Below are 72089 nucleotides of genomic sequence, written 5' to 3' on the forward strand. Positions count from 1 at the left end.
TGGAAACACACTTTTTGCTGAATCTGCATGTGGATATTTGAATAACTGTGAAGATTTCGTTGGAAACGGGAATATCTTCATCTAAAATCTAGACAGAAGCACTGTCAGAATCTACTTTGTGATGTCTGCATTCAAGCCAAAGAGCTGAATATTCCCATTCATAGACGAGGTTTGAAACACTCTTTGTGTAGTATCTGGAAGTGGACATTTCAAGCGCATTCAGGCCTATGGTGAAAACGGAAATATCTTCCCATAAAAACGAGACAGAAGGATTCTCAGAAACTTATTTGGGATGTGTGTCCCCAACTAACAGGGTTGAACATTTCTTTTGATACGGAAGTTAGGAAACACTCTTTTTGTAGAATCTGCAAGTGGATATTTGGATAACTGTGAAGATTTCGTTGGAACCGGAAATATATTCATATAAAATCTAGACAGAAGCATTCTGAGAAACTTCTTTGTGATGTGTGTCCTCAATTAAAGAGTTCAACCTTTCTTTTCATAGAGCAGTTTGGAAACACACTTATTGTAGAATATCTAAGTGGATATTTCGATGCCTCTAACGATTTCGTTGGTAACGGGAATATCTTCATATAAAATCTAGACAGAAGCATTCTCAGAAACTTCTTTGTGATGTGTGTCCTCAACTAAAAGAGTTCAAAATTTCTTTTGATAGAGCAGTTTCGAAACACTCTTTTTGTTGAATCTGAAAGTGAATATTTCGATAGCTCTAGCGATTTCATTGGAAACGGGAATATCTTCAACTAAAATCTAGACAGAAGCACTGTCAGAAACTACTTTGTGATATCTGCATTCAAGTCACAGAGCTGAACATTCCCTTTCATAGAGGAGGTTTGAAACACTCTTTCTGTGGTATCTGGAAGTGGACATTTCGACTGCTTTCAGGCCTATGGTGAAAAAGCAAATAACTTCGTATAAAAATGAGACAGAAAGATTCTCAGAAACTTATTTGGGATGTGTGTCCTCAACTAACAGAGTCCAACCTTTCTTTTGACACAGCAGTTTGGAAACACACTTTTTGTATAAATTGCAAGTGTATATTTGGATAACTGTGAAGATTTCATTGGAAACGGGAATATCTTCATTTAAAATCCAGACAGAAGCGTTCTCAGAACCTTCTTTGTGATGTGTGTCCTCAACTAACAGAGTTCATCCTTTCTTTTGATGGAGCAGTTTGGAAAAACACTTTTTGTATTATCTGTAAGTGGATATTTGGATAGCTCTAACGATTTCATTGGAAACGGGAATATCTTCATCTAAAATCTATACAGAAGCACTGTCAGAAACTACTTTGTGATATCTGCATTCAAGTCACAGTGCTGAACATTCCCATTCATAGACCAGGTTTGAACCACTCTTTCTGTAGTATCTGGAAGTGGACATTTTGAGCGCATTCAGGCGTATGGTGAAAACGGAAATATCTTCCCATAGAAACGGGAAAGAAGGATTCTCAGAAACTTAATTGGGATGTGTGTCCTCAACTAACGGAGTTGAACCTTTCTTTTGATACAGTACCTTGGAAACACACTTTTTGCTGAATCTGCATGTGGATATTTGAATAACTGTGAAGATTTCGTTGGAAACGGGAATATCTTCATCTAAAATCTAGACAGAAGCACTGTCAGAATCTACTTTGTGATGTCTGCATTCAAGCCAAAGAGCTGAATGTTCCCATTCATAGACGAGGTTTGAAACACTCTTTGTGTAGTATCTGGAAGTGGACATTTCGAGCGCATTCAGGCCTATGGTGAAAACGGAAATATCTTCCCATAAAAACGAGACAGAAGGATTCTCAGAAACTTATTTGGGATGTGTGTCCCCAACTAACAGGGTTGAACATTTCTTTTGATACGGAAGTTAGGAAACACTCTTTTTGTAGAATCTGCAAGTGGATATTTGGATAACTGTGAAGATTTCGTTGGAACCGGGAATATATTCATATAAAATCTAGACAGAAGCATTCTGAGAAACTTCTTTGTGATGTGTGTCCTCACTTAAAGAGTTCAACCTTTCTTTTCACAGAGCAGTTTGGAAACACACTTATTGTAGAATAACTAAGTGGATATTTCGATGACTCTAATGATTTAATTGGTAACGGGAATATCTTCATATAAAATCTAGACAGAAGCATTCTCAGAAACTTCTTTGTGATGTGTGTCCTCAACTAAAAGAGTTCAAAATTTCTTTTGATAGAGCAGTTTCGAAACACTCTTTTTGTTGAATCTGGAAGTGAATATTTGGACAGCTTTAGCGATTTCGTTGGCAACGGGAATATCTTCAACTAAAATCTAGACAGAAGCACTCTCAGAAACTACTTTGTGATATCTGCATTCAAGTCACAGAGCTGAACATTCCCTTTCATAGAGGAGGTTTGAAACACTCTTTCTGTGGTATCTGGAAGTGGACATTTCGACTGCTTTCAGGCCGATGGTGAAAAAGCAAATAACTTGGTATAAAAATGAGACAGAAAGATTCTCAGAAACTTATTTGGGATGTGTGTCCTCAACTAACAGAGTCCAAACTTTCTTTTGACACAGCAGTTTGGAAACACACTTTTTGTATAAACTGCAAGTGTATATTTGGATAACTGTGAAGATTTCATTGGAAACGGGAATATCTTCATTTAAAATCCAGACAGAAGCGTTCTCAGAACCTTCTTTGTGATGTGTGTCCTCAACTAACAGAGTTCATACTTTCTTTTCATAGAGGAGTTTGGAAACACTCTTTTTTTAGAACCCACAAGTGGATATGTGGATAACTGTGAAGATTTCGTTGGAAACGGTAATATCTTCATATAAAATCTAGACCGAAGCATTCTCAGAACCTTGTTTGTGATGTGTGTCCTCAACTAACAGAGTTCAACTTTTCTTTTGATAGAGCAGTTTGGAAACACTCTTTTTGTACAATCTGTAAGTGGATATTTGGATAGCTCTATCGATTTTGTTGGAAACGGGAATATCTTCATCTAAAATCTAGACAGCAGCAATGTCAGAAACTACCTTGTGATATCTGCATTCAAGTCACAGAGCTGAACATTCCTTTTCATAGACCAGGTTTGAAACACTCTTTCTGTAGTATCTGGAAGTGGACATTTCGAGCGAATTCTGGCCTATGGTAAAAACGGAAATATCTTCCCATAAAAACGAGACAGAAGGATTCTCAGAAACTTAATTGCGATATGTGTCCTCAGCTAACAGAGTTGAACCTTTCTTTTGATACAGCACCTTGGGAAGACTCTTTTTGGAGAATCTGCATGTGGATATTTGGATAACTGTGAAGATTTCATTTGAAACGGAAATATCTTCATATAAAATCTAGACAGAAGTATTCTCAGAAACTTCTTTGTGATGTGTATCCTCAACTAACAGAGTTCAACCTTTCTTTTGATGGAGCAGTTTGGAAAAACACTTTTTGTAGAATCTGTAAGTGGATATTTGGATAGCTCTAACGATTTCATTGGAAACGGGAATATCTTCATCTAAAATCTAGACAGAAGCACTGTCAGAAACTACTTTGTGATATCTGCATTCAAGTCACAGTGCTGAACATTCCCATTCATAGACCAGGTTTGAACCACTCTTTCTGTAGTATCTGGAAGTGGACATTTTGAGCGCATTCAGGCGTATGGTGAAAACGGAAATATCTTCCCATAGAAACGGGAAAGAAGGATTCTCAGAAACTTAATTGGGATGTGTGTCCTCAACTAACGGAGTTGAACCTTTCTTTTGATACAGTACCTTGGAAACACACTTTTTGCTGAATCTGCATGTGGATATTTGAATAACTGTGAAGATTTCGTTGGAAACGGGAATATCTTCATCTAAAATCTAGACAGAAGCACTGTCAGAATCTACTTTGTGATGTCTGCATTCAAGCCAAAGAGCTGAATATTCCCATTCATAGATGAGGTTTGAAACACTCTTTGTGTAGTATCTGGAAGTGGACATTTCGAGCGCATTCAGGCCTATGGTGAAAACGGAAATATCTTCCCATAAAAACGAGACAGAAGGATTCTCAGAAACTTATTTGGGATGTGTGTCCCCAACTAACAGGGTTGAACATTTCTTTTGATACGGAAGTTAGGAAACACTCTTTTTGTAGAATCTGCAAGTGGATATTTGGATAACTGTGAAGATTTCGTTGGAACCGGAAATATATTCATATAAAATCTAGACAGAAGCATTCTGAGAAACTTCTTTGTGATGTGTGTCCTCAATTAAAGAGTTCAACCTTTCTTTTCACAGAGCAGTTTGGAAACACACTTATTGTAGAATATCTAAGTGGATATTTCGATGCCTCTAACGATTTCGTTGGTAACGGGAATATCTTCATATAAAATCTAGACAGAAGCATTCTCAGAAATTTCTTTGTGATGTGTGTCCTCAACTAAAAGAGTTCAAAATTTCTTTTGATAGAGCAGTTTCGAAACACTCTTTTTGTTGAATCTGAAAGTGTATATTTGGATAGCTCTAGCGATTTCGTTGGAAACGGGAATATCTTCAACTAAAATCTAGACAGAAGCACTGTCAGAAACTACTTTGTGATATCTGCATTCAAGTCACAGAGCTGAACATTCCCTTTCATAGAGGAGGTTTGAAACACTCTTTCTGTGGTATCTGGAAGTGGACATTTCGACTGCTTTCAGGCCTATGGTGAAAAAGCAAATAACTTGGTATAAAAATGAGACAGAAAGATTCTCAGAAACTTATTTGGGATGTGTGTCCTCAACTAACAGAGTCCAACCTTTCTTTTGACACAGCAGTTTGGAAACACACTTTTTGTATAAATTGCAAGTGTATATTTGGATAACTGTGAAGATTTCATTGGAAACGGGAATATCTTCATTTAAAATCCAGACAGAAGCGTTCTCAGAACCTTCTTTGTGATGTGTGTCCTCAACTAACAGAGTTCATCCTTTCTTTTGATAGAGCAGTTTGGAAACACTCTTTTTTTAGAACCCACAAGTGGATATGTGGATAACTGTGAAGATTTCGTTGGAAACGGTAATATCTTCATATAAAATCTAGACCGAAGCATTCTCAGAACCTTGTTTGTGATGTGTGTCCTCAACTAACAGAGTTCAACTTTTCTTTTGATAGAGCAGTTTGGAAACACTCTTTTTGTACAATCTGTAAGTGGATATTTGGATAGCTCTATCGATTTTGTTGGAAACGGGAATATCTTCATCTAAAATCTAGACAGCAGCAATGTCAGAAACTACCTTGTGATATCTGCATTCAAGTCACAGAGCTGAACATTCCTTTTCATAGACCAGGTTTGAAACACTCTTTCTGTAGTATCTGGAAGTGGACACTTCGAGCGAATTCTGGCCTATGGTAAAAACGGAAATATCTTCCCATAAAAACGAGACAGAAGGGTTCTCAGAAACTTAATTGCGATATGTGTCCTCAGCTAACAGAGTTGAACCTTTCTTTTGATACAGCACCTTGGGAAGACTCTTTTTGGAGAATCTGCATGTGGATATTTGGATAACTGTGAAGATTTCATTTGAAACGGTAATATCTTCATATAAAATCTAGACAGAAGTATTCTCAGAAACTTTTTTGTGATGTGTATCCTCAACTAACAGAGTTCAACCTTTCTTTTGATGGAGCAGTTTGGAAAAACACTTTTTGTAGAATCTGTAAGTGGATATTTGGATAGCTCTAACGATTTCATTGGAAACGGGAATATCTTCATCTAAAATCTAGACAGAAGCACTGTCAGAAACTACTTTGTGATATCTGCATTCAAGTCACAGTGCTGAACATTCCCATTTATAGACCAGGTTTGAACCACTCTTTCTGTAGTATCTGGAAGTGGACATTTTGAGCGCATTCAGGCGTATGGTGAAAACGGAAATATCTTCCCATAGAAACGGGAAAGAAGGATTCTCAGAAACTTAATTAGGATGTGTGTCCTCAACTAACGGAGTTGAACCTTTCTTATGATACAGTACCTTGGAAACACACTTTTTGCTGAATCTGCATGTGGATATTTGAATAACTGTGAAGATTTCGTTGGAAACGGGAACATCTTCATCTAAAATCTGGACAGAAGCACTGTCAGAATCTACTTTGTGATGTCTGCATTCAAGCCAAAGAGCTGAATATTCCCATTCATAGACGAGGTTTGAAACACTCTTTGTGTAGTATCTGGAAGTGGACATTTCGAGCGCATTCTGGCCAATGGTGAAAACGGAAATATCTTCCCATAAAAACGAGACAGAAGGATTCTCAGAAACTTATTTGGGATGTGTGTCCCCAACTAACAGGGTTGAACATTTCTTTTGATACAGAAGTTAGGAAACACTCTTTTTGTAGAATCTGCAATTGGATATTTGGATAACTGTGAAGATTTCGTTGGAACCGGGAATATATTCATATAAAATCTAGACAGAAGCATTCTGAGAAACTTCTTTGTGATGTGTGTCCTCAATTAAAGAGTTCAACCTTTCTTTTCATAGAGCAGTTTGGAAACACACTTATTGTAGAATATCTAAGTGGATATTTCGATGCCTCTAACGATTTCGTTGGTAACGGGAATATCTTCATATAAAATCTAGACAGAAGCATTCTCAGAAACTTCTTTGTGATGTGTGTCCTCAACTAAAAGAGTTCAAAATTTCTTTTGATAGAGCAGTTTCGAAACACTCTTTTTGTTGAATCTGGAAGTGAATATTTGGATAGCTCTAGCGATTTCGTTGGCAACGGGAATATCTTCAACTAAAATCTAGACAGAAGCACTCTCAGAAACTACTTTGTGATATCTGCATTCAAGTCACAGAGCTGAACATTCCCTTTCATAGAGGAGGTTTGAAACACTCTTTCTGTGGTATCTGGAAGTGGACATTTCGACTGCTTTCAGGCCGATGGTGAAAAAGCAAATAACTTCGTATAAAAATGAGACAGAAAGATTCTCAGAAACTTATTTGGGATGTGTGTCCTCAACTAACAGAGTCCAACCTTTCTTTTGACACAGCAGTTTGGAAACACACTTTTTGTATAAACTGCAAGTGTATATTTGGATAACTGTGAAGATTTCATTGGAAACGGGAATATCTTCATTTAAAATCCAGACAGAAGCGTTCTCAGAACCTTTTTTTGACGTGTGTCCTCAACTAACAGAGTTCATCCTTTCCTTTGATAGAGCAGTTTGGAAACACTCTTTTTTTAGAACCCACAAGTGGATATGTGGATAACTGTGAAGATTTCGTTGGAAACGGTAATATCTTCATATAAAATCTAGACCGAATCATTCTCAGAACCTTGTTTGTGATGTGTATCCTCAACTAACAGAGTTCAACTTTTCTTTTGATAGAGCAGTTTGGAAACACTCTTTTTGTACAATCTGTAAGTGGATATTTGGATAGCTCTATCGATTTGGTTGGAAACGGGAATATCTTCATCTAAAATCTAGACGGCAGCAATGTCAGAAACTACCTTGTGATATCTGCATTCAAGTCACAGAGCTGAACATTCCTTTTCATAGACCAGGTTTGAAACACTCTTTCTGTAGTATCTGGAAGTGGACATTTTGAGCGAATTCTGGCCTATGGTAAAAACGGAAATATCTTCCCATAAAAAGGAGACAGAAGGATTCTCAGAAACTTAATTGTGATATGTGTCCTCAGCTAACAGAGTTGAATCTTTCTTTTGATACAGCACCTTGGGAAGACTCTTTTTGGAGAATCTGCATGTGGATATTTGGATAACTGTGAAGATTTCATTTGAAACGGTAATATCTTCATATAAAATCTAGACAGAAGTATTCTCAGAAACTTCTTTGTGATGTGTATCCTCAACTAACAGAGTTCAACCTTTCTTTTGATGGAGCAGTTTGGAAAAACACTTTTTGCAGAATCTGTAAGTGGATATTTGGATAGCTCTAACGATTTCATTGGAAACGGGAATATCTTCATCTAAAATCTAGACAGAAGCACTGTCAGAAACTACTTTGTGATATCTGCATTCAAGTCACAGTGCTGAACATTCCCATTCATAGACCAGGTTTGAACCACTCTTTCTCTAGTATCTGGAAGTGGACATTTTGAGCGCATTCAGGCGTATGGTGAAAACAGATATATCTTCCCATAGAAACGGGAAAGAAGGATTCTCAGAAACTTAATTGGGATGTGTGTCCTCAACTAACGGAGTTGAACCTTTCTTTTAATACAGTACCTTGGAAACACACTTTTTGCTGAATCTGCATGTGGATATTTGAATAACTGTGAAGATTTCGTTGGAAACGGGAACATCTTCATCTAAAATCTGGACAGAAGCACTGTCAGAATCTACTTTGTGATGTCTGCATTCAAGCCAAAGAGCTGAATATTCCCATTCATAGACGAGGTTTGAAACACTCTTTGTGTAGTATCTGGAAGTGGACATTTCGAGCGCATTCAGGCCTATGGTGAAAACGGAAATATCTTCCCATAAAAACGAGACAGAAGGATTCTCAGAAACTTATTTGGGATGTGTGTCCCCAACTAACAGGTTTGAACATTTCTTTTGATACGGAAGTTAGGAAACACTCTTTTTGTAGAATCTGCAAGTGGATATTTGGATAACTGTGAAGATTTCGTTGGAACCGGGAATATATTCATATAAAATCTAGACAGAAGCATTCTGAGAAACTTCTTTGTGATGTGTGTCCTCAATTAAAGAGTTCAACCTTTCTTTTCATAGAGCAGTTTGGAAACACACTTATTGTAGAATATCTAAGTGGATATTTCGATGCCTCTAACGATTTCGTTGGTAACGGGAATATCTTCATATAAAATCTAGACAGAAGCATTCTCAGAAACTTCTTTGTGATGTGTGTCCTCAACTAAAAGAGTTCAAAATTTCTTTTTATAGAGCAGTTTCGAAACACTCTTTTTGTTGAATCTGAAAGTGAATATTTGGATACCTCTAGCGATTTCGTTGGCAACGGGAATATCTTCAACTAAAATCTAGACAGAAGCACTGTCAGAAACTACTTTGTGATATCTGCATTCAAGTCACAGAGCTGAACATTCCCTTTCATAGAGGAGGTTTGAAACGCTCTTTCTGTGGTATCTGGAAGTGGACATTTCGACTGCTTTCAGGCCTATGGTGAAAAAGCAAATAACTTCGTATAAAAATGAGACAGAAAGATTCTCAGAAACTTATTTGGGATGTGTGTCCTCAACTAACAGAGTCCAACCTTTCTTTTGACACAGCAGTTTGGAAACACACTTTTTGTATAAATTGCAAGTGTATATTTGGATAACTGTGAAGATTTCATTGGAAACGGGAATATCTTCATTTAAAATCCAGACAGAAGCGTTCTCAGAACCTTCTTTGTGATGTGTGTCCTCAACTAACAGAGTTCATCCCTTCTTTTCATAGAGCAGTTTGGAAACACTCTTTTTTTAGAACCCACAAGTGGATATGTCGATAACTGTGAAGATTTCGTTGGAAACGGTAATATCTTCATAAAAAATCTAGACCGAAGCATTCTCAGAACCTTGTTTGTGATGTGTGTCCTCAACTCACAGAGTTCAACTTTTCTTTTGATAGAGCAGTTTGGAAACACTCTTTTTGTACAATCTGTAAGTGGATATTTGGATAGCTCTATCGATTTTGTTGGAAACGGGAATATCTTCATCTAAAATCTAGACAGCAGCAATGTCAGAAACTACCTTGTGATATCTGCATTCAAGTCACAGAGCTGAACATTCCTTTTCATAGACCAGGTTTGAAACACTCTTTCTGTAGTATCTGGAAGTGGACATTTCGAGTGAATTCTGGCCTATGGTAAAAACGGAAATATCTTCCCATAAAAACGAGACAGAAGGATTCTCAGAAACTTAATTGCGATATGTGTCCTCAGCTAACAGAGTTGAACCTTTCTTTTGATACAGCACCTTGGGAAGACTCTTTTTGGAGAATCTGCATGTGGATATTTGGATAACTGTGAAGATTTCATTTGAAACGGTAATATCTTCATATAAAATCTAGACAGAAGTATTCTCAGAAACTTCTTTGTGATGTGTATCCTCAACTAACAGAGTTCAACCATTCTTTTGATGGAGCAGTTTGGAAAAACACTTTTTGTAGAATCTGTAAGTGGATATTTCGATAGCTTTAACGATTTCATTGGAAACGGGAATATCTTCATCTAAAATCTAGACAGAAGCACTATCAGAATCTACTTTGTGATGTCTGCATTCAAGCCAAAGAGCTGAATATTCCCATTCATAGACGAGGTTTGAAACACTCTTTGTGTAGTATCTGGAAGTGGACATTTCGAGCGCATTCAGGCGTATGGTGAAAACGGAAATATCTTCCCGTAAAAACGAGACAGAAGGATTCTCAGAAACTTATTTGGGATGTGTGTCCCCAACTAACAGGGTTGAACATTTCTTTTGATACGGAAGTTAGGAAACACTCTTTTTGTAGAATCTGCAAGTGGATATTTGGATAACTGTGAAGATTTCGTTGGAACCGGGAATATATTCATATAAAATATAGACAGAAGCATTCTGAGAAACTTCTTTGTGATGTGTGTCCTCAATTAAAGAGTTCAACCTTTCTTTTCACAGAGCAGTTTGGAAACACACTTATTGTAGAATATCTAAGTGGATATTTCGATGCCTCTAACGATTTCGTTGTTAACGGGAATATCTTCATATAAAATCTAGACCGAAGCATTCTCAGAACCTTGTTTGTGATGTGTGTCCTCAACTAACAGAGTTCAACTTTTCTTTTGATAGAGCAGTTTGGAAACACTCTTTTTGTACAATCTGTAAGTGGATATTTGGATAGCTCTATTGATTTTGTTGGAAACGGGAATATCTTCATCTAAAATCTAGACAGCAGCAATGTCAGAAACTACCTTGTGATATCTGCATTCATGTCACAGAGCTGAACATTCCTTTTCATAGACCAGGTTTGAAACACTCTTTCTGTAGTATCTGGAAGTGGACATTTCGAGCGAATTCTGGCCTATGGTAAAAACGGAAATATCTTCCCATAAAAACGAGACAGAAGGGTTCTCAGAAACTTAATTGCGATATGTGTCCTCAGCTAACAGAGTTGAACCTTTCTTTTGATACAGCACCTTGGGAAGACTCTTTTTGGAGAATCTGCATGTGGATATTTGGATAACTGTGAAGATTTCATTTGAAACGGTAATATCTTCATATAAAATCTAGACAGAAGTATTCTCAGAAACTTCTTTGTGATGTGTATCCTCAACTAACAGAGTTCAACCTTTCTTTTGATGGAGCAGTTTGGAAAAACACTTTTTGTAGAATCTGTAAGTGGATATTTGGATAGCTCTAACGATTTCATTGGAAACGGGAATATCTTCATCTAAAATCTAGACAGAAGCACTGTCAGAAACTACTTTGTGATATCTGCATTCAAGTCACAGTGCTGAACATTCCCATTCATAGACCAGGTTTGAACCACTCTTTCTCTAGTATCTGGAAGTGGACATTTTGAGCGCATTCAGGCGTATGGTGAAAACAGATATATCTTCCCATAGAAACGGGAAAGAAGGATTCTCAGAAACTTAATTGGGATGTGTGTCCTCAACTAACGGAGTTGAACCTTTCTTTTGATACAGTACCTTGGAAACACACTTTTTGCTGAATCTGCATGTGGATATTTGAATAACTGTGAAGATTTTGTTGGAAACGGGAATATCTTCATCTAAAATCTGGACAGAAGCACTGTCAGAATCTACTTTGTGATGTCTGCATTCAAGCCAAAGAGCTGAATATTCCCATTCATAGACGAGGTTTGAAACACTCTTTGTGTAGTATCTGGAAGTGGACATTTCGAGCGCATTCAGGCCTATGGTGAAAACGGAAATATCTTCCCATAAAAACGAGACAGAAGGATTCTCAGAAACTTATTTGGGATGTGTGTCCCCAACTAACAGGGTTGAACATTTCTTTTGATACGGAAGTTAGGAAACACTCTTTTTGTAGAATCTGCAAGTGGATATTTGGATAACTTTGAAGATTTCGTTGGAACCGGGAATATATTCATATAAAATCTAGACAGAAGCATTCTGAGAAACTTCTTTGTGATGTGTGTCCTCAATTAAAGAGTTCAACCTTTCTTTTCATAGAGCAGTTTGGAAACACACTTATTGTAGAATATCTAAGTGGATATTTCGATGCCTCTAACGATTTCGTTGGTAACGGGAATATCTTCATATAAAATCTAGACAGAAGCATTCTCAGAAACTTCTTTGTGATGTGTGTCCTCAACTAAAAGAGTTCAAAATTTCTTTTGATAGAGCAGTTTCGAAACACTCTTTTTGTTGAATCTGAAAGTGAATATTTCGATAGCTCTAGCGATTTCGTTGGAAACGGGAATATCTTCAACTAAAATCTAGACAGAAGCACTGTCAGAAACTACTTTGTGATATCTGCATTCAAGTCACAGAGCTGAACATTCCCTTTCATAGAGGAGGTTTGAAACACTCTTTCTGTGGTATCTGGAAGTGGACATTTCGACTGCTTTCAGGCCTATGGTGAAAAAGCAAATAACTTCGTATAAAAATGAGACAGAAAGATTCTCAGAAACTTATTTGGGATGTGTGTCCTCAACTAACAGAGTCCAACCTTTCTTTTGACACAGCAGTTTGGAAACACACTTTTTGTATAAATTGCAAGTGTATATTTGGATAACTGTGAAGATTTCATTGGAAACGGGAATATCTTCATTTAAAATCCAGACAGAAGCGTTCTCAGAACCTTCTTTGTGATGTGTGTCCTCAACTAACAGAGTTCATCCCTTCTTTTCATAGAGCAGTTTGGAAACACTCTTTTTTTAGAACCCACAAGTGGATATGTGGATAACTGTGAAGATTTCGTTGGAAACGGTAATATCTTCATAAAAAATCTAGACCGAAGCATTCTCAGAACCTTGTTTGTGATGTGTGTCCTCAACTCACAGAGTTCAACTTTTCTTTTGATAGAGCAGTTTGGAAACACTCTTTTTGTACAATCTGTAAGTGGATATTTGGATAGCTCTATCGATTTTGTTGGAAACGGGAATATCTTCATCTAAAATCTAGACAGCAGCAATGTCAGAAACTACCTTGTGATATCTGTATTCAAGTCACAGAGCTGAACATTCGTTTTCATAGACCAGGTTTGAAACACTCTTTCTGTAGTATCTGGAAGTGGACATTTCGAGTGAATTCTGGCCTATGGTAAAAACGGAAATATCTTCCCATAAAAACGAGACAGAAGGATTCTCAGAAACTTAATTGCGATATGTGTCCTCAGCTAACAGAGTTGAACCTTTCTTTTGATACAGCACCTTGGGAAGACTCTTTTTGGAGAATCTGCATGTGGATATTTGGATAACTGTGAAGATTTCATTTGAAACGGTAATATCTTCATATAAAATCTAGACAGAAGTATTCTCAGAAACTTATTTGTGATGTGTATCCTCAACTAACAGAGTTCAACCATTCTTTTGATGGAGCAGTTTGGAAAAACACTTTTTGTAGAATCTGTGAGTGGATATTTCGATAGCTTTAACGATTTCATTGGAAACGGGAATATCTTCATCTAAAATCTAGACAGAAGCACTATCAGAATCTACTTTGTGATGTCTGCATTCAAGCCAAAGAGCTGAATATTCCCATTCATAGACGAGGTTTGAAACACTCTTTGTGTAGTATCTGGAAGTGGACATTTTGAGCGCATTCAGGCCTATGGTGAAAACGGAAATATCTTCCCGTAAAAACGAGACAGAAGGATTCTCAGAAACTTATTTGGGATGTGTGTCCCCATCTAACAGGGTTGAACATTTCTTTTGATACGGAAGTTAGGAAACACTCTTTTTGTAGAATCTGCAAGTGGATATTTGGATAACTGTGAAGATTTCGTTGGAACCGGGAATATATTCATATAAAATATAGACAGAAGCATTCTGAGAAACTTCTTTGTGATGTGTGTCCTCAATTAAAGAGTTCAACCTTTCTTTTCATAGAGCAGTTTGGAAACACACTTATTGTAGAATATCTAAGTGGATATTTCGATGCCTCTAACGATTTCGTTGTTAACGGGAATATCTTCATATAAAATCTAGACCGAAGCATTCTCAGAACCTTGTGTGTGATGTGTGTCCTCAACTAACAGAGTTCAACTTTTCTTTTGATAGAGCAGTTTGGAAACACTCTTTTTGTACAATCTGTAAGTGGATATTTGGATAGCTCTATCGATTTTGTTGGAAACGGGAATATCTTCATCTAAATTCTAGACAGCAGCAATGTCAGAAACTACCTTGTGATATCTGCATTCAAGTCACAGAGCTGAACATTCCTTTTCATAGACCAGGTTTGAAACACTCTTTCTGTAGTATCTGGAAGTGGACATTTCGAGCGAATTCTGGCCTATGGTAAAAACGGAAATATCTTCCCATAAAAACGAGACAGAAGGATTCTCAGAAACTTATTTGGGATGTGTGTCCGGAACTAACGGAGTTGAACATTTCTTTCGATACATCAGTTTGGAAACACTCTTTTTGTAGAATCTGCAAGTGGATATTTGGATAACTGTGAAGATTTCTTTGGAAACGGGAATATCTTCATATAAAATCTAGACAGAAGAATTCTCAGAAACTTCTGTGTGCTGTGTGTCCTCAACTAACAGAGATCAACATTTCTTCTGATACAGCAGTTTGGAAACACTCTTTTTGTAGAATCTGCAAGTGGATATTTGGATAACAGTGAAGATTTCGTTGGAAACGGGAATATCTTCATATAAAATCTAGACAGAAGCATTCTCAGAAATTTCTTTGTGAAGTGTGTCCTCAATTAACAGAGTTCAACCTTTCTTTTGATAGAGCAGTTTGGAAACACTCTTTTTGTTGAATCTGTAAGTGGATATTTGGATAGCACTAACGATTTCGTTGGAAACGGCAATATATTCATCTAAAATCTAGAGAGAAGCACTGTCAGAAACTACTTTGTGATATCTGCATTCAAGTCACAGACCTGAACATTCCCTTTCATAGACCAGGTTTGAAACACTCTTTCTTTAGTATCTGCAAGTGGACATTTCGAGCCAATTCAGGTCAATGGTGAAAACGGAAATATATTCACATAAAAACGAGACAGAAGGATTCTCAGAAACTTAATTGGGATGAGTGTCTTCAACTGACAGAGTCGAACGTTTCTATTGATACAGGAGTTTGGAAACACACTTTTTGTAGAATCTGCAAGTTGATATTTGGATAACTGTGAAGATTTCATTGGAAACGGGAATATCTTCATGTAAAATCTAGAGAGAAGCATTCTCAGAAACTTCTTCGTGATGTGTGTCCTCAACTAACAGAGTACAACCTTTCTTTTGATACAGCAGTTTGGGAATAGGCTTTTTGTAGTATCTGTTAATGGATAATTGAATACCTCTAAAGATTTCGTTGGAAATGGGAATATCTTCATATGAAATCTAGACAGAAGCTTTCTCAGAAACTTCTTTGTGATGTGTGTCCTCAACTAACAGAGTTCAACCTTTCTTTTGATGGAGCAGTTTGGAAAAACACTTTTTGTAGAATTTGTAAGTGGATATTTGGATAGCTCTAACGATTTCATTGGAAACGGGAATATCTTCATCTAAAATCTAGACAGAAGCACTGTCAGAAACTACTTTGTGATATCTGCATTCAAGTCACAGAACTGAACATTCACTTTGATTGACCAGGTTTGAAACACTCTTTCTGTAGGATGTGGAAGTGGACATTTCAAGCCAATTCAAGCCTATGCTGTAAACGGAAATATCTTGCCATAAAAACGAGACAGAAAGATTCTCAGAAACTTAGATGGGATGTGGGTACTCAAATAACAGAGTTGAACCTTTCCTTTGATACAGCAGTTTGGAAACACACTTTTTGTAGAATCTGCAAGTGGATATTTGGATAACTGTGAAGATTTCTTCAGAAACGGGAATATCTTCATATAAAATCTAGACAGAAGCATTCTCAGAAACTTCTGTGTGATGTGTGTCCTCAACTAACGGAGTTTAAACTTTCCTTTGATAGAGCAGTTTGGAAAAACTTTTTCTAGAACCGGCAAGTGGATATTTGGATAGCTCTAACGATTTCTTTGGAAACGGGAATATCTTCATATAAAATCTAGACAGAAGCATTCTCAGAAACTTCTGTGTGATGTGTGTCCTGAACTAGCGGAGTTCAAACTGTCCTTTGATAGAGCAGTTTGGAAAAACTCTTTTTCTAGAATCGGCAAGTGGATATTTGGATAGCTCTAACGATTTCTTTGGAAACGGTAATATCTTCATGTAAAATCTAGACAGAAGCATTCTCGAAAACTTCTTTGTGAAGTGTGGCCTCCACTAACGGGGTACAGCCTTTCTTTTGATACAGCAGTTTGGTTGCACTCTTTTTGTAGAATCTGCAAGTGGCTATTTGGATTACTTTGAAGAGTTCTTTGTAAACGGGAATATCTTCATATACAATATAGACAGAAGCATTCTCAAAAACTTCTTTGTGATGCGTGTCCTCAACTAACAGAGCTCAACCTTTCTTTTGACAGAGCAGTCTGGAAACACTTTTTTGAAGAATCTGTAAATGGATATTTCGATAGCTCTGACGATTTCATTGGAAACGGGAATATATTCATCTAATATCTAGACAGAAGTACTTTCAGAAACTACTTTGTGATATCTGCTTTCAAGTCACAGAGCTGGACATTCCTTTTCATAGACCAGGTTTGGAACACTCTTTCTGTAGTATCTGGAAGTGGACATTTCGTGCGAATTCAGGCCTACGGTGAATACGGAAATATCCTCCCATAAAAACGAAACAGAAAGATTCTGAGAAACTTAATTGGGATGTGTGTCCTCAACTAACAGAGTTCAACCTTTCTTCTGATAGAGCAGTTTGGAAACATTCTTTTTGTAGAATCTGCAAGTGGATATTTGTATAACTGTGAAGATTTCTTTGAAAACGGGAATACCTTCATAAAAATTCTAGACAGAAGCATTCTCCGAAACTTCTTTGTGATGTGTGTCCTCAACTAACAGAGTTCAACCTTTCTTTTAATAGAGCAGTTTGGAAACACTCTTTTTGTAGAATCTGCAAGTGTATATTTGGATAGCTCTATCGATTTCGTTGGAAACGGGAATATCTTCATCGAAAATCTAGACAGAAGCACTGTCAGAATCTACTTTGTGATATCTGCATTCAAGTCACAGAACTGAACATTCACTTTGATTGACCAGGTTTGAAACACTCTTTCTGTAGGATGTGGAAGTGGACATTTCAAGCCAATTCAAGCCTATGCAGCAAACGGAAATATCTTGCCATAAAAACGAGACAGAAAGCTTCTCAGAAACTTAGGTGGGATGTGTGTACTCAAATAACAGAGTTGAACCTTTCCTTTGATACAGCAGTTTGGAAACACTCTTTTTGTAGAATCTGCATGTGGATATTTGGATAACTGTGAAGATTTCTTCAGAAACGGGAATATCTTCATATAAAATCTAGACAGAAGCATTCTCAGAAACTTCTGTGTGATGTGTGTCCTCAACTAACGGAGTTTAAACTTTCCTTTGATAGAGCAGTTTGGAAAAACTTTTTCTAGAAACGGCAAGTGGATATTTGGATAGCTCTAACGATTTCTTTGGAAACGGGAATATCTTCATATAAAATCTAGACAGAAGCATTCTCAGAAACTTCTGTGTGATGTGTGTCCTCAACTAACGGAGTTCAAACTGTCCTTTGATAGAACAGTTTGGAAAAACTCTTTTTCTAGAATCGGCAAGTGGATATTTGGATAGCTCTAACGATTTCTTTGGAAACGGTAATATCTTCATGTAAAATCTAGACAGAAGCATTCTCGAAAACTTCTTTGTGAAGTGTGGCCTCCACTAACGGAGTACAGCCTTTCTTTTGATACAGCAGTTTGGTAGCACTCTTTTTATAGAATCTGCAAGTGGCTATTTGGATTACTTTGAAGAGTTCTTTGTAAACGGGAATATCTTCATATACAATATAGACAGAAGCATTCTCAAAAACTTCATTGTGATGCGTGTCCTCAACTAACAGAGCTCAACCTTTCTTTTGACAGAGCAGTCTGGAAACACTTTTTTGAAGAATCTGTAAATGGATATTTCGATAGCTCTGACGATTTCATTGGAAACGGGAATATATTCATCTAATATCTAGACAGAAGCACTTTCAGAAACTACTTTGTGATATCTGCATTCAAGTCACAGAGCTGGACATTCCTTTTCATAGACCAGGTTTGGAACACTCTTTCTGTAGTATCTGGAAGTGGACATTTCGTGCGAATTCAGGCCTACGGTGAATACGGAAATATCCTCCCATAAAAACGAAACAGAAAGATTCTCAGAACCTTAATTGGGATGTGTGTCCTCAACTAACAGAGTTGAACATTTCCTTTGATACAAAAGTTTGGAAACACTCTTTTTGAAGTATCTGCAAGTGGATATTTGGATAACTGTGAAGATTTCTTTGGAAAAGGGAATATCTACATATAAAATCTAGGCAGAATCATTCTCAGAAACTTCTTTGTGATGGGTGTCCTCAACTAAAAGAGTTCAACCTTTCTATTGATAGACCAGTTTGGAAACACTCTTTTTGTAGAATCTGCAAGTGCATATTTGAATAACTGTGAAGATTTCGTTGGAAACGGTAATATCTTCATAAAAAATCTAGACCGAAGCATTCTCAGAACCTTGTTTGTGATGTGTGTCCTCAACTCACAGAGTTCAACTTTTCTTTTGATAGAGCAGTTTGGAAACACTCTTTTTGTACAATCTGTAAGTGGATATTTGGATAGCTCTATCGATTTTGTTGGAAACGGGAATATCTTCATCTAAAATCTAGACAGCAGCAATGTCAGAAACTACCTTGTGATATCTGTATTCAAGTCACAGAGCTGAACATTCGTTTTCATAGACCAGGTTTGAAACACTCTTTCTGTAGTATCTGGAAGTGGACATTTCGAGTGAATTCTGGCCTATGGTAAAAACGGAAATATCTTCCCATAAAAACGAGACAGAAGGATTCTCAGAAACTTAATTGCGATATGTGTCCTCAGCTAACAGAGTTGAACCTTTCTTTTGATACAGCACCTTGGGAAGACTCTTTTTGGAGAATCTGCATGTGGATATTTGGATAACTGTGAAGATTTCATTTGAAACGGTAATATCTTCATATAAAATCTAGACAGAAGTATTCTCAGAAACTTATTTGTGATGTGTATCCTCAACTAACAGAGTTCAACCATTCTTTTGATGGAGCAGTTTGGAAAAACACTTTTTGTAGAATCTGTAAGTGGATATTTCGATAGCTTTAACGATTTCATTGGAAACGGGAATATCTTCATCTAAAATCTAGACAGAAGCACTATCAGAATCTACTTTGTGATGTCTGCATTCAAGCCAAAGAGCTGAATATTCCCATTCATAGACGAGGTTTGAAACACTCTTTGTGTAGTATCTGGAAGTGGACATTTTGAGCGCATTCAGGCCTATGGTGAAAACGGAAATATCTTCCCGTAAAAACGAGACAGAAGGATTCTCAGAAACTTATTTGGGATGTGTGTCCCCATCTAACAGGGTTGAACATTTCTTTTGATACGGAAGTTAGGAAACACTCTTTTTGTAGAATCTGCAAGTGGATATTTGGATAACTGTGAAGATTTCGTTGGAACCGGGAATATATTCATATAAAATATAGACAGAAGCATTCTGAGAAACTTCTTTGTGATGTGTGTCCTCAATTAAAGAGTTCAACCTTTCTTTTCATAGAGCAGTTTGGAAACACACTTATTGTAGAATATCTAAGTGGATATTTCGATGCCTCTAACGATTTCGTTGTTAACGGGAATATCTTCATATAAAATCTAGACCGAAGCATTCTCAGAACCTTGTGTGTGATGTGTGTCCTCAACTAACAGAGTTCAACTTTTCTTTTGATAGAGCAGTTTGGAAACACTCTTTTTGTACAATCTGTAAGTGGATATTTGGATAGCTCTATCGATTTTGTTGGAAACGGGAATATCTTCATCTAAATTCTAGACAGCAGCAATGTCAGAAACTACCTTGTGATATCTGCATTCAAGTCACAGAGCTGAACATTCCTTTTCATAGACCAGGTTTGAAACACTCTTTCTGTAGTATCTGGAAGTGGACATTTCGAGCGAATTCTGGCCTATGGTAAAAACGGAAATATCTTCCCATAAAAACGAGACAGAAGGATTCTCAGAAACTTATTTGGGATGTGTGTCCGGAACTAACGGAGTTGAACATTTCTTTCGATACATCAGTTTGGAAACACTCTTTTTGTAGAATCTGCAAGTGGATATTTGGATAACTGTGAAGATTTCTTTGGAAACGGGAATATCTTCATATAAAATCTAGACAGAAGAATTCTCAGAAACTTCTGTGTGCTGTGTGTCCTCAACTAACAGAGATCAACATTTCTTCTGATACAGCAGTTTGGAAACACTCTTTTTGTAGAATCTGCAAGTGGATATTTGGATAACAGTGAAGATTTCGTTGGAAACGGGAATATCTTCATATAAAATCTAGACAGAAGCATTCTCAGAAATTTCTTTGTGAAGTGTGTCCTCAATTAACAGAGTTCAACCTTTCTTTTGATAGAGCAGTTTGGAAACACTCTTTTTGTTGAATCTGTAAGTGGATATTTGGATAGCACTAACGATTTCGTTGGAAACGGCAATATATTCATCTAAAATCTAGAGAGAAGCACTGTCAGAAACTACTTTGTGATATCTGCATTCAAGTCACAGACCTGAACATTCCCTTTCATAGACCAGGTTTGAAACACTCTTTCTTTAGTATCTGCAAGTGGACATTTCGAGCCAATTCAGGTCAATGGTGAAAACGGAAATATATTCACATAAAAACGAGACAGAAGGATTCTCAGAAACTTAATTGGGATGAGTGTCTTCAACTGACAGAGTCGAACGTTTCTATTGATACAGGAGTTTGGAAACACACTTTTTGTAGAATCTGCAAGTTGATATTTGGATAACTGTGAAGATTTCATTGGAAACGGGAATATCTTCATGTAAAATCTAGAGAGAAGCATTCTCAGAAACTTCTTCGTGATGTGTGTCCTCAACTAACAGAGTACAACCTTTCTTTTGATACAGCAGTTTGGGAATAGGCTTTTTGTAGTATCTGTTAATGGATAATTGAATACCTCTAAAGATTTCGTTGGAAATGGGAATATCTTCATATGAAATCTAGACAGAAGCTTTCTCAGAAACTTCTTTGTGATGTGTGTCCTCAACTAACAGAGTTCAACCTTTCTTTTGATGGAGCAGTTTGGAAAAACACTTTTTGTAGAATTTGTAAGTGGATATTTGGATAGCTCTAACGATTTCATTGGAAACAGGAATATCTTCATCTGAAATCTAGACAGAAGCACTGTCAGAAACTACTTTGTGATATCTGCATTCAAGTCACAGAACTGAACATTCACTTTGATTGACCAGGTTTGAAACACTCTTTCTGTAGGATGTGGAAGTGGACATTTCAAGCCAATTCAAGCCTATGCTGTAAACGGAAATATCTTGCCATAAAAACGAGACAGAAAGATTCTCAGAAACTTAGATGGGATGTGGGTACTCAAATAACAGAGTTGAACCTTTCCTTTGATACAGCAGTTTGGAAACACACTTTTTGTAGAATCTGCAAGTGGATATTTGGATAACTGTGAAGATTTCTTCAGAAACGGGAATATCTTCATATAAAATCTAGACAGAAGCATTCTCAGAAACTTCTGTGTGATGTGTGTCCTCAACTAACGGAGTTTAAACTTTCCTTTGATAGAGCAGTTTGGAAAAACTTTTTCTAGAACCGGCAAGTGGATATTTGGATAGCTCTAACGATTTCTTTGGAAACGGGAATATCTTCATATAAAATCTAGACAGAAGCATTCTCAGAAACTTCTGTGTGATGTGTGTCCTGAACTAGCGGAGTTCAAACTGTCCTTTGATAGAGCAGTTTGGAAAAACTCTTTTTCTAGAATCGGCAAGTGGATATTTGGATAGCTCTAACGATTTCTTTGGAAACGGTAATATCTTCATGTAAAATCTAGACAGAAGCATTCTCGAAAACTTCTTTGTGAAGTGTGGCCTCCACTAACGGGGTACAGCCTTTCTTTTGATACAGCAGTTTGGTTGCACTCTTTTTGTAGAATCTGCAAGTGGCTATTTGGATTACTTTGAAGAGTTCTTTGTAAACGGGAATATCTTCATATACAATATAGACAGAAGCATTCTCATAAACTTCTTTGTGATGCGTGTCCTCAACTAACAGAGCTCAACCTTTCTTTTGACAGAGCAGTCTGGAAACACTTTTTTGAAGAATCTGTAAATGGATATTTCGATAGCTCTGACGATTTCATTGGAAACGGGAATATATTCATCTAATATCTAGACAGAAGTACTTTCAGAAACTACTTTGTGATATCTGCTTTCAAGTCACAGAGCTGGACATTCCTTTTCATAGACCAGGTTTGGAACACTCTTTCTGTAGTATCTGGAAGTGGACATTTCGTGCGAATTCAGGCCTACGGTGAATACGGAAATATCCTCCCATAAAAACGAAACAGAAAGATTCTGAGAAACTTAATTGGGATGTGTGTCCTCAACTAACAGAGTTCAACCTTTCTTCTGATAGAGCAGTTTGGAAACATTCTTTTTGTAGAATCTGCAAGTGGATATTTGTATAACTGTGAAGATTTCTTTGAAAACGGGAATACCTTCATAAAAATTCTAGACAGAAGCATTCTCCGAAACTTCTTTGTGATGTGTGTCCTCAACTAACAGAGTTCAACCTTTCTTTTAATAGAGCAGTTTGGAAACACTCTTTTTGTAGAATCTGCAAGTGTATATTTGGATAGCTCTATCGATTTCGTTGGAAACGGGAATATCTTCATCGAAAATCTAGACAGAAGCACTGTCAGAATCTACTTTGTGATATCTGCATTCAAGTCACAGAACTGAACATTCACTTTGATTGACCAGGTTTGAAACACTCTTTCTGTAGGATGTGGAAGTGGACATTTCAAGCCAATTCAAGCCTATGCAGCAAACGGAAATATCTTGCCATAAAAACGAGACAGAAAGCTTCTCAGAAACTTAGGTGGGATGTGTGTACTCAAATAACAGAGTTGAACCTTTCCTTTGATACAGCAGTTTGGAAACACTCTTTTTGTAGAATCTGCATGTGGATATTTGGATAACTGTGAAGATTTCTTCAGAAACGGGAATATCTTCATATAAAATCTAGACAGAAGCATTCTCAGAAACTTCTGTGTGATGTGTGTCCTCAACTAACGGAGTTTAAACTTTCCTTTGATAGAGCAGTTTGGAAAAACTTTTTCTAGAAACGGCAAGTGGATATTTGGATAGCTCTAACGATTTCTTTGGAAACGGGAATATCTTCATATAAAATCTAGACAGAAGCATTCTCAGAAACTTCTGTGTGATGTGTGTCCTCAACTAACGGAGTTCAAACTGTCCTTTGATAGAACAGTTTGGAAAAACTCTTTTTCTAGAATCGGCAAGTGGATATTTGGATAGCTCTAACGATTTCTTTGGAAACGGTAATATCTTCATGTAAAATCTAGACAGAAGCATTCTCGAAAACTTCTTTGTGAAGTGTGGCCTCCACTAACGGAGTACAGCCTTTCTTTTGATACAGCAGTTTGGTAGCACTCTTTTTATAGAATCTGCAAGTGGCTATTTGGATTACTTTGAAGAGTTCTTTGTAAACGGGAATATCTTCATATACAATATAGACAGAAGCATTCTCAAAAACTTCATTGTGATGCGTGTCCTCAACTAACAGAGCTCAACCTTTCTTTTGACAGAGCAGTCTGGAAACACTTTTTTGAAGAATCTGTAAATGGATATTTCGATAGCTCTGACGATTTCATTGGAAACGGGAATATATTCATCTAATATCTAGACAGAAGCACTTTCAGAAACTACTTTGTGATATCTGCATTCAAGTCACAGAGCTGGACATTCCTTTTCATAGACCAGGTTTGGAACACTCTTTCTGTAGTATCTGGAAGTGGACATTTCGTGCGAATTCAGGCCTACGGTGAATACGGAAATATCCTCCCATAAAAACGAAACAGAAAGATTCTCAGAACCTTAATTGGGATGTGTGTCCTCAACTAACAGAGTTGAACATTTCCTTTGATACAAAAGTTTGGAAACACTCTTTTTGAAGTATCTGCAAGTGGATATTTGGATAACTGTGAAGATTTCTTTGGAAAAGGGAATATCTACATATAAAATCTAGGCAGAATCATTCTCAGAAACTTCTTTGTGATGGGTGTCCTCAACTAAAAGAGTTCAACCTTTCTATTGATAGACCAGTTTGGAAACACTCTTTTTGTAGAATCTGCAAGTGCATATTTGAATAACTGTGAAGATTTCGTTGGAAACGGTAATATCTTCATAAAAAATCTAGACCGAAGCATTCTCAGAACCTTGTTTGTGATGTGTGTCCTCAACTCACAGAGTTCAACTTTTCTTTTGATAGAGCAGTTTGGAAACACTCTTTTTGTACAATCTGTAAGTGGATATTTGGATAGCTCTATCGATTTTGTTGGAAACGGGAATATCTTCATCTAAAATCTAGACAGCAGCAATGTCAGAAACTACCTTGTGATATCTGTATTCAAGTCACAGAGCTGAACATTCGTTTTCATAGACCAGGTTTGAAACACTCTTTCTGTAGTATCTGGAAGTGGACATTTCGAGTGAATTCTGGCCTATGGTAAAAACGGAAATATCTTCCCATAAAAACGAGACAGAAGGATTCTCAGAAACTTAATTGCGATATGTGTCCTCAGCTAACAGAGTTGAACCTTTCTTTTGATACAGCACCTTGGGAAGACTCTTTTTGGAGAATCTGCATGTGGATATTTGGATAACTGTGAAGATTTCATTTGAAACGGTAATATCTTCATATAAAATCTAGACAGAAGTATTCTCAGAAACTTATTTGTGATGTGTATCCTCAACTAACAGAGTTCAACCATTCTTTTGATGGAGCAGTTTGGAAAAACACTTTTTGTAGAATCTGTAAGTGGATATTTCGATAGCTTTAACGATTTCATTGGAAACGGGAATATCTTCATCTAAAATCTAGACAGAAGCACTATCAGAATCTACTTTGTGATGTCTGCATTCAAGCCAAAGAGCTGAATATTCCCATTCATAGACGAGGTTTGAAACACTCTTTGTGTAGTATCTGGAAGTGGACATTTTGAGCGCATTCAGGCCTATGGTGAAAACGGAAATATCTTCCCGTAAAAACGAGACAGAAGGATTCTCAGAAACTTATTTGGGATGTGTGTCCCCATCTAACAGGGTTGAACATTTCTTTTGATACGGAAGTTAGGAAACACTCTTTTTGTAGAATCTGCAAGTGGATATTTGGATAACTGTGAAGATTTCGTTGGAACCGGGAATATATTCATATAAAATATAGACAGAAGCATTCTGAGAAACTTCTTTGTGATGTGTGTCCTCAATTAAAGAGTTCAACCTTTCTTTTCATAGAGCAGTTTGGAAACACACTTATTGTAGAATATCTAAGTGGATATTTCGATGCCTCTAACGATTTCGTTGTTAACGGGAATATCTTCATATAAAATCTAGACCGAAGCATTCTCAGAACCTTGTGTGTGATGTGTGTCCTCAACTAACAGAGTTCAACTTTTCTTTTGATAGAGCAGTTTGGAAACACTCTTTTTGTACAATCTGTAAGTGGATATTTGGATAGCTCTATCGATTTTGTTGGAAACGGGAATATCTTCATCTAAATTCTAGACAGCAGCAATGTCAGAAACTACCTTGTGATATCTGCATTCAAGTCACAGAGCTGAACATTCCTTTTCATAGACCAGGTTTGAAACACTCTTTCTGTAGTATCTGGAAGTGGACATTTCGAGCGAATTCTGGCCTATGGTAAAAACGGAAATATCTTCCCATAAAAACGAGACAGAAGGATTCTCAGAAACTTATTTGGGATGTGTGTCCGGAACTAACGGAGTTGAACATTTCTTTCGATACATCAGTTTGGAAACACTCTTTTTGTAGAATCTGCAAGTGGATATTTGGATAACTGTGAAGATTTCTTTGGAAACGGGAATATCTTCATATAAAATCTAGACAGAAGAATTCTCAGAAACTTCTGTGTGCTGTGTGTCCTCAACTAACAGAGATCAACATTTCTTCTGATACAGCAGTTTGGAAACACTCTTTTTGTAGAATCTGCAAGTGGATATTTGGATAACAGTGAAGATTTCGTTGGAAACGGGAATATCTTCATATAAAATCTAGACAGAAGCATTCTCAGAAATTTCTTTGTGAAGTGTGTCCTCAATTAACAGAGTTCAACCTTTCTTTTGATAGAGCAGTTTGGAAACACTCTTTTTGTTGAATCTGTAAGTGGATATTTGGATAGCACTAACGATTTCGTTGGAAACGGCAATATATTCATCTAAAATCTAGAGAGAAGCACTGTCAGAAACTACTTTGTGATATCTGCATTCAAGTCACAGACCTGAACATTCCCTTTCATAGACCAGGTTTGAAACACTCTTTCTTTAGTATCTGCAAGTGGACATTTCGAGCCAATTCAGGTCAATGGTGAAAACGGAAATATATTCACATAAAAACGAGACAGAAGGATTCTCAGAAACTTAATTGGGATGAGTGTCTTCAACTGACAGAGTCGAACGTTTCTATTGATACAGGAGTTTGGAAACACACTTTTTGTAGAATCTGCAAGTTGATATTTGGATAACTGTGAAGATTTCATTGGAAACGGGAATATCTTCATGTAAAATCTAGAGAGAAGCATTCTCAGAAACTTCTTCGTGATGTGTGTCCTCAACTAACAGAGTACAACCTTTCTTTTGATACAGCAGTTTGGGAATAGGCTTTTTGTAGTATCTGTTAATGGATAATTGAATACCTCTAAAGATTTCGTTGGAAATGGGAATATCTTCATATGAAATCTAGACAGAAGCTTTCTCAGAAACTTCTTTGTGATGTGTGTCCTCAACTAACAGAGTTCAACCTTTCTTTTGATGGAGCAGTTTGGAAAAACACTTTTTGTAGAATTTGTAAGTGGATATTTGGATAGCTCTAACGATTTCATTGGAAACGGGAATATCTTCATCTGAAATCTAGACAGAAGCACTGTCAGAAACTACTTTGTGATATCTGCATTCAAGTCACAGAACTGAACATTCACTTTGATTGACCAGGTTTGAAACACTCTTTCTGTAGGATGTGGAAGTGGACATTTCAAGCCAATTCAAGCCTATGCTGTAAACGGAAATATCTTGCCATAAAAACGAGACAGAAAGATTCTCAGAAACTTAGATGGGATGTGGGTACTCAAATAACAGAGTTGAACCTTTCCTTTGATACAGCAGTTTGGAAACACACTTTTTGTAGAATCTGCAAGTGGATATTTGGATAACTGTGAAGATTTCTTCAGAAACGGGAATATCTTCATATAAAATCTAGACAGAAGCATTCTCAGAAACTTCTGTGTGATGTGTGTCCTCAACTAACGGAGTTTAAACTTTCCTTTGATAGAGCAGTTTGGAAAAACTTTTTCTAGAACCGGCAAGTGGATATTTGGATAGCTCTAACGATTTCTTTGGAAACGGGAATATCTTCATATAAAATCTAGACAGAAGCATTCTCAGAAACTTCTGTGTGATGTGTGTCCTGAACTAGCGGAGTTCAAACTGTCCTTTGATAGAGCAGTTTGGAAAAACTCTTTTTCTAGAATCGGCAAGTGGATATTTGGATAGCTCTAACGATTTCTTTGGAAACGGTAATATCTTCATGTAAAATCTAGACAGAAGCATTCTCGAAAACTTCTTTGTGAAGTGTGGCCTCCACTAACGGGGTACAGCCTTTCTTTTGATACAGCAGTTTGGTTGCACTCTTTTTGTAGAATCTGCAAGTGGCTATTTGGATTACTTTGAAGAGTTCTTTGTAAACGGGAATATCTTCATATACAATATAGACAGAAGCATTCTCATAAACTTCTTTGTGATGCGTGTCCTCAACTAACAGAGCTCAACCTTTCTTTTGACAGAGCAGTCTGGAAACACTTTTTTGAAGAATCTGTAAATGGATATTTCGATAGCTCTGACGATTTCATTGGAAACGGGAATATATTCATCTAATATCTAGACAGAAGTACTTTCAGAAACTACTTTGTGATATCTGCTTTCAAGTCACAGAGCTGGACATTCCTTTTCATAGACCAGGTTTGGAACACTCTTTCTGTAGTATCTGGAAGTGGACATTTCGTGCGAATTCAGGCCTACGGTGAATACGGAAATATCCTCCCATAAAAACGAAACAGAAAGATTCTGAGAAACTTAATTGGGATGTGTGTCCTCAACTAACAGAGTTCAACCTTTCTTCTGATAGAGCAGTTTGGAAACATTCTTTTTGTAGAATCTGCAAGTGGATATTTGTATAACTGTGAAGATTTCTTTGAAAACGGGAATACCTTCATAAAAATTCTAGACAGAAGCATTCTCCGAAACTTCTTTGTGATGTGTGTCCTCAACTAACAGAGTTCAACCTTTCTTTTAATAGAGCAGTTTGGAAACACTCTTTTTGTAGAATCTGCAAGTGTATATTTGGATAGCTCTATCGATTTCGTTGGAAACGGGAATATCTTCATCGAAAATCTAGACAGAAGCACTGTCAGAATCTACTTTGTGATATCTGCATTCAAGTCACAGAACTGAACATTCACTTTGATTGACCAGGTTTGAAACACTCTTTCTGTAGGATGTGGAAGTGGACATTTCAAGCCAATTCAAGCCTATGCAGCAAACGGAAATATCTTGCCATAAAAACGAGACAGAAAGCTTCTCAGAAACTTAGGTGGGATGTGTGTACTCAAATAACAGAGTTGAACCTTTCCTTTGATACAGCAGTTTGGAAACACTCTTTTTGTAGAATCTGCATGTGGATATTTGGATAACTGTGAAGATTTCTTCAGAAACGGGAATATCTTCATATAAAATCTAGACAGAAGCATTCTCAGAAACTTCTGTGTGATGTGTGTCCTCAACTAACGGAGTTTAAACTTTCCTTTGATAGAGCAGTTTGGAAAAACTTTTTCTAGAAACGGCAAGTGGATATTTGGATAGCTCTAACGATTTCTTTGGAAACGGGAATATCTTCATATAAAATCTAGACAGAAGCATTCTCAGAAACTTCTGTGTGATGTGTGTCCTCAACTAACGGAGTTCAAACTGTCCTTTGATAGAACAGTTTGGAAAAACTCTTTTTCTAGAATCGGCAAGTGGATATTTGGATAGCTCTAACGATTTCTTTGGAAACGGTAATATCTTCATGTAAAATCTAGACAGAAGCATTCTCGAAAACTTCTTTGTGAAGTGTGGCCTCCACTAACGGAGTACAGCCTTTCTTTTGATACAGCAGTTTGGTAGCACTCTTTTTATAGAATCTGCAAGTGGCTATTTGGATTACTTTGAAGAGTTCTTTGTAAACGGGAATATCTTCATATACAATATAGACAGAAGCATTCTCAAAAACTTCATTGTGATGCGTGTCCTCAACTAACAGAGCTCAACCTTTCTTTTGACAGAGCAGTCTGGAAACACTTTTTTGAAGAATCTGTAAATGGATATTTCGATAGCTCTGACGATTTCATTGGAAACGGGAATATATTCATCTAATATCTAGACAGAAGCACTTTCAGAAACTACTTTGTGATATCTGCATTCAAGTCACAGAGCTGGACATTCCTTTTCATAGACCAGGTTTGGAACACTCTTTCTGTAGTATCTGGAAGTGGACATTTCGTGCGAATTCAGGCCTACGGTGAATACGGAAATATCCTCCCATAAAAACGAAACAGAAAGATTCTCAGAACCTTAATTGGGATGTGTGTCCTCAACTAACAGAGTTGAACATTTCCTTTGATACAAAAGTTTGGAAACACTCTTTTTGAAGTATCTGCAAGTGGATATTTGGATAACTGTGAAGATTTCTTTGGAAAAGGGAATATCTACATATAAAATCTAGGCAGAATCATTCTCAGAAACTTCTTTGTGATGGGTGTCCTCAACTAAAAGAGTTCAACCTTTCTTTTGATAGAGCAGTTTGGAAACACTCTTTTTGCAGAATCTGTAAGTGGATATTGGGATAGCTCTAACGATTTCATTGGAATTGGGAATATCTTCATATAAAATCTAGACAGAAGCATTCTCAGAAACTTCTTTGTGATGTGTGTCCTCAACTAACAGAGTTCAACCTTTCTTTTGACAGAGCAGATTGGAAACACTCTTTTTGTAGTATCTGCAAGTGTATATTTGGATAACTGTGAAGATTTCGTTGGAAATGGGAATATCTACATAAAAATACTAGACAGAAGCATTCTCAGAACCCTCTTTGTGATGTGTGTCGTCTACTAACAGAGTTCAACCTTTCTTTTCATACATCAGTTTGGATACTCTCTTTTTGTAGAATCTGTAAGTGGATATTTGGATAGTTCTAACGATTTCGTTGGTAATGGGAATACTTCATCTAAAATCTTGACAGAAGCACAGTCAGAAACTACTTTTATGATATCTGCATTCAGGTCACACAGCTGAACATTCCCATTCATAGACCAGGTTTGAAACACTCTTTGTGTAGTATCTGGAAGTGGACATTTCGAGCGCATTCAGGCCTATGGTGAAAACGGAAATATCTTCCCATAAAAACGAGACAGAAGTATTCTCAGAAACTTATTTGGCATGTGTGTCCTCAACTAACAGAGTTGAACGTTTCTTTCGATACAGAAGTTTGGAAACACTCTTTTTGTAGAATCTGCAAGTGGATATTTGGATAACTGTGAAGATTTCTTTGGAAACGGGAATATCTTAATATAAAATCTAGACAGAAGCATTCTCAGAAACTTCTTTGTGATGTGTGTCCGGAAATAACAGAGTTCATCCTTTCTTTTGATAGAGCGGTTTGTAAACAGTCTTTTTGTAGAATCTGGAAGTGGATATTTGGGTAGCTCTAACGATTTTGTTGGAGATTGTAGTATCTTCTTCTTAAATCTAGATAGAAGCAGTGTCACAAACCAGTTTCTGATATCCGCATTCAAGTCACAGGCTGAACATTCCCTTTCATAGGCCAGGTTTGAAAGAATCCTTCTGTAGTATCTGGAAGTGGACATTTCGAGCCAATTCAGGCCTGTGGTGAAAATGGAAATAACTTCCCGTAAAAACGAAACAGAAAGATTCTCAGAATCTTAATTTGGATGAGTGTCCTCAGCTAACAGAGTTGAACCTTTCTATTGAAACAGTAGTTTGGAAACACTCTTTTTGGAGAATCTGCAAGTGGATATTTGGATAGCTCTAACGTTTTCGTTGGAAACGGGAATAACATCATATAAAATCTAGACAGAAGCATTCTCAGAAGCTTCTTTGTGATGTGTGTCCACAAGTGACAGACTTGAACATTTCTTTTGATACAGCAGTTTGCAAACACTCTTGTTGGGGTATCAGCAAGTGGATATTTGGATAACAGTGAAGATTTCGTTGGAAACTGGAATAACTTCGTATAAAATCTAGACAGAAGCATTCTCAGAAACTTCTTTGTGATATGTGTCCTCAATTAACAGAATTGAACATTTCTTTTGATACAGCAGTTTGGAAACACTCTTTGTGTAGAATCTGCAAGTGGATATTTGGATAACTGTGAAGATTTCATTGAAACCCGGAATATACTCATATAAAATCTAGACAGAATCATTCTCAGAAACTTTTTTGTGATGTGTTTCCTCAACTAACAGATTTCAACCTTTCTTTTGATAGAGCAGTTTGGAAACACGCTTTTTGAAGAATCTGTAAGTGGATATTTGGATAGCTCTATCGATTTCGTTGGAAACGGGAATATCTTCATCTAAAATCTAGACAGAAGCACTGTCAGAAACTACTTTGTGATATCTGCAATCAAGTCACAGACCTGAACACTCCCTTTCATAGACCACGTTTGAAACACTCTTTCTGTAGTATCTGGAAGTGGACATTTCGAGAGAATTCAGGCCTATGGTGAAAACGAAAATATCTTCCCATAAAAACGAGACAGAAGGATTCTCAGAAACTTAATTGCAATGTGTGTCCTCCACTAACAGAGCTGAACCTTTATTTTGATACAGCACCTTGGGAACACTCTTTTTGTAGAATCTGCATGTGGATATTTGGATAACTGTGAAGATTTCGTTTGAAACGGTAATATCTTCACAAAAAATCTAGACAGAAGCATTCTCAGAAACTTCTTTGTGATGTGTGTCCTCAACTAACAGAGTTCATCCTTTCTATTGATAGACCAGTTTGGAAACACTCTTTTTGTAGAATCTGCAAGTGCATATTTGAATAACTGTGAAGATTTCGTTGGAAACGGAAATATCTTCATATAAAATCTAGACAGAAGCATTCTCAGAAGCTACTTTGTGATGTGTGTCCTCAACTAACAGAGTTCAAGCTTGCTTTTGATAGAGCAGTTTGGAAACACTCTTTTTGTAGAATCTGTAAGTGGATATTTGGATAGCTCTATCGATTCTGTTGCAAACGGGAATAACTTCATCTAAAATCTAGACAGAAGCACTGTCAGAAACTACTTTGTGATATCTGCATTCAAGTCACAGGCCTGAACATTCCCTTTCATGGACCACGTTTGAAACACTCTTTCTGTAGTATCTGGAAGTGGACAATTTGAGCAAATTCAGGCCTATGGTGAAAACGGAAATATCTTCCCATAAAAATGAGACAGAAGGATTCTCAGAAACTTAATTGGGATGTGTGTCCTGAACTAATAGAGTTGTACCTTTCTTTTGATACAGCACCTTGGAAACACTCCTTTTGCAGAATGTGCAAATGGATATTAGGAAAACTGTGAAAATTTTGTTGAAAAAGGTAATATCTTCATACAAAATCTGGACACAAGTATTCTCAAAAACTTCTTTCTGATGTGTGTCCTCAACTAACAGAGTTCAACCTTTCTTTTGATAGAGAAGTTTGGAAACACTCTTTTTGTAGAATCTGTAAGTGGATATTTGGATAGCTTTAAAGATTTCGATGGAAACGGAAATATCTTCATCTAAAATCTAGACAGAGGCACTGTCAGAAACTGCTTTGTGATATCTGCATTCAAGTCACAGAGCTGAACATTCCCATTCATAGACCAGGTGTGAAAGACTCTTTGTGTAGTATCTGGAAGTGGACATTTCGAGCGCATTCAGTCCTACGGTGAAAACGGAAATATCTTCCCAAAAACTAGACAGAAGTATTCTCAGAAATTTATTTGGGATTCGTGTCCTCAACTAACAGAGTTGAACATTTCTTTGGATGCAGCAGTTTGGAAACACTGTTTTTCTAGAATCTGTAAGTGGATATTTGGATACATCTAATGATTTCATTGGAAACGAGAATATCTTCATATGAAATCTAGACAGAAGCATTCTCAGAAATTTCTTTGTGATGTGTGTCCTCCGCTAACAGGGTACAACTTTTCTTTTGATACAGCAGTTTGGTAGCACACTTTTTGTAGAATCTGCAAGTGGCTATTTTGATAACTGTGAAGATTTCGTTGGAAACGGGAATGTCTTCATATAAAATCTAGAGAGAAGCATTCTCAGAAACTTATTCCTGATGTGTGTCCTCAGCTAACAGAGTTCAAGCTTTCTTTAGATAGAGCAGTTTGGAAACACTCTTTTTGTAGAATCTGTTAGTGGATATTTGGAAAGATCTAACGATTTTGTTGGAAACGGGAATATCTTTATCTAATATCTAGACAGAAGCACTTTCAGAAACTACTTCGTGATATCTGCATTCAAGTCACAGAGCTTAACATCCCTTTTCACAGACCAGGTTTGAAACACTCTTTGTGTAGTATCTTTAAGTGGACTTTTCGAGCGAATTCAGGCCTACGATGAAAACGGAAATATCTTCCCTTAAAAACGAAACAGAAAGATTCTCAGAAACTTAATTGGGATGTGTGTCCTCAACTAACAGAGTTGAACCATTCTATTTATACAGTAGTTTCGAAACACTTTTTTTGGAGAATCTGCAAGTGGATATTTGGATAACTGTGAAGATTTCGTTGGAAACGGGAATATCTTCATATAAAATCTAGACAGAAGCATTCTCAGAAACTTCTTTGTGATGTGGGTCCTCAAGTAACAGAGTTGAACATTTCTTTTGATGTAGCAGTTTGGAAACACTCTTTTTATAGAATCTGCATGTGGATATTTGGATTACTGTGAAGATTTCGTTGGAAGCGGGAATATCTTCATATAAAATCTAGACAGAAGCATTCTCAGAAACTCCTTTTTGATGTGTGTCCTCAACTAACAGAGTTGAACCTTTCTTTTGATATAGCGGATTGGAAACACCCTTTTTGTAGAATCTGCAAGTGAATATTTGGATAACTGTGAAGATTTCATTGGAAACGAGTATATCTTCATATAAAATCTAGACAGAAGCATTCTCAGAAGCTTCTTTGTGATGTGTGTCCTCAACTAAAAGAGTTCAACCTTTCTTTTGATATAGCAGTTTGGAAACACTCTTTTTGTAGAATCTGTAAGTGGATATTTCGATACCTCTAACGATTTCGTTGGAAACGGGAATATATTCATTTAAAATCTAGACAGAAGAAGTTTCAGTAACTACTTTGTGATATCTGCATTGAAGTCGCAGAGCTGAACATTCCTGTTCAGAGACCAGGTTTGAAACACTCTTTCTGTAGTATCTGGAAGTTGACATTTCGAGCGAATTCCGGCCGATGGTGAAAACTGAAATAACTTTCAATAAAAACGAAACAGAAAGATTCTCAAAAACTTCATTGGGATGTGTGTCCTCAACTAACAGAGTTGAACTTTTCTTTTGATACAGCACGAAAGAAACACTCTTTTTGTAGAATCTGCAAGTGGATATTTGGATAACTGTGAAGATTTCGTTGGAAACGGGAATATTTTTATATAAAATCTAGAAAGAATCATTCTCAGAAACTTCTTTGTGATGTGTGTCCTCAACTAACAGAGTTCAACTTTTCTTTTGAGAGAGCAGATTGGAAACACTCTCTTTGTAGAATCTGCAAGAGGATATTTGGATAAATGTGAAGATTTCTTTTGAAATGGGAATATCTTCATAAAAAATCTAGACAGAAGCATTCTGAGAAACTTCTTTGTGATGTGTGTCCTCAACTAACAGGGTTCAAACTTTCTTTAGATAGAGCATTTTGGAAACACTCTTTTTGTAGAATCTGTAAGTGGATATTTGGATAGCTCTAACGATTTTGTTGGAAACGGGAATATCTTCATCTAATATCTAGACAGAAGCACTTTTAGAAACTGCTTTGTGATATCTGCATTCAAGTCACAGAGCTGAACATTCCTTTTAATAGACCAGGTTTGAAACACTCTTTCTGTAGTATCTGGAAGTGGACATTTCGAGGGAATTCAGGCCTATGGTGAAAACGGAAATATCTTCCCATAAAAATGAGACAGAAGGATTCTCAGAAACTTAATTGGGATGTGTGTCCTGAACTAATAGAGTTGTACCTTTCTTTTGATACAGCACCTTGGAAACACTCCTTTTGCAGAATGTGCAAATGGATATTAGGAAAACTGTGAAAATTTTGTTGAAAAAGGTAATATCTTCATACAAAATCTGGACACAAGTATTCTCAAAAACTTCTTTCTGATGTGTGTCCTCAACTAACAGAGTTCAACCTTTCTTTTGATAGAGAAGTTTGGAAACACTCTTTTTGTAGAATCTGTAAGTGGATATTTGGATAGCTTTAAAGATTTCGATGGAAACGGAAATATCTTCATCTAAAATCTAGACAGAGGCACTGTCAGAAACTGCTTTGTGATATCTGCATTCAAGTCACAGAGCTGAACATTCCCATTCATAGACCAGGTGTGAAAGACTCTTTGTGTAGTATCTGGAAGTGGACATTTCGAGCGCATTCAGTCCTACGGTGAAAACGGAAATATCTTCCCAAAAACTAGACAGAAGTATTCTCAGAAATTTATTTGGGATTCGTGTCCTCAACTAACAGAGTTGAACATTTCTTTGGATGCAGCAGTTTGGAAACACTGTTTTTCTAGAATCTGTAAGTGGATATTTGGATACATCTAATGATTTCATTGGAAACGAGAATATCTTCATATGAAATCTAGACAGAAGCATTCTCAGAAATTTCTTTGTGATGTGTGTCCTCCGCTAACAGGGTACAACTTTTCTTTTGATACAGCAGTTTGGTAGCACACTTTTTGTAGAATCTGCAAGTGGCTATTTGGATAACTGTGAAGATTTCGTTGGAAACGGGAATGTCTTCATATAAAATCTAGAGAGAAGCATTCTCAGAAACTTATTCCTGATGTGTGTCCTCAGCTAACAGAGTTCAAGCTTTCTTTAGATAGAGCAGTTTGGAAACACTCTTTTGTAGAATCTGTTAGTGGATATTTGGAAAGATCTAACGATTTTGTTGGAAACGGGAATATCTTTATCTAATATCTAGACAGAAGCACTTTCAGAAACTACTTCGTGATATCTGCATTCAAGTCACAGAGCTTAACATCCCTTTTCACAGACCAGGTTTGAAACACTCTTTGTGTAGTATCTTTAAGTGGACTTTTCGAGCGAATTCAGGCCTACGATGAAAACGGAAATATCTTCCCTTAAAAACGAAACAGAAAGATTCTCAGAAACTTAATTGGGATGTGTGTCCTCAACTAACAGAGTTGAACCATTCTATTTATACAGTAGTTTCGAAACACTTTTTTTGGAGAATCTGCAAGTGGATATTTGGATAACTGTGAAGATTTCGTTGGAAACGGGAATATCTTCATATAAAATCTAGACAGAAGCATTCTCAGAAACTTCTTTGTGATGTGGGTCCTCAAGTAACAGAGTTGAACATTTCTTTTGATGTAGCAGTTTGGAAACACTCTTTTTATAGAATCTGCATGTGGATATTTGGATTACTGTGAAGATTTCGTTGGAAGCGGGAATATCTTCATATAAAATCTAGACAGAAGCATTCTCAGAAACTCCTTTTTGATGTGTGTCCTCAACTAACAGAGTTGAACCTTTCTTTTGATATAGCGGATTGGAAACACCCTTTTTGTAGAATCTGCAAGTGAATATTTGGATAACTGTGAAGATTTCATTGGAAACGAGTATATCTTCATATAAAATCTAGACAGAAGCATTCTCAGAAGCTTCTTTGTGATGTGTGTCCTCAACTAAAAGAGTTCAACCTTTCTTTTGATATAGCAGTTTGGAAACACTCTTTTTGTAGAATCTGTAAGTGGATATTTCGATACCTCTAACGATTTCGTTGGAAACGGGAATATATTCATTTAAAATCTAGACAGAAGAAGTTTCAGTAACTACTTTGTGATATCTGCATTGAAGTCGCAGAGCTGAACATTCCTGTTCAGAGACCAGGTTTGAAACACTCTTTCTGTAGTATCTGGAAGTTGACATTTCGAGCGAATTCCGGCCGATGGTGAAAACTGAAATAACTTTCAATAAAAACGAAACAGAAAGATTCTCAAAAACTTCATTGGGATGTGTGTCCTCAACTAACAGAGTTGAACTTTTCTTTTGATACAGCACGAAAGAAACACTCTTTTTGTAGAATCTGCAAGTGGATATTTGGATAACTGTGAAGATTTCGTTGGAAACGGGAATATTTTTATATAAAATCTAGAAAGAATCATTCTCAGAAACTTCTTTGTGATGTGTGTCCTCAACTAACAGAGTTCAACTTTTCTTTTGAGAGAGCAGATTGGAAACACTCTCTTTGTAGAATCTGCAAGAGGATATTTGGATAAATGTGAAGATTTCTTTTGAAATGGGAATATCTTCATAAAAAATCTAGACAGAAGCATTCTGAGAAACTTCTTTGTGATGTGTGTCCTCAACTAACAGGGTTCAAACTTTCTTTAGATAGAGCATTTTGGAAACACTCTTTTTGTAGAATCTGTAAGTGGATATTTGGATAGCTCTAACGATTTTGTTGGAAACGGGAATATCTTCATCTAATATCTAGACAGAAGCACTTTTAGAAACTGCTTTGTGATATCTGCATTCAAGTCACAGAGCTGAACATTCCTTTTAATAGACCAGGTTTGAAACACTCTTTCTGTAGTATCTGGAAGTGGACATTTCGAGGGAATTCAGGCCTATGGTGAAAACGGAAATATCTTCCCATAAAAATGAGACAGAAGGATTCTCAGAAACTTAATTGGGATGTGTGTCCTGAACTAATAGAGTTGTACCTTTCTTTTGATACAGCACCTTGGAAACACTCCTTTTGCAGAATGTGCAAATGGATATTAGGAAAACTGTGAAAATTTTGTTGAAAAAGGTAATATCTTCATACAAAATCTGGACACAAGTATTCTCAAAAACTTCTTTCTGATGTGTGTCCTCAACTAACAGAGTTCAACCTTTCTTTTGATAGAGAAGTTTGGAAACACTCTTTTTGTAGAATCTGTAAGTGGATATTTGGATAGCTTTAAAGATTTCGATGGAAACGGAAATATCTTCATCTAAAATCTAGACAGAGGCACTGTCAGAAACTGCTTTGTGATATCTGCATTCAAGTCACAGAGCTGAACATTCCCATTCATAGACCAGGTGTGAAAGACTCTTTGTGTAGTATCTGGAAGTGGACATTTCGAGCGCATTCAGTCCTACGGTGAAAACGGAAATATCTTCCCAAAAACTAGACAGAAGTATTCTCAGAAATTTATTTGGGATTCGTGTCCTCAACTAACAGAGTTGAACATTTCTTTGGATGCAGCAGTTTGGAAACACTGTTTTTCTAGAATCTGTAAGTGGATATTTGGATACATCTAATGATTTCATTGGAAACGAGAATATCTTCATATGAAATCTAGACAGAAGCATTCTCAGAAATTTCTTTGTGATGTGTGTCCTCCGCTAACAGGGTACAACTTTTCTTTTGATACAGCAGTTTGGTAGCACACTTTTTGTAGAATCTGCAAGTGGCTATTTGGATAACTGTGAAGATTTCGTTGGAAACGGGAATGTCTTCATATAAAATCTAGAGAGAAGCATTCTCAGAAACTTATTCCTGATGTGTGTCCTCAGCTAACAGAGTTCAAGCTTTCTTTAGATAGAGCAGTTTGGAAACACTCTTTTGTAGAATCTGTTAGTGGATATTTGGAAAGATCTAACGATTTTGTTGGAAACGGGAATATCTTTATCTAATATCTAGACAGAAGCACTTTCAGAAACTACTTCGTGATATCTGCATTCAAGTCACAGAGCTTAACATCCCTTTTCACAGACCAGGTTTGAAACACTCTTTGTGTAGTATCTTTAAGTGGACTTTTCGAGCGAATTCAGGCCTACGATGAAAACGGAAATATCTTCCCTTAAAAACGAAACAGAAAGATTCTCAGAAACTTAATTGGGATGTGTGTCCTCAACTAACAGAGTTGAACCATTCTATTTATACAGTAGTTTCGAAACACTTTTTTTGGAGAATCTGCAAGTGGATATTTGGATAACTGTGAAGATTTCGTTGGAAACGGGAATATCTTCATATAAAATCTAGACAGAAGCATTCTCAGAAACTTCTTTGTGATGTGGGTCCTCAAGTAACAGAGTTGAACATTTCTTTTGATGTAGCAGTTTGGAAACACTCTTTTTATAGAATCTGCATGTGGATATTTGGATTACTGTGAAGATTTCGTTGGAAGCGGGAATATCTTCATATAAAATCTAGACAGAAGCATTCTCAGAAACTCCTTTTTGATGTGTGTCCTCAACTAACAGAGTTGAACCTTTCTTTTGATATAGCGGATTGGAAACACCCTTTTTGTAGAATCTGCAAGTGAATATTTGGATAACTGTGAAGATTTCATTGGAAACGAGTATATCTTCATATAAAATCTAGACAGAAGCATTCTCAGAAGCTTCTTTGTGATGTGTGTCCTCAACTAAAAGAGTTCAACCTTTCTTTTGATATAGCAGTTTGGAAACACTCTTTTTGTAGAATCTGTAAGTGGATATTTCGATACCTCTAACGATTTCGTTGGAAACGGGAATATATTCATTTAAAATCTAGACAGAAGAAGTTTCAGTAACTACTTTGTGATATCTGCATTGAAGTCGCAGAGCTGAACATTCCTGTTCAGAGACCAGGTTTGAAACACTCTTTCTGTAGTATCTGGAAGTTGACATTTCGAGCGAATTCCGGCCGATGGTGAAAACTGAAATAACTTTCAATAAAAACGAAACAGAAAGATTCTCAAAAACTTCATTGGGATGTGTGTCCTCAACTAACAGAGTTGAACTTTTCTTTTGATACAGCACGAAAGAAACACTCTTTTTGTAGAATCTGCAAGTGGATATTTGGATAACTGTGAAGATTTCGTTGGAAACGGGAATATTTTTATATAAAATCTAGAAAGAATCATTCTCAGAAACTTCTTTGTGATGTGTGTCCTCAACTAACAGAGTTCAACTTTTCTTTTGAGAGAGCAGATTGGAAACACTCTCTTTGTAGAATCTGCAAGAGGATATTTGGATAAATGTGAAGATTTCTTTTGAAATGGGAATATCTTCATAAAAAATCTAGACAGAAGCATTCTGAGAAACTTCTTTGTGATGTGTGTCCTCAACTAACAGGGTTCAAACTTTCTTTAGATAGAGCATTTTGGAAACACTCTTTTTGTAGAATCTGTAAGTGGATATTTGGATAGCTCTAACGATTTTGTTGGAAACGGGAATATCTTCATCTAATATCTAGACAGAAGCACTTTTAGAAACTGCTTTGTGATATCTGCATTCAAGTCACAGAGCTGAACATTCCTTTTAATAGACCAGGTTTGAAACACTCTTTCTGTAGTATCTGGAAGTGGACATTTCGAGGGAATTCAGGCCTATGGTGAAAACGGAAATATCTTCCCATAAAAACGAAACAGAAAGATCCTCAGAAAATTAATTGGGATGTGTGTCCTCAACTGACAGAGTTGAACCTTTCTATTGTTACAGTAGTTTCAAAACACTCTTTTTGGAAAATCTGCAAGTGGATATTTGGATAACTGTGAAGATATCATTGGAAACGGGAATATCTTCATATAAAATCAAGACAGAAGCATTATCAAAAACTTCTTTGTGATGTGTGTCCTCTAGTAACAGAATTGAACATTTCTTTTGATACAGCAGTTTGGAAACACTCTTTTTGTAGAATCTGCAAGTGGATATTTGGATAACTGTGAAGCTTTTTGTAGAATCTGCAAGTGGATATTTGGTAACTGTGAAGATTTCGTTGGAAACGGGAATATCTACATATAAAACCTAGACAGAAGCATTCTCAGAAACTTCTTTGTGATGTGTGTCCTCAACTAACAGAGTTCAACTTTCTTTTGATACAGCAGTTTGGAAACACTGTTTTTGTAGAATCTGCAGGTGGATATTTGGATAACTGTGAAGATTTTGTTGGAAACGGGAATATCTTCATATAAAATCTAGACAGAAGCATTCTCAGAACCTTCTTTGTGATGTGTGTCCTCAACTAACAGAGTTCAATCTTTCTTTTGATAGAGCAGTTTGGAAACACTCTTTTTGTAGAATCTGCAAGTGGATATTTGGATAACTCTGAAGATTTCACTGGAAACGGGAATATTTTCATCTAAAATCTAGACAGAAGCACTGCCAGAAACTACTTTGTGATATCTGCATTCAAATCACAGACCTGAACATTCCCTTTCATAGACCACGTTTCAAACACTCTTTCTGTAGTATCTGCAAGTGGACATTTTGAGCGAATTCAGGCCTATGGTGAAAACGGAAATATCTTCCCATTAAAACGAGATAGAAGGATTCTCAGAAACTTAACAGGGATGTGTCTCCTCAACTAACAGAGTTGAACATTTCTTTTCATACAGTAACTTGGAAACACACTTTTTGTATCATCTGCATGTTTATATTTGAATAACTCTGAAGATTTCGTTGGAAACGGGAATTTCTTCACCTAAAATCTAGAAAGAAACACTGTCAGAAACTACTTTGTGATATCTGCATTCAAGTCACAGAGCTGAACATCCTCTTTTATAGACCAGGTTTTAAAAACTCTTTCTGTAGTATCTGGAAGTGGACATTATGTGTGCATTCGGGCCTATGGTGAAAACGGAAATATCTTCCCATTAAAACGACACGGAATTATTCTCAGAAACTTATGTGGGATGTGTGTCCTCAACAAACCTAGTTGAACCTTTCTTCTGATAGAGCAGTTTGGAAACACTCTTTTTGTAGAATCTGTAAGTGGATATTTGCATCCCTCTAACGATTTCGTTGGAAACGGGAATATCTTCATATAACATCTAGACAGAAGCACTGTCAGAAACTACTTTGTGATATCTGCATTCAAGTCACAGAGCTGAACATTCCCTTTAATAGACCACGTTTGAAACACTCTTTCTGTAGTATGTGGAAGTGGACATTTCGAGCGAATTCAGGCCTGTGGTGAAAACGGAAATATCTTCGCATAAAAACAAGACAGAAGTATTCTCAGAAACATATTTGGGAAGTGGGTCCTCAACTAACAGACTTGAACCTTTACTTTGATACAGCAGCTTGGAAACACTCTTTTTGTAGAATCTGCATGTGGATATTTGGATAACTGTGAAGATTTCATTGGAAACGGGAATATCTTCATATAAAATCTAGACAGAAGCATTCTCAGAACCTTGTTTGTGATGTGTGTCCTCAACTAACAGAGTTCAACTTTTATTTTGATAGAGCAGTTTGGAAACACTCTTTTTGTACAATCTGTAAGTGGATATTTGGAGGGCTCTATCGATTTTGTTGGAAACGGGAATATCTTCACCTAAAATCTAGACAGGAGCAATGTCAGAAACTACTTTGTGATATCTGCATTCAAGTCACAGAGCTGAACATTCCTTTTCATAGACCAGGTTTGAAACACTCTTTCTGTAGTATCTAGAAGTGGACATTTTGAGCACATTCAGGCCTATGGTGAAAACGGAAATATCTTCCCATAAGAATGAGACAGAAGGATTCTCAGAAACATAATTGGGATGTGTCTTCTCAACTAACAGAATTGAACCTTTCTTTTGATGCAGCACCTTGGAAACACTCTTTTTGTAGAATCTGCATGTGGATATTTGAATAAATGTGAAGATTTCATGGGAAAAGGGAATGTCTTCATCTAAAATCTAGACAGAAGCACTGTCAGAAACTGCTTTGTGATATCTGCATTCAAGTCACAGAGCTGAACATTCGCTTTGATAGACGATGTTTCAAACACTCTTTCTGAAGTATCTGGAAGTGGACATTTCCGGCCAATTCAGGCCTATGGTGAAAAAAAAAATATCTTCCCATTGAAACGAGATAGAAGGATTCTCAGAAACTTAACAGGGATGTGTCTCCTCAACTAACAGAGTTGAACATTTCTTTTCATACAGTAACTTGGAAACACTCTTTTTGTATCATCTGCTTGTTTATATTTGAATAACTCTGAAGATTTCGTTGGAAACGGGAATATCTTCACCTAAAATCTAGAAAGAAACACTGTCACATACTACTTTGTGATATCTGCATTCAAGTCACAGAGCTGAACATCCTCTTTCATAGACCAGGTTTGAAACACTCTTCCTGTAGTATCTGGAAGTGGACATGTTGTGCGCATTCAGGCCTATGGTGAAAACGGAAATCTCTTCCCATTAAAACGACACAGAATTATTCTCAGAAACTTATGTGGGATGTGTGTCCTCAACAAACGTAGTTGAACATTTCTTCTGATAGAACAGTTTGGAAACACTCTTTTTGTACAATCTGTAAGTGGATATTTGGATCCCTCTAACGATTTCTTTGGAAACGGGAATATGTTCATCTAAAATCTAGACAGAAACACTGTCAGAAACTACTTTGTGATATCTGCATTCAAGTCACAGAGCTGAACATTCCCTTTAATAGAACACGTTTGAAACACTCTTTCTGTAGTATGTGGAAGTGGACATTTCGAGCGAATTCAGGCCTGTGGTGAAAACGGAAATATCTTCCCATAAAAACGAGACAGAAGTATTCTCAGAAACATATTTGGAAAGTGGGTCCTCAACTAACAGAGTTGAACCTTTCCTTTGATCCAGCAGCTTGGAAACACTCTTTTTGTAGAATCTGCATGTGGATATTTGGATAACTGTGAAGATTTCATTGGAGACGGGAATATCTTCATATAAAATCTAGACAGAAGCATTCTCAGAACCTCGTTTGTGATGTGTCTCTTCAACTAACAGAGTTCACCTTTTCTTTTGATAGAGCAGTTTGGAAACACTCTTTTTGTACAATCTGTAAGTGGATGTTTGGAGGGATCTATCGATTTTGTTGGAAACGGGAATATCTTCATCTAAAATCTAGACAGAAGCACTTTCAGAAACTACTTTGTGATATTTGCATTCAAGTCACAGAGCTGAACATTCCTTTTCATAGACCAGGTTTGAAACACTCTTTCTATAGTATCTGGAAGTGGAGATTTCGAGCGCATTCAGGCCTATGGTGAAAACGGAAATAATTTCCCATAAAAACGAAACAGAAAGATTCTCAGAAACTTAATTGGGATGTATGTCTCAACTAACAGAGTTGACCATTTCTATTGATACCGTAGTTTGGAAACAATCTTTTTGGGGAATCTGCAAGTGGATATTTGGATAGCTGTGAAGATTTCGTTGGAAACGGGAATATCTACATATAAAATATAGACAGAAGCATTCTCAGAAACTTGTTTGTGATGTGTGTCCTCAACTAACAGATTTCAGGCTTGCTTTTGATAGAGCAGTTTGGAAACACTATTTTTGTAGAATCTGTAAGTGGATATTTGGATAACTCTATCGATTCTGTTGCAAACGGGAATAACTTCATCTAAAATCTAGACAGAAGCACTGTCAGAAACTACTTTGTGATATCTGCATTCAAGTCACAGAGCTGAACATTCCCTTTCATGGACCACGTTTGAAACACTCTTTCTGTAGTATCTGGAAGTGGACAATTTGAGCGAATTCTGGCCTATGGTGAAAACGGAAATATCTTCCCATAAAAATGAGACAGAAGGATTCTCAGAAACTTAATTGGGATGTGTGTCTCCAACTAACATAGTTGAATATTTCTTTTGATACAGAAGTTTGGAAACACCCTTTTTGTAGAATCTGCAAGTGGATATTTGGATAACTGTGAAGATTTCATTGGAAACGGGAATATCTACATATAAAATCTAGACAGAAGTATTCTCAGAAACTTCTTTGTGATGTGTGTCCTCAACAAACAGAGTTCAACCTATCTTTTGATACAGCAGTTTGGAAACAATGTTTTTCTAGAATCTGCAAGTGGATATTTGGATAACTGTGAAGATTTTGTTGGAAACGGGAATATATTCATATAAAACCTAGACAGAAGCATTCTCAGAACCTTCTTTGTGATGTGTGTCCTCAACTAACAGAGTTCAACCTTTCTTTTCATAGAGCAGTTTGGAAACACTCTTTTTGTAGAATCTGCAACTGGATATTTGGATAACTGTGAAGATTTCGTTGAAAACGGGAATATTTTCGTCTATAATCTAGACAGAAGCACTGTCAGAAGCTACTTTGTGATATCTGCATTCAAGTTACAGACCTGAATATTCCCTTTCATAGACCACGTTTCAAACACTCTTTCTGTAGAATCTGGAAGTCGACGTTTCGAGCGAATTCAGGCCTATGGTGAAAACGGAAATATCTTCCCATAAAAAAGAGACAGAAGGATTCTCAGGAACTTATTTGGGATGTGTGTCCTCAACTAACAGAGTTGAACCTTTCATTGGATATAGCAGTTTGGAAACACACTTTTTGTAGAATCTGCAAGTGGATATTTGGATAACTGTGAAGATTTCTTTGGAAACAGGAATATCTTAATATGAAATCTAGACAGAAGCATTCTCAGAAACTACTTAGTGATGTGTGTCTTCAACTTACAGAGTTCAACCTATCTTTTGATACAGCAGTTTGGAAACAAACTTTTTGTAGAATCTGCTAGTGCATATTTGGATAACTGTGAACATTTCGTTGGAAACGGGAATATCTTCATATAAAATCTAGACAGAAGCATTCTCAGAAACTTCTTTGTGATGTGTGTCCCCAACTAACAGAGTTCAACATTTCTTTTGATAGAGCAGTTTGGAAACACTCTTTTTGTAGAATCTGTGAGATTATATTTGGATAGCTCTAACCATTCCATTGGAAACGGCAATATCTTCATCTAAAATCTAGACTGAAGCACTGCCAGAAACTCCTTTGTGATATCTGCATTAAAGTCACAGAGCTGAACATTCCCTTTCATAGACCAGGTTTGAAGCACACTTTCTGTAGTATCTGGAAGTGGACATTTCGAGCACATTCAGGCCTATGGTGAAAACGGAAATATCTTCCCATAAAAACGAGACAGAAGGATTCTCAGAAACTTATTCGGGATGTGTGTCCTCAATTAATGGAGACGAATATTTCTTTTGATACAGCAGTTTGGAAACACTCTTATTGTAGAATCTGCAAGTGGATATTTGGATAACGGTGAAGATTTCTTTGGAAACGGGAATATCTTCATATAAAATCTAGACAGAAACATTCTCAGAAATTTCTTTGTGATGTGTGTCCTCAATTAACAGAGTTCAACCTTTCTTTTTATAGAGCAGTTTGGAAACACTCTTTTTGTAGAATCTGTAGGTGGATATTTGGATAGCTCTAATGATTTCGTTGGAAACGGCAATATATTCAATTAAAATCTAGAGAGAAGCACTGTCAGAAACTACTTTGTGATATCTGCATTCAAGTCACAGAGCTGAACATTCCCTTTCATAGACCAGGTTTGAAACACTCTTTCTGTAGTATCTGGAAGTGGACATTTCAAGCCAATTCAGGCCTATGGTGAAAACGGAAATATCATACCATAAAAACGAGACAGAAGATTCTCAGAAAATTAATTGTGATGTGTTTCTTCAACTAAGAGAGTTGAACGTTTCTATTGATACAGTAGTTTTGAAACAATCTTTTTGTAGATTCTGCAAGTGGATATTTGGATAAATGTGAAGATTTCATTGGAAACGGGAATATCTTCATATAAAATCTAGAGAGAATCATTCTCAGAAACTTCTTCATGATGTGTGTCCTCAACTAACAGAGTACAACCTTTTTTTTGATACAGCAGTTTGGGAACATGCTTATTGTAGAATCTGTAGCTGGATATTTGAATACCTCTAAAGATTTCGTTGGAAACGGGGATATCTTCATATAAAATCTAGACAGAAGCATTCTCAGAAACTTCTTTGTGATGTGTGTCCTCAACTAACAGAGTTCAACCTTTCTTTTGATACAGCAGTTTGCAAACACTCTTTTTGTAGAATCTGCAAGTGGATATTTGGATAACTCTGAAGATTTCATTGGAAGCGGGAATATCTTCATCTAAAATCTAGACAGAAGCACTGTCAGAAACTACTTTGTGATATCTGCATTCAAGTCACAGAGCTGAACATTCGCTTTGATAGACCATGTTTCAAACACTCTTTCTGTAGTATCTGGAAGTGGACACTTCGGGCCAATTCAGGCCTATGCTGAAAACGGAAATATCTTCCCATAAAAACGAGACAGAAGGATTCTCAGAAACTTAATTGGGATGTGTGTCCTCCACTAACGGAGTTGAACCTTTCTTTTGATACAGCACTTGGAAACACCCTTTTTGTATAATCTGCATGTGGATATTTGAATAACTGTGAAGATTTCATTGGAAACGGGAATATCTTCATCTAAAATCTAGACAGAAGCACTGTCAGAAACTACTTTGTGATATATAGCATTCAAGTCACAGAGTTGAACATTCCCTTTCATAGACCAGGATTGAAACTCTGTTTCAGTAGTATCTGGAGGTGGACATTTTGAGCGATTTCAAGCCTAAGGTTAAAACGGGAATATCTTCCCATAAAAACGGGACACAATGATTCTCAGAAACTTAATTGGGATGTGTGTCCTCAACTAGCAGAGTTGAACGTTTCTGTTGATACAGCAGTTTGGAAACACTCTTTTTGTAGAATCTGCAAGTGGATATTTGGATAACTGTGAAGATTTCGTTGGAAACGGGAATATCTTCATATAAAATCTTGACAGAAGCATTCTCAGAAGCTTCTTTGTGATGTGTGTCCTCCAGTGACAGAGTACAACCTTTCTTTTGATACAGCAGTTTCGTAGCACCCTTTTTGTGGAATCTCCAAGTGGGAATTTAGATTACTGTGAAGATTTTGTTAGAAACGGGATTATCTTCATATAAAATCTAGACAGAAGCATTCCCAGAAACTTCTTTGTGATGTGTGTCCTCAACTAACAGAGTTCAAACTTTCTTTAGATAGAGCAGTTTGGAAACACTCTTTTTGTAGAATCTGTAAGTGGATATTTGGACTGCTGTAATGATTTCGTTGGAAACGGGAATATCTTCATCTAATATCTAGACAGAAGCATTTTCAGAAACTGCTTTGTGATATCTGCATTCAAGTCACAGAGCTGAACATTCCTTTTCATAGACCAGGTTTGAAACACTCTTTCCGTACTAACTGGAAGTGGACATTTCGAGCGCATTTAGGCCCATAGTGAAAACGGAAATATCTTCCCATAAAAACAAGACAGAAGTATTTGCAGAAACTTATTTGGGATGTGTGTCCTCAACTAAGAGAGATGAACATTTCTTTTGATACAGAAGTTTGTAAACACTCTTTTTGTAGAATCTGTACGTGGATATTTGGATAGTTCTAATGATTTCGTTGGAAATGGGAATACCTTCATCTAAAATCTTGACAGAAGCACTGTCAGAAACTACTTTGTGATATCTGCATTCAAGTCACAGAGCTGAACATTCCCATTCATAGACCAGGTTTGAAGCACTCTTTGTGTATTATCTGGAAGTGGACATTTCGAGCGCATTAAGGCCTAGGCTGAAAACGGAAATATCTTCCCATAAAAACGAGACAGAAGTATTCTCAGAAACTTATTTGGCATGTGTGTCCTCAACTAACAGAGTTGCTCATCTCTTCTGATACAGAAGTTTGGAAACACTCTTTTTGTAGAATCTGCAAGTGGATATTTGGATAACTGTGAAGATATCTTTGGAAACGGGAATATCTTAATATAAAATCTACACAGAAGCATTCTCAGAAACTTCTTTGTGATGTGTGTCCGCAAATAACAGAGTTCAACCTTTCTTTTGATAGAGCAGTTTGGAAACAGTCTTTTTGTAGAATCTGTAAGTGGATATTTGGGTAGCTCTAACGATTTTGTTGGAGACGGTAATATCTTCTTCTAAAATCTAGATAGAAGCAGTGTCACAAACCCGTTTCTGATATCTGCATTCAAGTCACAGAGCTAAAGCTTCCCTTTCATAGGCCAGGTTTGAAACAATCTTTCTGTAGTATCTGGAAGTGGACTTTTCGAGCCAATTCAGGCCTGTGGTGAAAACGGAAATATCGTCGCATAAAAACGAAACAGAATTATGCTCAGAAGCTTATTTGGAATGTGTGTCCTCAACTAACATAGTTGAACCTTTCTTTTGATAGAGCAGTTTGGAAACACTCTTTTTGTAGAATATGTAAGTGGGTATTTGGATACCTCTAACGATTTCGTTGGTAACGGGAATATCTTCATATAAAATCTAGACAGAAACACTGTCAGAAACTACTTTGTGATATCTGCACTCAAGTCACAGAGCTGAACATTCCCTTTCGTAAACCACGTTTGAAACACTCTTTCTGTAGTATGTGGACGTGGACATTTCAAGCGAATTCAGGCCTATGGCGAAAACAGAAATATGTTCCCATAAAAACGAGACAGAAGGATTCTCAGTAACTTATTCGGGATGTTGGTCCTCAACTAACAGAATTGAACCTTTCCTTTGATACAGCAGTTTGGAAACACTCTTTTTGTAGAATCTGCATGTGGATATTTGGATAACTGTGAAGATTTCGTTGGAAACGGGAATATCTACATATAAAATCTAGACAGAAGCATTCTCAGAAACTTCTTTGTGATGTGTGTCCTCAACAAACAGAGTTCAACCTTTCTTTTGATACAGCAGTTTGGAAACAACGTTTTTGTGGAATCTGCAAGTGGATATTTGGATAACTGTGAAGATTTTGTTAGAAACGGGAATATATTCATATAAAACCTAGACAGAAGCATTCTCAGAACCTTCTTTGTGATGTGCTTCCTCAACTAACAGAGTTCAACCGTTCTTTTCATAGAGCAGTTTGGAAACACTCTTTTTGTAGAATCTGCAACTGGATATTTGGATAACTGTGAAGATTTCGTTGAAAACGGGAATATTTTCGTCTATAATCTAGACAGAAACACTGTCAGAAGCTACTTTGTGATATCTGCATTCAAGTTACAGACCTGAATATTCCCTTTCATAGACCACGTTTCAAACACACTTTCTGTAGAATCTGGAAGTGGACGTTTCAAGCGAATTCAGGCCTATGGTGAAAACGGAAATATCTTCCCATAAAAAAGAGACAGAAGGATTCTCAGGAACTTATTTGGGATGTGTGTCCTCAACTAACAGAGTTGAACCTTTCTTTGGATACAGCAGTTTGGAAACACACTTTTTGTAGAATCTGCAAGTGGATATTTGGATAACTGTGAAGATTTCTTTGGAAACAGGAATATCTTAATATGAAATCTAGACAGAAGCATTCTCAGAAACTTCTTTGTGATGTGTTTCCTCAACTAACAGAGTTCAACATTTCTTTTGATAGAGCAGTTTGGAAACACTCTTTTTGTAGAATCTGTGAGATTATATTTGGATACCTCTAACGATTCCGTTGGAAACGGGAATATCTTCATCTAAAATCTACACAGAAACTCTGTCAGAAACTCCTTTGTGATATCTGCATTCAAGTCACAGAGCTGAACATTCCCTTTCATAGACCAGGTTTGAAACACTCTTTCTGTAGTATCTGGAAGTGGACATTTCAAGCCAATTCCGGCCTATGGTGAAAACGGAAATATCATACCATAAAAACGAGACAGAAGGATTCTCAGAAACTTAATTGGGATGTGTTTCTTCAACTAAGAGAGTTGAACGTTTCTATTGATACAGTAGTTTGGAAACAATCTTTTTGTAGATTCTGCAAGTGGATATTTGAATACCTCTAAAGATTTCATTGGAAACGGGAATATCTTCATATAAAATCTAGACAGAAGCATTCTCAGAAACTTCTTTGTGATGTGTGTCCTCAACTAACAGAGTTCAACCTTTCTTTTGATACAGCAGTTTGCAAACACTCTTTTTGTAGAATCTGCAAGTGGATATTTGGATAACTCTGAAGATTTCCTTGGAAACGGGAATATCTTCATCTAAAATCTAGACAGAAGCACTGTCGGAAACTACTTTGTGATATCTGCATTCAAGTCACAGAGCAGAACATTCTCTTTCATAGACAAGGTTGGAAACACTCTTTCTGTAGTTTCTGGAAGTGGACCTTTTGAGTGCATTCAGGCCTATGGTGAAAACGGAAATATCTTCCCATAAGAATGAGACAGAAGGATTCTCAGAAACATAATTGAGATGTGTGTTCTCAACTAACAGAATTGAACCTTTCTTTTGATACAGCACCTTGGAAACACTCTTTTTGTAGAATCTGCATGTGGATATTTGAATAAATGTGAAGATTTCATGGGAAAAGGTAATGTCTTCATCTAAAATCTAGACAGAAGCACTGTCAGAAACTACTTTGTGATATCTGCATTCAAGTCACAGAGCTGAACATTCGCTTTGATAGACCATGTTTCAAACACTCTTTCTGTAGTATCTGGAAGTGGACGTTTCGGGCCAATTCAGGCCTATGCTGAAAAAGGAAATATCTTCCCATAAAAACGAGACAGAAGGATTCTCAGAAACTTAATTGGGATGTGTGCTCCACTAACGGAGTTGAACCTTTCTTTTGATACTGCACCTTGGAAACACCCTTTTTGTATAATCTGCATGTGGATATTTGAATAACCGTGAAGATTTCATTGGAAACGGGAATATCTTCATCTAAAATCTAGACAGAAGCTCAGTCAGAAACTACTTTGTGATATATAGCATTCAAGTCACAGAGTTGAACATTCCCTTTCATAGACCAGGATTGAAACTCTGTTTCAGTAGTATCTGGACGTGGACATTTCGAGCGATTTCAAGCCTAAGGTTAAAACGGGAATATCTACCCATAAAAACGAGACACAATGATTCTCAGAAACTTAATTGGGATTTGTGTCCTCAACTAACAGAGTTGAACGTTTCTATTGATACAGCAGTTTGGAAACACTCTTTTTGTAGAATCTGCAAGTGGATATTTGGATAACTGTGAAGATTTCGTAGGAAACGGGAATATCTTCATATAAAATCTTGACAGAAGCATTCTCAGAAACTTCTTTGTGATGTGTGTCCTCCACTGACAGAGTACAACCTTTCTTTTGATACAGCATTTTCGTAGCACGCTTTTTGTGGAATCTCCAAGTGGGAATTTAGATTACTCTGAAGATTTCGTTAGAATCGAGATTATCTTCATATAAAATCTAGACAGAAGCATTCCCAGAAACTTCTTTGTGATGTGTGTCCTCAACTAACAGAGTTCAAACTTTCTTTAGATAGAGCAGTTTGGAAACACTCTTTTTGTAGAATCTGTAAGTGGATATTTGGACTGCTATAATGATTTCGTTGGAAACGGGAATATCTTCATATAAAATCTAGACAGAAGCATTCTCAGAACCTTGTTTGTGATGTATCTCCTCAACTAACAGAGTTCACCTTTTCTTTTGATAGAGCAGTTTGGAAACACTCTTTTTGTACAATCTGTAAGTGGATGTTTGGAGGGCTCTATCGATTTTGTTGGAAACGGGAATATCTTCATCTAAAATCTAGACAGCAGCAATGTCAGAAACTACCTTGTGATATCTGCATTCAAGTCACAGAGCTGAACATTCCTTTTCATAGACCAGGTTTGAAACACTCTTTCTGTAGTATCTGGAAGTGGAGATTTCGAGCGCATTCAGGCCTATGGTGAAAACGGAAATAATTTCCCATAAAAACGAAACAGAAAGATTCTCAGAAACTTAATTGGGATGTATGTCTCAACTAACAGAGTTGACCATTTCTATTGATACCGTAGTTTGGAAACAATCTTTTTGGGGAATCTGCAAGTGGATATTTGGATAGCTGTGAAGATTTCGTTGGAAACGGGAATATCTACATATAAAATATAGACAGAAGCATTCTCAGAATCTTGTTTGTGATGTGTGTCCTCAACTAACAGATTTCAGGCTTGCTTTTGATAGAGCAGTTTGGAAACACTATTTTTGTAGAATCTGTAAGTGGATATTTGGATAACTCTATCGATTCTGTTGCAAACGGGAATAACTTCATCTAAAATCTAGACAGAAGCACTGTCAGAAACTACTTTGTGATATCTGCATTCAAGTCACAGGCCTGAACATTCCCTTTCATGGACCACGTTTGAAACACTCTTTCTGTAGTATCTGGAAGTGGACAATTTGAGCAAATTCTGGCCTATGGTGAAAACGGAAATATCTTCCCATAAAAATGAGACAGAAGGATTCTCAGAAACTTAATTGGGATGTGTGTCTCCAACTAACATAGTTGAATATTTCTTTTGATACAGAAGTTTGGAAACACCCTTTTTGTAGAATCTACAAGTGGATATTTGGATAACTGTGAAGATTTCATTGGAAACGGGAATATCTACATATAAAATCTAGACAGAAGTATTCTCAGAAACTTCTTTGTGATGTGTGTCCTCAACAAACAGAGTTCAACCTATCTTTTGATACAGCAGTTTGGAAACAATGTTTTTCTAGAATCTGCAAGTGGATATTTGGATAACTGTGAAGATTTTGTTGGAAACGGGAATATATTCATATAAAACCTAGACAGACGCATTCTCAGAACCTTCTTTGTGATGTGTGTCCTCAACTAACAGAGTTCAACCTTTCTTTTCATAGAGCAGTTTGGAAACACTCTTTTTGTAGAATCTGCAACTGGATATTTGGATAACTGTGAAGATTTCGTTGAAAACGGGAATATTTTCGTCTATAATCTAGACAGAAGCACTGTCAGAAGCTACTTTGTGATATCTGCATTCAAGTTACAGACCTGAATATTCCCTTTCATAGACCACGTTTCAAACACTCTTTCTGTAGAATCTGGAAGTCGACGTTTCGAGCGAATTCAGGCCTATGGTGAAAACGGAAATATCTTCCCATAAAAAAGAGACAGAAGGATTCTCAGGAACTTATTTGGGATGTGTGTCCTCAACTAACAGAGTTGAACCTTTCATTGGATATAGCAGTTTGGAAACACACTTTTTGTAGAATCTGCAAGTGGATATTTGGATAACTGTGAAGATTTCTTTGGAAACAGGAATATCTTAATATGAAATCTAGACAGAAGCATTCTCAGAAACTACTTAGTGATGTGCGTCTTCAACTTACAGAGTTCAACCTATCTTTTGATACAGCAGTTTGGAAACAAACTTTTTGTAGAATCTGCTAGTGCATATTTGGATAACTGTGAACATTTCGTTGGAAACGGGAATATCTTCATATAAAATCTAGACAGAAGCATTCTCAGAAACTTCTTTGTGATGTGTGTCCCCAACTAACAGAGTTCAACATTTCTTTTGATAGAGCAGTTTGGAAACACTCTTTTTGTAGAATCTGTGAGATTATATTTGGATAGCTCTAACCATTCCATTGGAAACGGGAATATCTTCATCTAAAATCTAGACTGAAGCACTGCCAGAAACTCCTTTGTGATATCTGCATTAAAGTCACAGAGCTGAACATTCCCTTTCATAGACCAGGTTTGAAGCACACTTTCTGTAGTATCTGGAAGTGGACATTTCGAGCACATTCAGGCCTATGGTGAAAACGGAAATATCTTCCCATAAAAACGAGACAGAAGGATTCTCAGAAACTTATTCGGGATGTGTGTCCTCAACTAATGGAGACGAATATTTCTTTTGATACAGCAGTTTGGAAACACTCTTATTGTAGAATCTGCAAGTGGATATTTGGATAACGGTGAAGATTTCTTTGGAAACGGGAATATCTTCATATAAAATCTAGACAGAAACATTCTCAGAAATTTCTTTGTGATGTGTGTCCTCAATTAACAGAGTTCAACCTTTCTTTTGATAGAGCAGTTTGGAAACACTCTTTTTGTAGGATCTGTAGGTGGATATTTGGATAGCTCTAATGATTTCGTTGGAAACGGCAATATATTCAATTAAAATCTAGAGAGAAGCACTGTCAGAAACTACTTTGTGATATCTGCATTCAAGTCACAGAGCTGAACATTCCCTTTCATAGACCAGGTTTGAAACACTCTTTCTGTAGTATCTGGAAGTGGACATTTCAAGCCAATTCAGGCCTATGGTGAAAACGGAAATATCATACCATAAAAACGAGACAGAAGATTCTCAGAAAATTAATTGTGATGTGTTTCTTCAACTAAGAGAGTTGAACGTTTCTATTGATACAGTAGTTTTGAAACAATCTTTTTGTAGATTCTGCAAGTGGATATTTGGATAAATGTGAAGATTTCATTGGAAACGGGAATATCTTCATATAAAATCTAGAGAGAATCATTCTCAGAAACTTCTTCATGATGTGTGTCCTCAACTAACAGAGTACAACCTTTTTTTTGATACAGCAGTTTGGGAACACGCTTATTGTAGAATCTGTAGCTGGATATTTGAATACCTCTAAAGATTTCGTTGGAAACGGGGATATCTTCATATAAAATCTAGACAGAAGCATTCTCAGAAACTTCTTTGTGATGTGTGTCCTCAACTAACAGAGTTCAACCTTTCTTTTGATACAGCAGTTTGCAAACACTCTTTTTGTAGAATCTGCAAGTGGATATTTGGATAACTCTGAAGATTTCATTGGAAGCGGGAATATCTTCATCTAAAATCTAGACAGAAGCACTGTCAGAAACTACTTTGTGATATCTGCATTCAAGTCACAGAGCTGAACATTCGCTTTGATAGACCATGTTTCAAACACTCTTTCTGTAGTATCTGGAAGTGGACACTTCGGGCCAATTCAGGCCTATGCTGAAAACGGAAATATCTTCCCATAAAAACGAGACAGAAGGATTCTCAGAAACTTAATTGGGATGTGTGTCCTCCACTAACGGAGTTGAACCTTTCTTTTGATACAGCACTTGGAAACACCCTTTTTGTATAATCTGCATGTGGATATTTGAATAACTGTGAAGATTTCATTGGAAACGGGAATATCTTCATCTAAAATCTAGACAGAAGCACTGTCAGAAACTACTTTGTGATATATAGCATTCAAGTCACAGAGTTGAACATTCCCTTTCATAGACCAGGATTGAAACTCTGTTTCAGTAGTATCTGGAGGTGGACATTTTGAGCGATTTCAAGCCTAAGGTTAAAACGGGAATATCTTCCCATAAAAACGGGACACAATGATTCTCAGAAACTTAATTGGGATGTGTGTCCTCAACTAGCAGAGTTGAACGTTTCTGTTGATACAGCAGTTTGGAAACACTCTTTTTGTAGAATCTGCAAGTGGATATTTGGATAACTGTGAAGATTTCGTTGGAAACGGGAATATCTTCATATAAAATCTTGACAAAAGCATTCTCAGAAGCTTCTTTGTGATGTGTGTCCTCCAGTGACAGAGTACAACCTTTCTTTTGATACAGCAGTTTCGTAGCACCCTTTTTGTGGAATCTCCAAGTGGGAATTTAGATTACTGTGAAGATTTTGTTAGAAACGGGATTATCTTCATATAAAATCTAGACAGAAGCATTCCCAGAAACTTCTTTGTGATGTGTGTCCTCAACTAACAGAGTTCAAACTTTCTTTAGATAGAGCAGTTTGGAAACACTCTTTTTGTAGAATCTGTAAGTGGATATTTGGACTGCTGTAATGATTTCGTTGGAAACGGGAATATCTTCATCTAATATCTAGACAGAAGCATTTTCAGAAACTGCTTTGTGATATCTGCATTCAAGTCACAGAGCTGAACATTCCTTTTCATAGACCAGGTTTGAAACACTCTTTCCGTACTAACTGGAAGTGGACATTTCGAGCGCATTTAGGCCCATAGTGAAAACGGAAATATCTTCCCATAAAAACAAGACAGAAGTATTTGCAGAAACTTATTTGGGATGTGTGTCCTCAACTAAGAGAGATGAACATTTCTTTTGATACAGAAGTTTGTAAACACTCTTTTTGTAGAATCTGTACGTGGATATTTGGATAGTTCTAATGATTTCGTTGGAAATGGGAATACCTTCATCTAAAATCTTGACAGAAGCACTGTCAGAAACTACTTTGTGATATCTGCATTCAAGTCACAGAGCTGAACATTCCCATTCATAGACCAGGTTTGAAGCACTCTTTGTGTATTATCTGGAAGTGGACATTTCGAGCGCATTAAGGCCTAGGCTGAAAACGGAAATATCTTCCCATAAAAACGAGACAGAAGTATTCTCAGAAACTTATTTGGCATGTGTGTCCTCAACTAACAGAGTTGCTCATCTCTTCTGATACAGAAGTTTGGAAACACTCTTTTTGTAGAATCTGCAAGTGGATATTTGGATAACTGTGAAGATATCTTTGGAAACGGGAATATCTTAATATAAAATCTACACAGAAGCATTCTCAGAAACTTCTTTGTGATGTGTGTCCGCAAATAACAGAGTTCAACCTTTCTTTTGATAGAGCAGTTTGGAAACAGTCTTTTTGTAGAATCTGTAAGTGGATATTTGGGTAGCTCTAACGATTTTGTTGGAGACGGTAATATCTTCTTCTAAAATCTAGATAGAAGCAGTGTCACAAACCCGTTTCTGATATCTGCATTCAAGTCACAGAGCTAAACATTCCCTTTCATAGGCCAGGTTTGAAACAATCTTTCTGTAGTATCTGGAAGTGGACTTTTCGAGCCAATTCAGGCCTGTGGTGAAAACGGAAATATCGTCGCATAAAAACGACACAGAATTATGCTCAGAAGCTAATTTGGAATGTGTGTCCTCAACTAACATAGTTGAACCTTTCTTTTGATAGAGCAGTTTGGAAACACTCTTTTTGTAGAATCTGTAAGTGGGTATTTGGATACCTCTAACGATTTCGTTGGTAACGGGAATATCTTCATATAAAATCTAGACAGAAACACTGTCAGAAACTACTTTGTGATATCTGCACTCAAGTCACAGAGCTGAACATTCCCTTTCGTAAACCACGTTTGAAACACTCTTTCTGTAGTATGTGGACGTGGACATTTCAAGCGAATTCAGGCCTATGGCGAAAACAGAAATATGTTCCCATAAAAACGAGACAGAAGGATTCTCAGTAACTTATTCGGGATGTTGGTCCTCAACTAACAGAATTGAACCTTTCCTTTGATACAGCAGTTTGGAAACACTCTTTTTGTAGAATCTGCATGTGGATATTTGGATAACTGTGAAGATTTCGTTGGAAACGGGAATATCTACATATAAAATCTAGACAGAAGCATTCTCAGAAACTTCTTTGTGATGTGTGTCCTCAACAAACAGAGTTCAACCTTTCTTTTGATACAGCAGTTTGGAAACAACGTTTTTGTGGAATCTGCAAGTGGATATTTGGATAACTGTGAAGATTTTGTTAGAAACGGGAATATATTCATATAAAACCTAGACAGAAGCATTCTCAGAACCTTCTTTGTGATGTGCTTCCTCAACTAACAGAGTTCAACCGTTCTTTTCATAGAGCAGTTTGGAAACACTCTTTTTGTAGAATCTGCAACTGGATATTTGGATAACTGTGAAGATTTCGTTGAAAACGGGAATATTTTCGTCTATAATCTAGACAGAAACACTGTCAGAAGCTACTTTGTGATATCTGCATTCAAGTTACAGACCTGAATATTCCCTTTCATAGACCACGTTTCAAACACACTTTCTGTAGAATCTGGAAGTGGACGTTTCAAGCGAATTCAGGCCTATGGTGAAAACGGAAATATCTTCCCATAAAAAAGAGACAGAAGGATTCTCAGGAACTTATTTGGGATGTGTGTCCTCAACTAACAGAGTTGAACCTTTCTTTGGATACAGCAGTTTGGAAACACACTTTTTGTAGAATCTGCAAGTGGATATTTGGATAACTGTGAAGATTTCTTTGGAAACAGGAATATCTTAATATGAAATCTAGACAGAAGCATTCTCAGAAACTTCTTTGTGATGTGTTTCCTCAACTAACAGAGTTCAACATTTCTTTTGATAGAGCAGTTTGGAAACACTCTTTTTGTAGAATCTGTGAGATTATATTTGGATACCTCTAACGATTCCGTTGGAAACGGGAATATCTTCATCTAAAATCTACACAGAAGCTCTGTCAGAAACTCCTTTGTGATATCTGCATTCAAGTCACAGAGCTGAACATTCCCTTTCATAGACCAGGTTTGAAACACTCTTTCTGTAGTATCTGGAAGTGGACATTTCAAGCCAATTCCGGCCTATGGTGAAAACGGAAATATCATACCATAAAAACGAGACAGAAGGATTCTCAGAAACTTAATTGGGATGTGTTTCTTCAACTAAGAGAGTTGAACGTTTCTATTGATACAGTAGTTTGGAAACAATCTTTTTGTAGATTCTGCAAGTGGATATTTGAATACCTCTAAAGATTTCATTGGAAACGGGAATATCTTCATATAAAATCTAGACAGAAGCATTCTCAGAAACTTCTTTGTGATGTGTGTCCTCAACTAACAGAGTTCAACCTTTCTTTTGATACAGCAGTTTGCAAACACTCTTTTTGTAGAATCTGCAAGTGGATATTTGGATAACTCTGAAGATTTCCTTGGAAACGGGAATATCTTCATCTAAAATCTAGACAGAAGCACTGTCGGAAACTACTTTGTGATATCTGCATTCAAGTCACAGAGCAGAACATTCTCTTTCATAGACAAGGTTGGAAACACTCTTTCTGTAGTTTCTGGAAGTGGACCTTTTGAGTGCATTCAGGCCTATGGTGAAAACGGAAATATCTTCCCATAAGAATGAGACAGAAGGATTCTCAGAAACATAATTGAGATGTGTGTTCTCAACTAACAGAATTGAACCTTTCTTTTGATACAGCACCTTGGAAACACTCTTTTTGTAGAATCTGCATGTGGATATTTGAATAAATGTGAAGATTTCATGGGAAAAGGTAATGTCTTCATCTAAAATCTAGACAGAAGCACTGTCAGAAACTACTTTGTGATATCTGCATTCAAGTCACAGAGCTGAACATTCGCTTTGGTAGACCAGGATTGAAACTCTGTTTCAGTAGTATCTGGACGTGGACATTTCGAGCGATTTCAAGCCTAAGGTTAAAACGGGAATATCTACCCATAAAAACGAGACACAATGATTCTCAGAAACTTAATTGGGATTTGTGTCCTCAACTAACAGAGTTGAACGTTTCTATTGATACAGCAGTTTGGAAACACTCTTTTTGTAGAATCTGCAAGTGGATATTTGGATAACTGTGAAGATTTCGTAGGAAACGGGAATATCTTCATATAAAATCTTGACAGAAGCATTCTCAGAAACTTCTTTGTGATGTGTGTCCTCCACTGACAGAGTACAACCTTTCTTTTGATACAGCATTTTCGTAGCACGCTTTTTGTGGAATCTCCAAGTGGGAATTTAGATTACTCTGAAGATTTCGTTAGAATCGAGATTATCTTCATATAAAATCTAGACAGAAGCATTCCCAGAAACTTCTTTGTGATGTGTGTCCTCAACTAACAGAGTTCAAACTTTCTTTAGATAGAGCAGTTTGGAAACACTCTTTTTGTAGAATCTGTAAGTGGATATTTGGACTGCTATAATGATTTCGTTGGAAACGGGAATATCTTCATATAAAATCTAGACAGAAGCATTCTCAGAACCTTGTTTGTGATGTGTCTCCTCAACTAACAGAGTTCACCTTTTCTTTTGATAGAGCAGTTTGGAAACACTCTTTTTGTACAATCTGTAAGGGGATGTTTGGAGGGCTCTATCGATTTTGTTGGAAACGGGAATATCTTCATCTAAAATCTAGACAGAAGCACTTTCAGAAACTACTTTGTGATATTTGCATTCAAGTCACAGAGCTGAACATTCCTTTTCATAGACCAGGTTTGAAACACTCTTTCTGTAGTATCTGGAAGTGGAGATTTCGAGCGCATTCAGGCCTATGGTGAAAACGGAAATAATTTCCCATAAAAACGAAACAGAAAGATTCTCAGAAACTTAATTGGGATGTATGTCTCAACTAACAGAGTTGACCATTTCTATTGATACCGTAGTTTGGAAACAATCTTTTTGGGGAATCTGCAAGTGGATATTTGGATAGCTGTGAAGATTTCGTTGGAAACGGGAATATCTACATATAAAATATAGACAGAAGCATTCTCAGAATCTTGTTTGTGATGTGTGTCCTCAACTAACAGATTTCAGGCTTGCTTTTGATAGAGCAGTTTGGAAACACTATTTTTGTAGAATCTGTAAGTGGATATTTGGATAACTCTATCGATTCTGTTGCAAACGGGAATAACTTCATCTAAAATCTAGACAGAAGCACTGTCAGAAACTACTTTGTGATATCTGCATTCAAGTCACAGGCCTGAACATTCCCTTTCATGGACCACGTTTGAAACACTCTTTCTGTAGTATCTGGAAGTGGACAATTTGAGCAAATTCTGGCCTATGGTGAAAACGGAAATATCTTCCCATAAAAATGAGACAGAAGGATTCTCAGAAACTTAATTGGGATGTGTGTCTCCAACTAACATAGTTGAATATTTCTTTTGATACAGAAGTTTGGAAACACCCTTTTTGTAGAATCTGCAAGTGGATATTTGGATAACTGTGAAGATTTCATTGGAAACGGGAATATCTACATATAAAATCTAGACAGAAGTATTCTCAGAAACTTCTTTGTGATGTGTGTCCTCAACAAACAGAGTTCAACCTATCTTTTGATACAGCAGTTTGGAAACAATGTTTTTCTAGAATCTGCAAGTGGATATTTGGATAACTGTGAAGATTTTGTTGGAAACGGGAATATATTCATATAAAACCTAGACAGAAGCATTCTCAGAACCTTCTTTGTGATGTGTGTCCTCAACTAACAGAGTTCAACCTTTCTTTTCATAGAGCAGTTTGGAAACACTCTTTTTGTAGAATCTGCAACTGGATATTTGGATAACTGTGAAGATTTCGTTGAAAACGGGAATATTTTCGTCTATAATCTAGACAGAAGCACTGTCAGAAGCTACTTTGTGATATCTGCATTCAAGTTACAGACCTGAATATTGCCTTTCATAGACCACGTTTCAAACACTCTTTCTGTAGAATCTGGAAGTCGACGTTTCGAGCGAATTCAGGCCTATGGTGAAAACGGAAATATCTTCCCATAAAAAAGAGACAGAAGGATTCTCAGGAACTTATTTGGGATGTGTGTCCTCAACTAACAGAGTTGAACCTTTCATTGGATATAGCAGTTTGGAAACACACTTTTTGTAGAATCTGCAAGTGGATATTTGGATAACTGTGAAGATTTCTTTGGAAACAGGAATATCTTAATATGAAATCTAGACAGAAGCATTCTCAGAAACTACTTAGTGATGTGTGTCTTCAACTTACAGAGTTCAACCTATCTTTTGATACAGCAGTTTGGAAACAAACTTTTTGTAGAATCTGCTAGTGCATATTTGGATAACTGTGAACATTTCGTTGGAAACGGGAATATCTTCATATAAAATCTAGACAGAAGCATTCTCAGAAACTTCTTTGTGATGTGTGTCCCCAACTAACAGAGTTCAACATTTCTTTTGATAGAGCAGTTTGGAAACACTCTTTTTGTAGAATCTGTGAGATTATATTTGGATAGCTCTAACCATTCCATTGGAAACGGGAATATCTTCATCTAAAATCTAGACTGAAGCACTGCCAGAAACTCCTTTGTGATATCTGCATTAAAGTCACAGAGCTGAACATTCCCTTTCATAGACCAGGTTTGAAGCACACTTTCTGTAGTATCTGGAAGTGGACATTTCGAGCACATTCAGGCCTATGGTGAAAACGGAAATATCTTCCCATAAAAACGAGACAGAAGGATTCTCAGAAACTTATTCGGGATGTGTGTCCTCAACTAATGGAGACGAATATTTCTTTTGATACAGCAGTTTGGAAACACTCTTATTGTAGAATCTGCAAGTGGATATTTGGATAACGGTGAAGATTTCTTTGGAAACGGGAATATCTTCATATAAAATCTAGACAGAAACATTCTCAGAAATTTCTTTGTGATGTGTGTCCTCAATTAACAGAGTTCAACCTTTCTTTTGATAGAGCAGTTTGGAAACACTCTTTTTGTAGGATCTGTAGGTGGATATTTGGATAGCTCTAATGATTTCGTTGGAAACGGCAATATATTCAATTAAAATCTAGAGAGAAGCACTGTCAGAAACTACTTTGTGATATCTGCATTCAAGTCACAGAGCTGAACATTCCCTTTCATAGACCAGGTTTGAAACACTCTTTCTGTAGTATCTGGAAGTGGACATTTCAAGCCAATTCAGGCCTATGGTGAAAACGGAAATATCATACCATAAAAACGAGACAGAAGATTCTCAGAAAATTAATTGTGATGTGTTTCTTCAACTAAGAGAGTTGAACGTTTCTATTGATACAGTAGTTTTGAAACAATCTTCTTGTAGATTCTGCAAGTGGATATTTGGATAAATGTGAAGATTTCATTGGAATCGGGAATATCTTCATATAAAATCTAGAGAGAAGCATTCTCAGAAACTTCTTCATGATGTGTGTCCTCAACTAACAGAGTACAACCTTTTTTTTGATACAGCAGTTTGGGAACACGCTTATTGTAGAATCTGTAGCTGGATATTTGAATACCTCTAAAGATTTCATTGGAAACGGGGATATCTTCATATAAAATCTAGACAGAAGCATTCTCAGAAACTTCTTTGTGATGTGTGTCCTCAACTAACAGAGTTCAACCTTTCTTTTGATACAGCAGTTTGCAAACACTCTTTTTGTAGAATCTGCAAGTGGATATTTGGATAACTCTGAAGATTTCATTGGAAGCGGGAATATCTTCATCTAAAATCTAGACAGAAGCACTGTCAGAAACTACTTTGTGATATCTGCATTCAAGTCACAGAGCTGAACATTCGCTTTGATAGACCATGTTTCAAACACTCTTTCTGTAGTATCTGGAAGTGGACACTTCGGGCCAATTCAGGCCTATGCTGAAAACGGAAATATCTTCCCATAAAAACGAGACAGAAGGATTCTCAGAAACTTAATTGGGATGTGTGTCCTCCACTAACGGAGTTGAACCTTTCTTTTGATACAGCACTTGGAAACACCCTTTTTGTATAATCTGCATGTGGATATTTGAATAACTGTGAAGATTTCATTGGAAACGGGAATATCTTCATCTAAAATCTAGACAGAAGCACTGTCAGAAACTACTTTGTGATATATAGCATTCAAGTCACAGAGTTGAACATTCCCTTTCATAGACCAGGATTGAAACTCTGTTTCAGTAGTATCTGGACGTGGACATTTTGAGCGATTTCAAGCCTAAGGTTAAAACGGGAATATCTTCCCATAAAAACGGGACACAATGATTCTCAGAAACTTAATTGGGATGTGTGTCCTCAACTAGCAGAGTTGAACGTTTCTGTTGATACAGCAGTTTGGAAACACTCTTTTTGTAGAATCTGCAAGTGGATATTTGGATAACTGTGAAGATTTCGTTGGAAACGGGAATATCTTCATATAAAATCTTGACAGAAGCATTCTCAGAAGCTTCTTTGTGATGTGTGTCCTCCAGTGACAGAGTACAACCTTTCTTTTGATACAGCAGTTTCGTAGCACCCTTTTTGTGGAATCTCCAAGTGGGAATTTAGATTACTGTGAAGATTTTGTTAGAAACGGGATTATCTTCATATAAAATCTAGACAGAAGCATTCGCAGAAACTTCTTTGTGATGTGTGTCCTCAACTAACAGAGTTCAAACTTTCTTTAGATAGAGCAGTTTGGAAACACTCTTTTTGTAGAATCTGTAAGTGGATATTTGGACTGCTGTAATGATTTCGTTGGAAACGGGAATATCTTCATCTAATATCTAGACAGAAGCATTTTCAGAAACTGCTTTGTGATATCTGCATTCAAGTCACAGAGCTGAACATTCCTTTTCATAGACCAGGTTTGAAACACTCTTTCCGTACTAACTGGAAGTGGACATTTCGAGCGCATTTAGGCCCATAGTGAAAACGGAAATATCTTCCCATAAAAACAAGACAGAAGTATTTGCAGAAACTTATTTGGGATGTGTGTCCTCAACTAAGAGAGATGAACATTTCTTTTGATACAGAAGTTTGTAAACACTCTTTTTGTAGAATCTGTACGTGGATATTTGGATAGTTCTAATGATTTCGTTGGAAATGGGAATACCTTCATCTAAAATCTTGACAGAAGCACTGTCAGAAACTACTTTGTGATATCTGCATTCAAGTCACAGAGCTGAACATTCCCATTCATAGACCAGGTTTGAAGCACTCTTTGTGTATTATCTGGAAGTGGACATTTCGAGCGCATTAAGGCCTAGGCTGAAAACGGAAATATCTTCCCATAAAAACGAGACAGAAGTATTCTCAGAAACTTATTTGGCATGTGTGTCCTCAACTAACAGAGTTGCTCATCTCTTCTGATACAGAAGTTTGGAAACACTCTTTTTGTAGAATCTGCAAGTGGATATTTGGATAACTGTGAAGATATCTTTGGAAACGGGAATATCTTAATATAAAATCTACACAGAAGCGTTCTCAGAAACTTCTTTGTGATGTGTGTCGGCAAATAACAGAGTTCAACCTTTCTTTTGACAGAGCAGTTTGGAAACAGTCTTTTTGTAGAATCTGTAAGTGGATATTTGGGTAGCTCTAACGATTTTGTTGGAGACGGTAATATCTTCTTCTAAAATCTAGATAGAAGCAGTGTCACAAACCCGTTTCTGATATCTGCATTCAAGTCACAGAGCTAAACATTCCCTTTCATAGGCCAGGTTTGAAACAATCTTTCTGTAGTATCTGGAAGTGGACTTTTCGAGCCAATTCAGGCCTGTGGTGAAAACGGAAATATCGTCGCATAAAAACGACACAGAATTATGCTCAGAAGCTTATTTGGAATGTGTGTCCTCAACTAACATAGTTGAACCTTTCTTTTGATAGAGCAGTTTGGAAACACTCTTTTTGTAGAATCTGTAAGTGGGTATTTGGATACCTCTAACGATTTCGTTGGTAACGGGAATATCTTCATATAAAATCTAGACAGAAACACTGTCAGAAACTACTTTGTGATATCTGCACTCAAGTCACAGAGCTGAACATTCCCTTTCGTAAACCACGTTTGAAACACTCTTTCTGTAGTATGTGGACGTGGACATTTCAAGCGAATTCAGGCCTATGGCGAAAACAGAAATATGTTCCCATAAAAACGAGACAGAAGGATTCTCAGTAACTTATTCGGGATGTTGGTCCTCAACTAACAGAATTGAACCTTTCCTTTGATACAGCAGTTTGGAAACACTCTTTTTGTAGAATCTGCATGTGGATATTTGGATAACTGTGAAGATTTCATTGGAAACGGGAATATCTACATATAAAATCTAGACAGAAGCATTCTCAGAAACTTCTTTGTGATGTGTGTCCTCAACAAACAGAGTTCAACCTTTCTTTTGATACAGCAGTTTGGAAACAACGTTTTTGTGGAATCTGCAAGTGGATATTTGGATAACTGTGAAGATTTTGTTAGAAACGGGAATATATTCATATAAAACCTAGACAGAAGCATTCTCAGAACCTTCTTTGTGATGTGTTTCCTCAACTAACAGAGTTCAACCGTTCTTTTCATAGAGCAGTTTGGAAACACTCTTTTTGTAGAATCTGCAACTGGATATTTGGATAACTGTGAAGATTTCGTTGAAAACGGGAATATTTTCGTCTATAATCTAGACAGAAACACTGTCAGAAGCTACTTTGTGATATCTGCATTCAAGTTACAGACCTGAATATTCCCTTTCATAGACCACGTTTCAAACACACTTTCTGTAGAATCTGGAAGTGGACGTTTCAAGCGAATTCAGGCCTATGGTGAAAACGGAAATATCTTCCCATAAAAAAGAGACAGAAGGATTCTCAGGAACTTATTTGAGATGTGTGTCCTCAACTAACAGAGTTGAACCTTTCTTTGGATACAGCAGTTTGGAAACACACTTTTTGTAGAATCTGCAAGTGGATATTTGGATAACTGTGAAGATTTCTTTGGAAACAGGAATATCTTAATATGAAATCTAGACAGAAGCATTCTCAGAAACTTCTTTGTGATGTGTTTCCTCAACTAACAGAGTTCAACATTTCTTTTGATAGAGCAGTTTGGAAACACTCTTTTTGTAGAATCTGTGAGATTATATTTGGATACCTCTAACGATTCCGTTGGAAACGGGAATATCTTCATCTAAAATCTACACAGAAGCTCTGTCAGAAACTCCTTTGTGATATCTGCATTCAAGTCACAGAGCTGAACATTCCCTTTCATAGACCAGGTTTGAAACACTCTTTCTGTAGTATCTGGAAGTGGACATTTCAAGCCAATTCCGGCCTATGGTGAAAACGGAAATATCATACCATAAAAACGAGACAGAAGGATTCTCAGAAACTTAATTGGGATGTGTTTCTTCAACTAAGAGAGTTGAACGTTTCTGTTGATACAGTAGTTTGGAAACAATCTTTTTGTAGATTCTGCAAGTGGATATTTGAATACCTCTAAAGATTTCATTGGAAACGGGAATATCTTCATATAAAATCTAGACAGAAGCATTCTCAGAAACTTCTTTGTGATGTGTGTCCTCAACTAACAGAGTTCAACCTTTCTTTTGATACAGCAGTTTGCAAACACTCTTTTTGTAGAATCTGCAAGTGGATATTTGGATAACTCTGAAGATTTCGTTGGAAACGGGAATATCTTCATCTAAAATCTAGACAGAAGCACTGTCGGAAACTACTTTGTGATATCTGCATTCAAGTCACAGAGCAGAACATTCTCTTTCATAGACAAGGTTGGAAACACTCTTTCTGTAGTTTCTGGAAGTGGACCTTTTGAGTGCATTCAGGCCTATGGTGAAAACGGAAATATCTTCCCATAAGAATGAGACAAAAGGATTCTCAGAAACATAATTGAGATGTGTGTTCTCAACTAACAGAATTGAACCTTTCTTTTGATACAGCACCTTGGAAACACTCTTTTTGTAGAATCTGCATGTGGATATTTGAATAAATGTGAAGATTTCATGGGAAAAGGTAATGTCTTCATCTAAAATCTAGACAGAAGCACTGTCAGAAACTACTTTGTGATATCTGCATTCAAGTCACAGAGCTGAACATTCGCTTTGATAGACCAGGATTGAAACTCTGTTTCAGTAGTATCTGGACGTGGACATTTCGAGCGATTTCAAGCCTAAGGTTAAAACGGGAATATCTACCCATAAAAACGAGACACAATGATTCTCAGAAACTTAATTGGGATTTGTGTACTCAACTAACAGAGTTGAACGTTTCTATTGATACAGCAGTTTGGAAACACTCTTTTTGTAGAATCTGCAAGTGGATATTTGGATAACTGTGAAGATTTCGTTGGAAACGGGAATATCTTCATATGAAATCTTGACAGAAGCATTCTCAGAAACTTCTTTGTGATGTGTGTCCTCCACTGACAGAGTACAACCTTTCTTTTGATACAGCATTTTCGTAGCACGCTTTTTGTGGAATCTCCAAGTGGGAATTTAGATTACTCTGAAGATTTCGTTAGAATCGAGATTATCTTCATATAAAATCTAGACAGAAGCATTCCCAGAAACTTCTTTGTGATGTGTGTCCTCAACTAACAGAGTTCAAACTTTCTTTAGATAGAGCAGTTTGGAAACACTCTTTTTGTAGAATCTGTAAGTGGATATTTGGACTGCTATAATGATTTCGTTGGAAACGGGAATATCTTCATCTAATATCTAGACAGAAGAACTTTCCGAAACTGCTTTGTGATATCTGCATTCAAGTCACAGAGCTGAACATTCCTTTTCATAGACCAGGTTTGAAACACCCTTTGCGTAGTAACTGGAAGTGGACATTTCGAGCACATTCAGGCCTATAGTGAAAACCGAAATATCTTCCCATAAAAACAAGACAGAAGTATTTGCAGAAACTTATTTGGGATGTGTGTCCTCAACTAACAGAGTTCAACGTTTCCTTTGATACAGCAGGTTGGAAACACTCTTTTTGTCGAATCTGCAAGTGGATATTTGGAAAACTGTGAAGATTTCATTGGAAACGAGAATATCTTCATATAAAATCTAGACAGAAGCACTCTCAGAACCTTCTTTGTGATGTGTGTCCTCAGCTAACAGAGTTCAACCTTTCTTTTGATAGAGCAGTTTGGAAACACTCTTTTTCTAGAATCTGCAAGTGGATATTTGGATAACTGAGAATATTTCATTTGAAACGATAATATCTTCATATAAAATCTAGACAGAAGTATTCTCAGAAACTACTTTATGATGTGTGTCCTCAAGTAACAGAGTTCAACCTTTGTTTTGATAGAGCAGTTTGGAAACACTCTTTTTGTAGAATCTGTAAGTGGATATTTGGATAGCTCTAACTATTTCATTGGAGACGGGAATATCTTCATCTGAAATCTAGACAGAAGCACTGTCAGAAGCTACTTTGTGATATCTGCATTCAAGTTACAGACCTGAATATTCCCTTTCATAGACCACGTTTCAAACACACTTTCTGTAGAATCTGGAAGTGGACGTTTCAAGCGAATTCAGGCCTATGGTGAAAACGGAAATATCTTCCCATAAAAAAGAGACAGAAGGATTCTCAGGAACTTATTTGGGATGTGTGTCCTCAACTAACAGAGTTGAACCTTTCTTTGGATACAGCAGTTTGGAAACACACTTTTTGTAGAATCTGCAAGTGGATATTTGGATAACTGTGAAGATTTCTTTGGAAACAGGAATATCTTAATATGAAATCTAGACAGAAGCATTCTCAGAAACTTCTTTGTGATGTGTTTCCTCAACTAACAGAGTTCAACATTTCTTTTGATAGAGCAGTTTGGAAACACTCTTTTTGTAGAATCTGTGAGATTATATTTGGATACCTCTAACGATTCCGTTGGAAACGGGAATATCTTCATCTAAAATCTACACAGAAGCTCTGTCAGAAACTCCTTTGTGATATCTGCATTCAAGTCACAGAGCTGAACATTCCCTTTCATAGACCAGGTTTGAAACACTCTTTCTGTAGTATCTGGAAGTGGACATTTCAAGCCAATTCCGGCCTATGGTGAAAACGGAAATATCATACCATAAAAACGAGACAGAAGGATTCTCAGAAACTTAATTGGGATGTGTTTCTTCAACTAAGAGAGTTGAACGTTTCTGTTGATACAGTAGTTTGGAAACAATCTTTTTGTAGATTCTGCAAGTGGATATTTGAATACCTCTAAAGATTTCATTGGAAACGGGAATATCTTCATATAAAATCTAGACAGAAGCATTCTCAGAAACTTCTTTGTGATGTGTGTCCTCAACTAACAGAGTTCAACCTTTCTTTTGATACAGCAGTTTGCAAACACTCTTTTTGTAGAATCTGCAAGTGGATATTTGGATAACTCTGAAGATTTCCTTGGAAACGGGAATATCTTCATCTAAAATCTAGACAGAAGCACTGTCGGAAACTACTTTGTGATATCTGCATTCAAGTCACAGAGCAGAACATTCTCTTTCATAGACAAGGTTGGAAACACTCTTTCTGTAGTTTCTGGAAGTGGACCTTTTGAGTGCATTCAGGCCTATGGTGAAAACGGAAATATCTTCCCATAAGAATGAGACAAAAGGATTCTCAGAAACATAATTGAGATGTGTGTTCTCAACTAACAGAATTGAACCTTTCTTTTGATACAGCACCTTGGAAACACTCTTTTTGTAGAATCTGCATGTGGATATTTGAATAAATGTGAAGATTTCATGGGAAAAGGTAATGTCTTCATCTAAAATCTAGACAGAAGCACTGTCAGAAACTACTTTGTGATATCTGCATTCAAGTCACAGAGCTGAACATTCGCTTTGGTAGACCAGGATTGAAACTCTGTTTCAGTAGTATCTGGACGTGGACATTTCGAGCGATTTCAAGCCTAAGGTTAAAACGGGAATATCTACCCATAAAAACGAGACACAATGATTCTCAGAAACTTAATTGGGATTTGTGTACTCAACTAACAGAGTTGAACGTTTCTATTGATACAGCAGTTTGGAAACACTCTTTTTGTAGAATCTGCAAGTGGATATTTGGATAACTGTGAAGATTTCGTTGGAAACGGGAATATCTTCATATGAAATCTTGACAGAAGCATTCTCAGAAACTTCTTTGTGATGTGTGTCCTCCACTGACAGAGTACAACCTTTCTTTTGATACAGCATTTTCGTAGCACGCTTTTTGTGGAATCTCCAAGTGGGAATTTAGATTACTCTGAAGATTTCGTTAGAATCGAGATTATCTTCATATAAAATCTAGACAGAAGCATTCCCAGAAACTTCTTTGTGATGTGTGTCCTCAACTAACAGAGTTCAAACTTTCTTTAGATAGAGCAGTTTGGAAACACTCTTTTTGTAGAATCTGTAAGTGGATATTTGGACTGCTATAATGATTTCGTTGGAAACGGGAATATCTTCATCTAATATCTAGACAGAAGAAC

Source organism: Gorilla gorilla, chromosome 15, assembly GCF_029281585.2.
Source record: "Gorilla gorilla gorilla isolate KB3781 chromosome 15, NHGRI_mGorGor1-v2.1_pri, whole genome shotgun sequence".
Classification (NCBI taxonomy): Eukaryota; Metazoa; Chordata; class Mammalia; order Primates; family Hominidae; genus Gorilla; species Gorilla gorilla.